Source organism: Megalops cyprinoides, chromosome 7 (assembly GCF_013368585.1).
Source record: "Megalops cyprinoides isolate fMegCyp1 chromosome 7, fMegCyp1.pri, whole genome shotgun sequence".
NCBI classification, from domain to species: domain Eukaryota; kingdom Metazoa; phylum Chordata; class Actinopteri; order Elopiformes; family Megalopidae; genus Megalops; species Megalops cyprinoides.
The window spans coordinates 33100568-33172656 of record NC_050589.1 but is presented as its reverse complement, the minus strand read 5'-3'; the positions used below and the strand labels follow the sequence as shown (position 1 = coordinate 33172656).

Genomic DNA, 72089 nt, shown 5'->3' with positions numbered 1-72089 from the left:
TAAAAATGGCAAAACCGCGTATGCTAAACCAAGTCCACTTCCGAATCCGGCAATTTTAGTAACAAAATAAAACCAAAATGTTGTTTTCGGCCATCAAAAGAAGAGAGGGTACGGATCCGCTGGATGAATACTAACACAGTGTTTTAAAGTGAAACAGTCTGCGGTTTGCCGTGGGAGGGCACCGCGCAGTCAGAATTCGGTCATCTTCTTGTGGGTGTCTGCTTTCCTCTGTTCTCGCTGGATGCTCTGCTCCTGGGCCTTGAGCTGGCTCAGCAGCCTCCTGGCAGCAGAAAGCTTCTCCTCCAGGTGCGTCACCATCGCTTTGTCCCTGTGAGAACGAGAGATGGAGAGAGGGCCCCGTCTAAGCACACCCGCATAACCATTCAGTGTGGAAACACAGACAGGGACAATTGTGAGAACACCACCACAACAATTCATCATGAATGCTTGAGGGTCAATATGAACAGAGTAGCATGGTGAAGAAAATGGTCAGAAGGTGAACCAAGAAGGTCAGAAGGTCACAGACTCAAATCCCTGGTGAAGCACTGCTTCTTAGCCAAGGATTTCTCAGAATCTCTTTAGTAAACATGCAGCTGAATAAATTGAAATATGAATAAATGCTATCCGCAAAGCAAATAATTAATATATTGCCACAGGACTGTGACGCTATCAGTTCATTATCGGCTTAAACAGACTGGGAACACCAGTGCCTGTTTCCTGGTGGGGGGTATTGAGGCTAGGCTAAATGGTACATACTGAGAGATGTTAGATTGCTACATACGGCCTCAAAGAGAACGGTGGAAATGGCACTTCAGTTCACCAGTTCTCCAGTCAAACTATGTTGCGAGTGACATAGCTCAAAATGTGCCTGGCCATCAGCTGCTGGGTGCACAACCCAAGGCTGTGCCCCCTCGCTCAGTTCACAACCTATTTAACCTGCTCACAACCTGCTCGTCACAGACTCAACGGAACATATGGGTTAGAGCAGGAATTCTGTCAAGTTGTGTATTTCAAGCAGTGCCTCTCATCATCATTTTTAGAACTGCACATTGTCCTTCAAACTCAATAAATCCTCATCCCTCACATGAACAGAAACAATACAGGATTTGTCTTGCTGAGTTTGTGGAGAGGACAAAATGCTCTTGTATCACAATAAATACCAGTGATCACTCAGCCAAATCACCATGGATCTAAATTCTTATGGGCATTAAGGAAGTGGTTTCAATTTCCATATTTGTTCCTGCAAAGACCAACAACAAGGCATCTAAAAATAACCAAGCATAGGCTTATTTGAAGAAAAACAGGATGTGCGACAGAGGGACACAGCTTGTCTGTTTATTTTTAAAAGTTTCTGAATGTGCTCCTCATCGCCTTCGCCATTTGAAATTGGCCTTTCAATCTCACAAATTCTGAACTAGAATGTAATCAGCTCTTGGCTCCCTCCCTGTGGCCACAAAGACAAACTACACTAAGCTTCTGAATCCAGAATCCATCTGCAATTGCTCTGCCACACACAGCAAATCAGCCAGTAATATGCACCTGAAATAAATGTATATGGAAAATGTATGGAAATTCACGGAAAATAAGCCCATTTTTTCAGATATACTAAGAATTAATGATTCAGCCCTGTAAGGACCACTAGCTTAATGCAATTTTGGTATGCCTGACTAAACACTTTCATTTTCAAATCCTTACTACTGTTTTCCAAAAAAAAAAACAGATGGTAAATGATAACAGCACAGCAGACAGCAAATAATACTTTCAAACAGAAACTTCAAGAGCTTATAATAATGTGAAGTTATATCAATTGGTCAATTTTCATACATTTATAATGAGGCTTACAATATAATGTTACCTTTATGTAAAATTTTGCTCATTCACAAGAGGGGCAGCTTATGGGGGGAAAACAAGGGTATCCAGGCTGAAGAGGTGCTCTACAAACCCCTCTGGCACTCGTCAGTTTTCACCCACCTTCCTGCCTGTCTGTTCAGGGATTCTGTGAGCCTTTCGATCTCTCTCTCCGTCTGAGCCACTCTCTCTGTGGCCTGGAAGAGCCGGACGTTGAGCGAGCGCTTGGTGCTCTGGCCTCCCCTGTAGGCGTCCTTGCTGTTCCTGGGCGCGGAGGGGGCGGCGTCGGCGGCGTCTGCGGCCCCGCGCTCCCCGTCGCCCAGCTTGCTGTTCAGGAAGTCGAAGACATTGGTCCGCCTCTGGGGGGCGCCGGTGCCCTTCTTGGCCTTCCTCCGGCCCTTGGCTGAGCCGTCCTTCCCGAGCTGCTTCTTGGCTTTCTGCTGGATGATCTCGGCGCACTGGTCCAGGGACTTCCCTTTGGGCAGGACCACGGCCAGCACCGGCTCCACCCGGCCCTCCGCGTTCCGCCCCAGGCCTGGCCGAGGCCCAGGGAGAGAGCCGTTAGCAACACATCACCACTCATAAAAACAACAGCTATGAGACAGCTCACAAAATCTATAAAAATCAATGGCAGCATTTCCAGACTTTCGGCGTTTTGTGTGAAAACTCTTAAATCCACACCCCATAACACCTGCTACTTCTTGCATTTCATGTTAATTTCATGTGTAGTACTATGATGTATTATGAATTTGTGTTCAAGGGACTGTTATATCGTAGTATTCTTGGCTTTTGTCACAAGTGCACAAGTTAACTTGTGGTAAGGCTTGAATAAAGTTATGCTCACACTGACTGCTCTGGGAGTGTTGTGAGCCCGGTCTGACACTGTTGCTCATTTAAAATGAATGGATACATTTATTTTCTATTGTGATGGAAGTTACTCTGCACAAGAGTGTCTGCTAAATGCATGCAATGTAATGCAATGAACACACTACTGTGCTCCTGTGGTCTTTGGCATCATATAACACTTCATTAAAACACTACATCACATTTGTTTAGCAGATACATTTGCTTAGCCGATGCTATTATCCAGCGTAACTTACATAGTTTACAATTTTTACATGCAATCCAGTTGGCCAGCTAGATGTTTACAGAGGCAATTTAAGTACCTTGCTCGAGGGTACAACAGCAGAAGCCCACCGGGAAATTGAAGCGGCAACCTTAGGTTTACAAGCCCTGCTCCCCATTATGTCACATTGACAGTGAGAGTGCAATAACATGACAGCATTTACCTTTCCCGAATTCATAGCCCATTTTAACCATGAGCTTGGAGCCAATGCCTCGCGTGTGCGCCTCCCAGCCACCAAAACTGGAACTGCAGGACGGTGTCCATTCAGCAGTTTCCGTAGAATCTATGACTGCCGCGTCAGAGAGAAGACAGTGTGAACACACAATAGATTTCATAGAGCACTCTGGCAATAAGAAACTCATTGTAGCTCTTGTGGTAGCCCCCATTTTTCACCTATCAAACTGTTCACCAATCTAGTGACAGAAATGTGCCGGACAACAGGGGCGGAGGGATACCTTTAGCGTAGGCTGAATACTCCCCGGCGTCGTCGTCCGAGTCTGAGGAGGAGGAGGGGTCATCCTGCCTCAACGGTGGAATGATTCCATCGGCTTCCACTACTGCGCTCTTCTGAAGGAGCGAGTCGAATTTCACAGTGTAGTAACCACTGTCAATATCTATCAATTGATAAAGGAAAAAGAAAAGAAAGTTCAACAAATCAGAAACTTTTCTCTGTCACATGATGAAAAATAACATTTTACAGTTACATTTAGTCATGCACGCTTATCCAGAGGAGCTCACAAAGCAAAGGTAAACAAGTGCATAGAAGACCACAAGTATAAAAGCGCACACAGAACAGTGCATAAGGCCCACATAAGGATGTGTCAAAGAGCTCTGATACTGAACACAGACTTGATGCTGCAATAATACAAACTTCAACAGTTACTGTCAAAGTACAATAACAATATCAAAAGGTACTAAAGAAAAAAGTACCACTTCAAACAAAAAAGCCTAATTTTTAACAGAAGTTGTTGCAAAGGTTTCAATGCTATATTTGTTATATATATATATATTTGTTATTACCAACTGAGTGTCAATTTGGACAAAGTGGCAGAAAATGTTAAACACAAACCTGTGTGGTTTGGCCTTGTGGAATTAAATGGAGTCATTTCTAACCTCGACCAGTGGAATGTAAATGTTGGCTGTGCTCAGGTAACATCTGGTGCCATTTTTGTTGAAGGCTAGCAGAGAAATTAAAGACCTGTTATTTTGGCGGGGTACCAGATGCTGTCTTCGTGCCGAGCCAAGCAGGCGGAACCTTCCTGGAGATTGCTCAGATCTGAATCCTGGAACTCTCTCAGCTCCGATACGGCCACCACTTCACCGTGCGAGAACCTAACAGGAGAGGAATTATGAAGCTCTTACACCTTCCAATAAAAGCTACAAAAAAAACTACTGGTCCACAGGGTGTGCAACTAGTAAAAATACATGGTTAGACATACCACCTACCACTGTAAGGGCAACAATCAAAAATGTAATACACCTAGAATGGTTGCAAACCTTCCAGGAAAAGGATGAAAGTGAACGTTGTCCCCGGTGGATGCGAGGAAGATGGTGAGGGGGCAATAAAGAACCCAAGGACCAAGGTTCAAGAATTTCATTGGTTGCATCTTGGGGACACCACGTCTCAAAAACGACCGTAAGATGCCACCTCCATACCAACAAGCTCTTTGGAAGGGTTGCATGAAGAACGCTCTTACTGAGCCCAAAAAACAAAACCAAGCATCTGGAGTTTACCAGACATCATTGGGATTATGACTGGAAAAGAGTGCTATGGTCAAATGAGCCCAAAATTGAACCAAAAATGAACCAAAATCCCACAAAAATGTATTCTGTAACCTTATAAAAAATTATGTGAAAAATGTAAGACTTTGGTTGATTACATGAGTCACTAATAAAGAACACTGTTTTATGTTGCAAAATAGTTGTTGTCAATAATGGTATTATTTTTTACAGTATTTTTGTGCATGCTTATCAAGGGTGCCAATAATTCTGGACCTGACTTGACTGTAGATAAATGGCAACAAAATGACACAACAACTTCAATAAATCATCTCAAAATCACGCAAAGACGAATGGCATAGGCCTCTTCTTCTTCAGTAATGTCGTCAGTAGTCAAAAGGTATGGGCCAGCTTTCAATGAGCTATAAACGTATTCACTGTAATAATGAGCTACTAAGGCATGGTGGTACACACTGTAACTGCGCTCACACACCGTCAGCGACAACGAGCGAGAAAGCGGCCGGAACTCGTTCATTTCCAATGGTCGCTGGGCTATACCGAGCGACTGTCGCTCAGTGTGGCCCAGCGACCATTGGAAATGGATGACTTCCGGCCGCTTTGTCGCTCATGGTCGCTGCCAGTGTGAGTGCAGGGTAAGAGAGAGAACATGGGCTAGTATTTCCACCTGCAGTTCTCCATGAAGCGGCACTTATCCTCCAGGAAGAAGGGGCAGGGCTTCATGGATTTGTGGGTGGGGTGGAGGTACAGCACTCGCACGTGGGGCTCCTCCCCATCGGCGTCCTCTGCCCCCACGATCATCGCGTTATGGTACTCCAGCGTTCCCCAAGAGGTGCGGTATGGCGCTCTGACCTTCGTCCCGCTCAAATCCTCGTACTCATCCTCCTCCTCCTCCTCCTCATCTTCCTCCTCTCCGGTCTGGGGTGGGCTGGGAGTGGAAGCCTGACCGGAGTCCGGGGGTGCGTTTATACCGCCGGATGAACCCTCCGCCGGGGCATCGCCCAACTCGGAGTAAAAAGCCGCAAATTCGTTATCTAGGCTACCTCCCGCCTCCCCGTCCCCGGGGGGCCCCGAACGAGCAGCAGTGCCCTCCTCTAGGCTGGCCAGAAGCTGGCTCTTCTTCACCGACACCAGGCTGGATTCGGTGAGCTCAATCAGCTGACACAAGTCCTCTTTCAGCTTGAGAAGGTCTGACTGCTGGGAAGGGTCCAGGCCTGCCCCCAGGGCAGTCTCCACCTGCTGAAGTTGGGCATTGTAGGCTTCTATGGCCGCCTCCAGGCTCCCTTCATCCATGGTGGATGGCAATAAGTAGGCATCTAGGAATCTGCCAAAATCACAGAGATCAGAATGGGCACGTTATTTGACAAAGCAATATCTGCATGTGTTCCTTGAAACATGAACTTCATTTAAAGGAACATGCTCCTTTCCATAAAAAAAAAAAACAGCGCAACGGTGGACAACCTACAAATTTCATGCAACCTTTCAGATCTTCACTTTCAGCCCCTGAAGTGCAAGTGACATGGATTAATGCAGTGATTGTCAGTGTTACTGTTGGGTCCTGGGCAATGTTGGGTCCAGAATGCAATCACAGCATAGACAAGAATAGGAAGTGTTCAGGTTATCCTTGATAAATCACCAGAAGCACAAAACCTGTGTGACTGCACTGTATGTTTGGCAAGATGACCATTTCATCGCCTACCCCTAATGGCCAGTGTAAAACAAACCGTTTCACAACCAAAGCAATACGTGTATTATGGCTTCTACTCTAGGGTCAGGCTGGACACTCTAGGTCTATCTACTACTGGCACATCTCCATATGCTGCAACTTAATGTTAACATCGGTTTCACAACTAAGACTGTGAATGACAACCTACTCTTGCTCGTGGAAAAAGAAGTGAGATGTCCACATGAAAACGATCTGTCCAGGTACGAACATGAAGCGGTCAAAAGGGGAAAAAATGTTACCTGAAAGTGTGGTGTTGAACAGGCTAGCAACTTAACGACGTTAGCTGGAAAATTGATCCGATTACTACTAGTCTGTAAACGTCTCATCGATTCATTTGTTAAAATTATTTTATTAAAAGTTTAATTTACCTAACCTAGCTAGCCGAACAATATTATTGTTAAGTCGGAATGTATCTAGGTGGTCAAATGAGCTAGTTAGCTAGCTAGCTGCTCATGTTACTGTAGACTTGTTGGCTAAATTAAGAAATCGGGTAGTTAACCAGATAAACTTAGCATTACTTAGCTAGCACTGTGGTTACACCGTCAACAAAGCCCCGAAACAGTGGCTGAAATATATAAATAGTAAATGAAATAGCAAATAATCTTACTTCAAATATCTTGAAAACAGGAGTTCAGTAGCTAGTCAGCTGCCATCCAAGATCTGATGTAAATGTCTTTGTAGCTAGATAGCTACCTGGCTAGCCATCTGCTTCCAGTCATTGGCCACAGTGCAAACTGGCCTTTGATTAGTCTAAAGCCATAGCCTTTCACCTTTAGCGTCTGTTTGAAAGAGCTTGTCGGGAAATGTAGTTTAATTCACATTCCCTCCATGTCTGGCCAATAGTGAGAGAGGACATCAACTCCCAGTAGACCGTGGTCCGAAATTGATCTTTGACGAGCGTCGACCTCGATTTAGTAAATACTTATCCCACCACAATTACCCCAATATGTTCGATATGCCAATGTGTTTGCATTGTCACTTCTACTGTGTTTTTAAAGCTTCCTCTAAAGTGGTTTAATAGTGCGAAACAAACTGACGCATTCAAACCAATCAAAATTCTATACTCTACGCAACACGAATATCGTCCAATCATGTCTCTTTGAATTCTGAGAAAACACAAAACATATAGCGGAAGTGTTTTCAAATATGTAGACACGACGAAGTGATGCTTGCACATTTCGAATAAAATAACGGAAGATAGCATTAACGAATGTGGAAAAGAGATACTTTTTGATCAATAGACGTAAATGTCAATGTCAAGGAAACCCATTTTTACAATTTTAGTGTAATTATCATACTCATCGTGGAGGCCTACGATGTACAGGCCAACGTGGAATTGTGTTGGAGATTCAAAGTAATTAAGGTAAGTCGTCGTAATATATGTATGTGTATATCTCAGTGTTTCCGTATGTTTAAGTAGATTTGTGTGGAATTACGTTACTGCGGTAATAAGTAAAAACAGTGAAACTCTTAATGACCTGGGATTGGAGGATTGGAGGATTGTCTAAGGAGGATGTGCAACACTTAATGAATACGAAGTAAAACTTCATGGAATTGACAAGAGAACTGGAGTAAAACTCACGTGTCAGTGTCCATCTATTGTAGCATCATCTTTGAAATCAGGCCAAAAATCATGTGTTGCAGTAAGACATCTTCTGTTAAAGACTTTTTAACACTACTGTGCATATAGTTTCTAAAACCCTCATTAGTTGGTTTGTTTGATTATAGATCATTAATTGGTTTATTAATTTGTACCAGTTGTTAAATAGTATATTATTGATGTTTTACATGGTGTTAATGTAGCATCATTCAGGCTGTATCTCTCTGATTGTCAATTACATTCTGACTGAGGAGTAGAAGGAATGTATAAATAAAACTGTGACTGGTTCTCTCTCTCTCTCTCTCTCTCTCTCTCTCTCTCTCTCTCTCTCTCTCTCTCTCTCTCTCTCTCTCTCTCTCATACTGCTGGCACATAGACCTGTGAAACTTGTGTGTGAGAGAGCATTTAATTTGAGTGTGTAAGTGTGCTAGCATCATTCATATGCACCTGAAAGACATTTCACATGCATGAGTGACAGAGACGTTTTGCACGTGAAATTTCCTCTGGATAAACTGTCTTTTAGTGGTCTTACATCTTGTGACAGTAATCATAGATGGTACAATACTACAGGAAGCATCGAAAGGGGCACACTTAGGGTGACCATACGTCCTCTTCTTTCCGGACATGTCCTCTTTTTGGGACCTAAAAAGTGCGTCCCAAAAAGAGGACATGTCCGGGAAAAAGAGGACATATGGTCACCCTAAGCACACTCCTGCTTTAAAATATATGCAAGATTGTTTCAGGTGTTAACAAATGATATTCTGGACAAGATGATCAGGCCAAACTTTAGTCAGAGAATTCCATTCAATGAAAGTCTTTTTGTACCTTGGTAGCACAGGCTTCAATTGGGCAAATAAAGAGCATAGATGAAAGCACGAAGTTGAGAGAAAAAAGTATAAATAATGGGAAATTAACATGGTATGGCTGAAATAAGGCAAAATGACTCCATGGAAAAATCCAAGTCACAGTACCCAGAGGATATCTGTTCAGAGTGCAGTCACAGAGAAGCACAGTGTGCCTGCTTAATGAAAACAGCAAAGCAACAATAACAGATTAAACATCAGGAGCTATAGTCTGCCGAGGCCCCAATACCCCTTCTAGTTTACCATTAAAGCTACTTTTTGGCATCTTTTACACCCTATGTAATGAGAAACCTTGAGGTTGGCCTTAGGAACGTAAACCAAAACAATGAATTGTCTTGATGTTGATGTTCCCCATTTAGTATCTTGATGTTGCCTTTCTGACGCAAAGAGGTCAAATAGCATGCAGGACTAATTATGAAAACAGAGAACAGGCATGCTGCTCATATCACCACTCAGGTCATTTCAATCCTAAATTATGATTAGTAACTTTCAGCCCAGACATATTGTCTTGATCTTGTTCCCTTCTCTGATGTAAAGGGGTCATATAGCATGCAGGACTAATTATCAAAACAGGCAACAGGCTCACCTCTCAGGCCATCACACTCTCAAATTATGTCACGTAACTCCTTCAAATATATGTGTGGTCCTCAATAGTAAGTTCTCAATAGTATAGATATAGTGTTTTATATGAATGTGTGAGGGTTACATATGTGTGTGCAAAGTAAACCACACGACCCCATCTAAAAAGATGCATGTGAGCATGTGCTTGAGTAGACTGTGTAGCATGGACATTAGTGCTAGAAATGAAATGTCTGTCCTTGAAAATTATGACTAAACACCTGATTATATCAAAAGGTTTTTTTTATTTATTTATTTTTTAAGAATTTAAGAATGTGAAAATGTACAGTGCACTTGTATATATTAACATTTCTAGTTGGTGGTTTTAGTTGATGTTATGTTGCTCATTGGATAAAAATGTATTATTTTCTAATTGATAAAAGTAATTTATTAAATTATGTTCTTATGTTATTATAAAAAGTTGTCTAGCTAGATAATTTATATGTGGAAGAAAAACATTCATTTGACTTTTTTTCAAATGGATTTTAAGTCAAATTACTTTCAAAAATTAGTATTAGCTAAGCACATTAAATACAGACTTCATGTCTTAATTTTGTTATATTTTTTTGTGGCGCTCTACATTCGTAAAAAGCTACTTTATTTTACATTTACATTTATTTATTTAGCAGACGCTTTTATCCAAAGCGACTTACAAAAGTGCATACAGCAAGTATAGCGACAGTACGGGGACAGGATGTGTACAGTTCCACAATGAGACAGTTCTCAGCTGAGAGCAGCATCTGTTTGAGGACACAGTACTATTAGATTTGTACAATTACAGCCTATAGGGCAACTAATATGATACACTTTCAAACGGCGGACTTCAACAACTTCAAACCGCGCAATGAGCGTCAGGCGGCAACAAGAAACAATTTAAAAAGCACAATTTAGAAAGCACAGCAATTTACGACAGCACTAATGGGCGGGGGGGGGGGCAGCAATTGTGTGCTGGGTCAGTCCAGGTAGAGTCTGAAGAGGTGCGTCTTCAGGCCCCGTCTGAAGGACTGGGGTGAAGAAGCTGTCCGTAGCGAGACCTTATTTTGACCATAGGTATGCTGATCTGTCGACTAAAACAGAGTCAATAGGATTGGTGAACAGAAGTTACTGGATTTAGTATATTTGGATTGAATTCACTGTAACAGAAATATACACTATGTTCTTTGAATGAGCGATACATTCAGCTAATACTGCTTATATCTGAGCGTTAGCTTGGGCGGCCTCAAGCAGAATGGGCTTCCTCGGTGTGTTGTTCTAATTTGGCCACTAGATGGGGCAATTTAGCAATAAACCTGTAAAAGGCTTAATAAGACCGAAGATCACCAGACGTGCATCATGCTGGATAATTAATGAAAACTGGTGAATAAATTGGAAAGCTTAAAATAAACCAAAAAATTGGGGATTCATGTAACATATCTTAAAAGTAAATATCTCTGGAAGAAAAGTGCCTTTTCACACAGCATAGGTTATGTGTAACTTCAAAAAGATCTTTGTACTGGATGTGTAATAGCTCTTTATCTATATGGTCTTGTAATAAAAACACTCCGATGATTATATTCATAATGTTATTGAATTTAAATTGTTCTTACTAGTGTTGAACACTAGCTCAAGGACAAGCCAGCCCATATCTAAAGGGGCAGCAGTGGATCATAAAGCATTGGACATTGTGTTTCTCTGACATTACAGGGTATTGGAAGTAAGATTACAATTAAAAACTGGACATGACAAACAAATCACTCATATCAAGTGTACCATGCACTACCAGTAAGGGATTGAAGCGTTAGCATTGAAAGGAAATTATGAATCATCAGATTAGTCAACCAACATCACAAAATTATTGAGAACACTTTAATCTGGGAGAACACTACAGATGTGAAAACAGGTATTAAAGAATGGGCTGCTCTTATGTTACAGTACATGTGATCTGTTTATAGGCTATTAAAAAGTGGGCGGCAGTGTAGCATAGTGGTTAAGGAGCAGGACTCGTAACCGAAAGGTTGCCGGTTCAATCCCCGCTGGGACACTGCTGCTGTACCCTTGGGCAAGGTAACCTATGTAAGTCGCTTTGGATAAAAGCGTCTGCTAAATGAATAAATGTAAATGTAAACAGTAGTTGACACACATGCTGTGGATAGTTGCAAATACAATAAAGTTCCTCCAAACAATTCAACACAAATGCTTTAACAGAGTGGTACAATTCCTTACACATAAACCCCTTCTCGAGTCGTGACACAGCAAAGCTTTTTTGTTACTCTGTTTACTCCAGTGTAACAGGACAAATTGAAGACTTGAAAATGTCTGTTGGTGCAGGAAAGTGAGCTGTGTATTGGCAGGGCCCCCGTGGTGCCTAAACAAAAATGCATTGTGTGAACCCAAGACATTTGTTCTAGGAGGAACATTTTTTACACAGGGGCCAGAGTACATATTTGATGTTTCTTGTCACACAAACAAATGTTGCTTCAGTTTTGATCATTCAGGTGAAACTGGGTCAGTAAATAGTTGTTTGTATTGCTGTGCCATGCCTTTACCGTGTGTTTCAGTACATGTTACGCTAAGAAGTGACTTTCCTGGAAGTGCTTATCGGTACAGGATGATAAGTGTTTTAGTAGCTGTTTACTCAACATTGGGAAATGTTGGCTTTTTTATTGTTTTGCATGTGCGTGTGATTTTTTTATGTACATCTCTATATTTCGACCCACAAAAAGCACTTGCCTGGTTGGCGTCAGCCAAACAAATGAATAAATATTTCTTTAAGACTCAAAGGTACTTTCTTATCATTGTCCTCTCACATGTTTGGAAGCCTGTCACTGTTTCATATATGTCTTAGCATTTAATGCGCTCTATTATTGCCTATATTTCACAATCAGTGACTTTTACCACAGTTGTTAAAGCTGTGTGCTGATGTGACAAGCCATCACAGGCTGTTAACACAAGCCACATGGCTATTAATAATAGAACTGAGCCAAATGGTAATTATAACAATGCAGTTTCCTTTCAAGCCCACACAAAAAGAATGATTATCAAGTAAAACTATTCAGATCACGTGAGAATGATGCCAGATGGGTGTATGACGTTGCAGTTTCTTTTGTAATGTCAGCCTCTAACACATCAGTATGAGAGTGAATGTTTTTTTGTGACTTGTGCTTTTTTCTCTGTTTGAGTCCAACTTTTTTGAAGCAGCAACACGATGCCACTACTAACAAATATAATGCCAGAAAACTAGCATCTGAACAGTAGTCTTCCTTACATCGGGATTTGTTGGTGTCAATAGCATCGTATAAGGTATTTCTGAATCAAATGACTTTTTGGCCATCAGTAAAACAAATAACGTAACACTCAAATTGAATTTTGAAAACAAAAAAAAAATTTAGAAGTAGAACAAAAGTGAGGGTTCGGAGGGTTCTCCTTCAGCTCCTTAATATCTCTTGAGAAATTTTGGGTTATACCAAGCTTTTCAACATATGCAAAATTTTATTTAAAGCTTTACGATGGATCCACAGGTAAATGAAGACATTTTTCTAAAAAGGTATGATGGATAAAGAACAATGTTTGACAGTGAAAATGCCGTTTTCCCTTTGAGTTTTATTCCATGTTGTTTTTCAAGTGAAAGTAAACTTTGCCAAAAAGGTGTCTGGAACTCAAATCATTTCAGCTCAACCTTTTCCCTCTCAGTGTCGGAACATCCTGTTCCTGGAAAGGGCTATTGATCTTTGTTTTGTTTTTTTATTATCATTTTTAAACTTTCCCTAAGAGGTCAAGAAAAACAAAGGGAAATAAAAGGAAATAAAGAAAAAATCACGTGCCTAGTTTCAGATCAGCTCATGTTTTCAAGCCTTTCCTCTTTTCAACTTCAACTTCAACTTTCAGAACATACAGCAAAAAACATGCTAATTAACGTTTTTGCACTTTGTTGAAAATGTGGGTAAGAATTTTATGGAAATTAAAGATGAGAATTTTTAATTCAACAAGTATTCAAACGTCAATAGTGCTCATAATTAAGTAATTTCAGTGTCTTCATTAGACATTGAGGTGCAATCTGATTCCCGTTTTTATTGTTTGCTTTCTATCTAAGTAATTCTTAGAAACATATTCTTAGAAAAAAAAAGTCAGTAGTAAATTTCTTGGAAAATGTCATTTTCTTGGAATGCAATTTCCTTGTGCTGTTAAGGATTGTCGAGTAAATACTAGGAAGGATTTCATTTGAATTTAGTGGTCACTATATAAACACATCTGAAAAAATAAATCGTCTAATAAAAATAAAGCATTACCACGTTTTCTTAAAAAACGTTCTTGGATTGTTGCTCCACTGTGGCATTCAAAAATGCATTGCTTATTGTTTCTGATATTTCAGCGAGAGTTGAAATGTTTTATTATCTCAACAACAACAACAACAACAAAAATGCTTATTTTGTAAAAATGGCAAGTTACTCACACATGTTACATACCTCTCTATAAGTCTAAGCTTGCAAAAGTAGGTCTGAAAAGCACCGTGGATATGGTTAACCTCAGAGTGGCAGGTTTGATGGCGTGAAAAAATATATATATATTAATATATAAATTAATGGGGCACTACGTTAGGAATTTCACTTAAACATTTAAGGGATTTATTCAAATTAGGAATTAGTCTGAAGAGAGAGGATGTTAAATTTGTAGAGTCAACTTGGTGAGTTTCATAAACAAATAAAAAACATTTTTAGCAAGCACAATATTTATCAAAATAATAATGTAAGCTGTAGTGTGGTAAATCAGTTGTAAGTACCTATTATAAGTGAGAAGAGGTTAAATATATTCTTTGACATTGAACTATTATAATCAGTCTTTGTCTGGCTCTCTCATTTGCTGAACACAGCAGGAAATTGCACATGGTTTTTCCCTCTGCGTGCTGAGCAGGGCTGGATTGCTGGCCTGGCATTTTGTGGTCATCCTTTGTTAGACTCAGAGGAGGTCTGGATTTGCTCAGAGATATTGTACTCAAGGTAGAGTTATTTAAAATCTCTCTAATTTAGTTTCTCACTGAAGCTGGAATGTCGAACAGGGTTAGGACATTTCATTCACTCGGTGCCAACCTCTTGTTCAAAACAAAGGAAATGCTCACAGCATGGTGAAGGCTGGGTCTTATGGTAGACCCCAGAAAAGGAGCAGTGGTCTTCACAGAAACCTGCAAATCTCTCCAAACCCCAGAAATTCTCCTTCTTGTTATATAGGTTGTATGACAAGGCAGACATAAATCTAATGTCAACCAATCACCAGGTTTCACACCTCAGAAAGTGAGCTATGTAAGGGAGGGTCTTACTTTGATGACCCTTTGTGTGAGCACACAGAATATGGCTGGAGAATTCCTTTATCTCTCATGTGGTGCAGTAGTATAGTAGAGAAGGAAATGGTGAGGCTCAGACAAAGATATTACAAACATCACCTTCACCACAGAGGCATAGATACACTATATAATTTGGGTGACATAACATCTGAGACTTATAAAGACCAGTATATTCCAATGGTAAGATGAAAGAACTCAGGACCAAGTTACACAAAAGAATGCGGTGAACACAGCATGGGGTATGGTCTGGAACAACGCTTGTCCAGTCTTGAGTGAAGTCATGCTTTGTGGAACTCAGTTCTGACTTCCAGGAACTTTGAGAATCCAGTTGGAGATTTCTGTGAGATGACTTAATGCACCCAATCTGAATGCCAAAGAAAGCATTATTACAACAACATTACAGCAACATTACAACATTGTTGTTTTCAGGTTTAGAGTCCCTGAAAAAACTCCCAGTCAAAACGACCACAACATTTAGAATAATGGACTTCTTTCCCTAAAGTGTGTACATAACATTCACATCTTTGCTTATTTAACATGTTCCTGAGGCAAAGAACTTTTGATTTTACAATTTTTTTCTTTTTTTCTTTAGCTTTACACTAATTTATATTTGCTAGTGCAGGTTAAAATGTTCCTGCTCTCATAATGTCAGTAGTTTCTCACCACTTCAAAATAAGAAATATTATTCTATACACACATTCCTGAGGAACATATTAATGTATTGCCACATTGTGTGTATTGAGATTTACTGGACATAAACATTGCTGCTCCTCTTGATGTCTATGCACTTAATTTGTGGTAATTAAATGATTGAGGTGATTTAGGTAACCAATGGAATAACTAATTAGCAAATGGCTTGAAAATTGGGCTATATTGACCTCTGGTTCTGGATGATGGAAATACAGGAAATAAGTCAAGAAAAAACTCCAGACCCTAGCAGTAGTGCCTTGAGTTTTATGTAATCAAAACAGTAATCTGTAAAACTTTGTAATCCGTAATGGACAACCTGGTCTCATGGGATATACGTACCTCTGACCACTTTTTTGCAGAGCCACAAATCTAAAATCTTAAGTTTGGAAGACATTTGGATGTTATAAGAAGGAAGGAAAACTGGACAAAGTGTGGCCATTTGTAAGGTCTGTAGAACAGCAATTAAGTAACCTACAGCGGTAAGCGGTCAGCAGTGTAGCCTACTGAAGGGTTAAGACTTATGTGTTGTTTTTTTTTTAATAATATTTTTTCATATTTCTCCCCCTAACTAACTGCCAAAGTGAGGCACCTGGGCATGGGTGTGTGAGACAGACTTCAGTTTATATTAATAATGTCAAAATGTTTGTTCATACATTAAGTCTTTTTTTGTCTGTGTCTATTGGAAAAGTAATAAACACAATGACATGTAATTCTGAAATGATACATTTGTCTTCCATTTTTCCCCGTGCCATAAAGTAACAAAAATACTTGGGATTCCGTGGTCTTTTATGAAATATATCTATGTGAAGGTAAGCAATGCCACTTTTATAGAATTGGCTTATTTTAATTTATAATGGAAAATGAATGTCTACATTAAACAAATGTTAACAACTGTATCAGATTGCATCGAATTGCATCGCACCGAATCGTATTAAAACATATCGTCCCTGAATCGTATCGTAGCCCATGTATCTAGATAGCCTACGTATCTGATCGTCTTATAAGGGAGAGATGCACACCTCTAATTTTTACTTTGGATTATTGTATTAACATGACAAATGTAATACTATCCGAGATAAAATAGGCCTATGTAGATACTTTGTTTAAAGTAGATTAAAGCACAGCCAAAACATAAAACTAACATACTGATCTCCTTCCACGGTACCATGAGCCAAATGGTATTATTTATTTTTTATTTTATTTTATGTATTTTTTATTTAGCAAGCCAGATGAAAATATTTAAATAAATGAGCAACAGCTACCTGATGTCACCTTAGCGAAGGTGGCACATCAGCTGCTTTACCCTGTCATCATGAGCAGTTTGGCATGTTGAGCGCTTCCATGAGATTCCGTTACATCTATCGTAAAATAAAAAAAAATGTCTATTTCACAGAGCTTCTCTTTAACACCCCCAGTGGACATTTGTTTCTCAAAACTGCGGCAAAATGTACCCGATAGTACGTATTTGTGGCGCTGCAAAAAAGTGGTCAGTGGTAGAATAGAATAGAATAGAATAGAATAGAAAGCCTTTATTGTCATTATACAAAGTACAATGAGATTTAAAGCTTCTCTATACAGTGCACACATAACTTAAACATAGGGAAATATACAATAAGACTAAGTAGAATATAAAACTATAGTAGAATATAAAACTATAAAAGTATAAAATATAAAACTACAAACAACTGTACATAAACTCTACGTGTATCCCATGAGACCAGGTTGGTAATGGAGTAATCTGGAATGATGAGGGTGGCAATGAATGAGAGAAGGTGAAATGGAGAGGGGTTCAGGACCAAGGCACATATTGTTGGACAGTCAGATATGGGGAGCTCTGTGGTGTCAGAGTCAGCAAGGGGAGAGAATGCAAAGAACAAGAGGAGATCAGGATGGGCATGAACAAGCTGGGATGCAGGTTGCTCAAAAGAGATGTGAAAGGTGGCAACTTTGTTTCTGAAGGCATGATGCAAAGTCATGTGATAAGAGTGATGTGGCATTGGGAATGGGATGAGCAGAGAAGACGGTGACCCCTGAATTTTATTCCGGTAAAGAGATATTTTGCCAGATTAGATATTCGAGAGCAGAGAAAGACGCGGCGAGAGGAAAATCTGGTGGGCAGACAGGGGATTTCCTCCACATTCTTTTCCCCACCTGTAATTTCACCCTGTGGGAACAGAGACTGAGGGAAGACCAGGAAGAGGAAATCAGAAGAGAAGAGGGTGCAGGGAGTTTGAGTGGACTGACAGGATTACAGAAGAGAGTCTGCCGGCAGAATCTTCTGAGTGAGTTCCTGCATGAGGAAGGCAGCATGTTGCCTGCCTTGTAAATAGAGGTGGAGGTCAAAGAAGTGGAACAGAGGGAGGAAGGCAGTACTGTAGAAATTCTGAAGCTGAAGTTGAATTTTTATTTATATATATATATATATATATATATATATATAGTGTGTGTGTGTATGTGTGTGACCTTTTTTGGGGGGAAATAAATAAATAAAAAAAATAAATAAATAAATTCATGTAGAAATTCATGTAGAAAAATATACTGAATATATTCTGTATTGTTTAACAATACAATAATTATAAAAATGTTATAATAATGCAATTATCTAATAAATGTTATCCTATTGCAGAAAAACACACATAGTTCAGCCATGAACATATTTGTATTATATTTTTATTTAATATCTGTGTATTTATTTCTTTCAAAATAACTCTCCCTACAAAGTGTCATTTTTGTGTCAGATTAAGTTGAAACACCACATAAGCCAAGTATGATGCATGTGCTTTCTCTGAAGTATATGATTATTTAGCATCTTAAGTATTTTACCATTTAATGGTAAGATTTGTTTGTTCAAAATAAAACAGTAATGCAAAACCTTTGGTTCTTCTGAATGTGTATGTCTGTGAATGAGACCACAGTATGATTAGAAGGCAAAATAGTGCTCTGGAAAATATTTATTGTCAATCAATGATCTCACAGATTTTTTGATCTCTGTTCTGCTGCTCCTCTGAATTACATCAGCAATTTTAATGTTAAAATTTCTTTTACAAAAATATATATGTGCTTTTCAGAAAATAAAATATAAATAAAACTCACATAATAAAATGTTAATAACTTAACAACTCCACATCGCTAACTTCCTGCTATGGTCACACATATGCAATAAGTTTAATGATCAAATCATCAATTCAAGAATAGTAGGACAACATATGCAAGTAGTTTTTCACATTTCACATCTCAGGTTGAAAAGCATTGTAAAGACTTTACTTATGAAGGCACAAAGAGTCATTGTGGAGAACATGAAATACTTTTAAACCAATGCCATATTTTCTGATATGTCACTTGTAACAAGGGATATGTGAACTGGTTTAATAATGTATGCTACATAAGTAATACGTGTATCCCATCTGTGAAGTTAATACAGAAAATTTATACCAGATGGCAGCAGATTAACTACTATGCCATAATTCTGACCATTACTGTATAATTGAACAATGTTTCTAACAGCTTGTGATTACTAAAACTAACCTATTTAATTAACCTATTTAAATTAATATTCATCCAGGAACCACCTCCTTACTTTACTTTCTAAATGAGGCAACCTGGCTTTTTGCAAGATTTCAACCATTACATTGACAAATGGTTTGCTAGAATGACTCTTCTGAATGGACACAAACAGATCTAACAGGGCCTCATTTTCTGTGCTCAGGGTCGCCATCCTTCTGGCTGCGTTGACAAGTCGTTTGTGTTTCCTGGGTTGCAGGTGATGCTGGGAAACGAAGTCAATCACTGCCCGTTCACACACAGCACGATCTGTATAGAGAAAATATTTAACAAATATAGTTAATGATACCACTTAATCTGAATTCAGCATCTGGTCTCTGTAGCTCTGGTAAGTATAAAGAGACGGCATTTAACGTGAAAATAAGGGGAAGCTTCACCTTCGGGAGAGCTTGAAGATTCTGAATGAAAATTGCAGGTCGTGCAGAATGTGTCCTGTTTCTCCGTGCCAGGAATAGCTCTTTCACCAGCCTTGCACTCAGAATGTTTCTGACAAGCTTTCGTGCTGGAATACTCAGATGAAAAATAACCTTCTTCACATGGAGCACACTTGACATCGGCATGCTCCGTGCCTTCAAGAAAGAGAATCAAACGTTAGGGCCACTCACCCTGCAGCAGCAGTTTAAAATGTATTACCTAATTCAATGCATAAAATGTTTACCATTTTGTGCTACTTCCCCTCATGACCCATTCATATAACTTATTTGTACTTGCTTCTTGTCTTGGCTTGTTTGAATGCATTTAGTATTAGACCTACTATAAGCATAACCACAATGCATTTACATATTGCGATGACGGAAAAAGATCAGAATTGGCCAAACATTTTAGCCGAGACATGAAAAGAAACAGTCTGTTCAGATATTTCGGCCATTTGTCTAAAACTTAAAAAAATTTCCTTCCCCTGTTTCACAGAAAAAAATGGAAATGCAAGTAATATGTGATCAGCAAAGTAATATTCAACTTACCATTAATGCTTACGCCCTCTCCAGGTGGACAAGCGCTGTGCTTTGAACAGAACCCGTAATTTAAATAATATCCAGATTTACAGGCGCACTCTCTATTACGCGTAATGCTGCACGGTGTTTTCTCGTACTGTTCTTCCGTACAGAAAACATTGCAGTATCTGCAGCGCTCTACGTAATTCCAGAACTCTGTGTAGTGTAAGTCCGGGCAAGTCCCGCACTCGGTTCTCCTGTTTTTAGAGCAGTGCTTCACCACGTAGGTGCCTGGAGGACACTTCTCACACGTCACGGATTCCCCCGTCACGTCATCTGTCCACCTGTACGTCGGTGCTCCTTGCGAATTGCTGCTACATGGCGTGAAAGCCAGAGCTGTGAAAAATATCACCGGCTAAGGGGGAAAGTGGCAATATGGACAAATCAGAATTTGTACGAACATAAAAATTTAGGTAGATGTTACCACTGGTGACCACTGTGCCTCCATACTAAGAACCCAAAACACTGAAATCTTTGAGAAACTGACATAAACTTACGCTATGTATATAAACTCAATTGAATTTAAGTGTTAAATGCAAAAGACATAATATGGTAATTTATTAGCCCATACATACACTCGTACTCTAAACATGAGTGCGGCCGGTTACTTACTAATGTTGCTAGATGCATTTTCTTCTTGATGGAAGCTATAGTCTGCTCCTATTCCAAGTGCAGTGTTATATAGGCAGCTGAAGGCACTACGGGATATTCCGGATTCGACGCGCATGATGACTCACCCTGCCTCGTCACCCTGCCTTCTCCAAACCTGTCCCACATTTATCGATTGTTTACATTTGTAAACTTTTATAAAATGGAAACGGATATTGTTTATATAAAACTCGATGTAGATGAACTCAAGAGAAGGCAAAGGAAATGTGGTATCTCCATATCCGCCGTACAGGAATGGTTTTTCTTTAAAATCAGAAACAATAGACAATGTGAACAGAATAACTCACCAAGATATTACGTACGGCGTCTAGACAAGTGCTGAAGATCAACGAGTATTGTTTCGGTTTCAAAGTGAACAGTGTAATAGCCTACTTGCCATTTTACTGTCAATAGCAGAACGCTCAAATGAAGCTAGGTGAGCTAGCTGATTTACTTTGCACAGATCGGAATTGGCTTTTCTGAATTTTACTCATTCAGGTAACGCACACAGAATCTGGTAACGGACAGATACTCATTACGATATCACATTCTTACTCTAAGTGTCACAAGTACCACACCCTGCTTCCAATATGAAGTACGAGAGAGGACTGAATCAATTAATAATTAGGAAATACTGAGTTTATAATCCACTCAGGAACACTAGATCACATCTGAGAGAGAAGGCTACCACGGACCTAAAGTCTACTCAATGTTTAGAATTCATATATTCTTATTATATTTCAGGCAGCTAGCTGTTTAAGGTGTTATTTATTTCAGTTTATTGAATCGGCTACATTGAAGGAGCAGTTATTTTATATGCAAGAAAAGATAAACACTAGGATATGCTTTAAGATATCGATATGTTTAAGTTCATGTTTTATACGTTCAACAGCACAAAGCACAACGTGAGCGCTGCCACACCGACTCTGCTCAAAAGCACTTTAAGAAAGTAGATTGAGTAGTCTACATAGCAAGTAAGAATGGCCCTATCCTTACTAAATCTCGGAGTCCTGATCATAATGGAATTATACATGTTCGCCTTTTTTCCATCACCATTCCTGGTGGCACAAAACTCAGTAGCGCAGCCTTACTGCAACCCCACGACCCCCCTCTCCACAGCTGACACGGAACAACTTTCGCTGGTATAAGCCGACGTCTCCTTGGCTGACTTTGTCTAATATTACTAAAAATTTTACTACGCAGAAAAATAAGGAAATTTATGATTTTTATGATTTTGGTGATTTGTACAGTATGGATCAGAACAAGCCTGCCATCTTAAGTCAATTACAAATTAACAGGACATTTGCCTCCCCCTTCTTCATCCGTTGCTCCAGTCTTGTGAAGGAGACTTGAATCTCTCGAAGATCATTAAGCCTGCACAAAAAGCTTGTGTGCTGCATGTGACGGACACGTGTTGCCATTAGAGTAGAATTTTTCTGCTTAAAGCGAAATTTCCTTGTGAGTGTCACTCAAACATTGTTGAAATGTCAGAACATTCAGAGGATGAGTAACAGAAGATCCGCCTTTGAGGTGGAGACTTTGCAACTGTGGGACACTCCCATTTTTGTAAAAGTGTCACAACCTATTTCCTGTGACTATGTAGCAGGCAGGCAATAAAAGCATAACCACAATGCTTTCAATTATTGCAATGGTGGACAACCACGAAAAAAAAAATCAGAATGGGCCAAAATAAAAAAAATGAAAAATTTGTTTCTCCCAATTCACTGTGCAGATTCAAAAGCCAACAACAGACTTTAGCTGGGGAGTGAAACGAAACAAAGCCTGTTCAAATATTTTGGCCATTTATCTAAAACTGCTGACCTTGAGTTATAATTGTTTAAATTGGCACCACCATCCCTTGCTTCATAGAAGAAAGGTGAATACTAGTAATATTTAATTAGTGAAGTAATAATATTCAACTTACCATTAATGCTTACGCCCTCTCCAAGTGGACAAGTGCTGTGCTTTGAACAAAATCCGTAATTTAAATATCCAGATTTACAGGCACACCCTGTGTTACGCGTAATGCTGCACGGTGTTTTCTCGTACTGTTCTTCCGTACAGAAAACATAGCACAATCTGCATCGCTCTACGTAACTCCAGAACTCCGTGTAGTTCGGGCAAGCAGAGCAGTGCTTCACCACGTAGGTGACTGGAGGACACTTTTCACACGTCACGGATTCCCCCGTCACATCATCTGTCCACCTGTACATTGGTATTCCGTGCGAATTTATACCACATAGCGGGAAAGCCAAAGCTGTGAAAAAAATATCACCAGCTATGGGGGAAAAGAGGCAATATAGACAAATCAGAATTTGTACTACCACACAAATGTACATAGATGTAACATCAAGTACTTTAGGGTGACCTAGGACTATAGAAGAACATTTGGTGAATCATATCCCTTTGCCAGCTACATACTAAAAAGTCAAAAGACTGAAATCTTTGAGAAAATGACTTGATTATGCTATGCATTTGGATTTGATTGACTTATAATATGTAAACTCTATTGAATTTAAGTGATAAATGCAAGAGACAGAATATGATGATTAATTAGGCTGCCACACATAAATCTGTACTCTAAACAACATGAGCACAGCTGGAGATTTTATATATAAAGGCACAAATTCTTAATCTATTTAGAGTTATTTATCAAAAACCAAAGGACTTATCACTGAACATACTGAACCAGTTGGCGCCAAAAGGGCGTAAGTGCACTGAGAAATGTATTGTGGGTAAAGCCTGTGGATAGCATATGAGTCAAAATGGCTGACACCACATGTAAGCCAGGTAGGTAAACCTACAAGGTAGGTAAACCAACAAGAAAAGTTTTTTGCTGAAGAATTGTTACTAAGCATATTTCAGAATGAGGAAGAGCTGGATGATGATGGGACAAATGAAAACATCCAGAATTCAATGTCCGTGATGAGTAACAAAGGTACACTATATAGACAAAAGTATTCGGACGCCTGAACATTACATTGTAATGACATTGTATTCAAATACATATACTTTAATATGGAGTTGGTCCCCTTTTGGCAGCTATAACAGCGTCCACTCTTCTTGGAAGGCTTTCCACAAGATTTTGGAGTGTTTCTGTGGGAATTTGTGCCCATTCATTCTGTAGAGCATTTATGAGGTCAGGCACTGATGTTGGATGAGAAGGCCTGGCTCGCAATCTCCGTTCCAGTTCATCCCAAAGGTTCTGTGTGGGCCAGTCAAGTTCTTCCACACCGAACTCATCAAACCATGTCTTTATAGTCCTTGCTTTGTGCACTGGAGCACAGTCATGTTGGAATAGAAAAGGGCCTTCCCCAAACTGTTGCCACAAAGTTGGAAGCATAGCATTGTCCAAAATGTCTTGGTATGCTGAAGCATTAAGATTGCCCTTCACTGGAGATAAGGGGCCTAGCCCAAACCCTGAAAAACAGGTGTGGCCAAATACTTTTGTCTATATAGTGTACATAAACAAAAAAACAAACACACTCGCACAAAGAAAGCATGCCATTGAGAAAATCATTACTTATTGTTTAGCAAAGACTGCCTTGAAAAACCTCTGAAATGTATCATTTTTCTTGTTATTTCTAATCAGTTTAAGTGAATTGAGAAGTGAGTCTATTTCCAATATGAAAAGGGGAAAGGAAGGTTGCAGCTTCTGAAATTTCTGCTCATGGATGAAAAATTTTGCATATAAAACAAAAAAGTTCACTATGTATCCTAGTGGCTTATTTGCAGGATTTTCATAATAAAAAATTATATCTTTAAGGTTGAAAGAGTGAGTAACATTAAGGTGATCAAAGAGATGACAGTTCAGGTCATTTATAATTTAGTATTTGTCTTCCCACATTCAAAAAATAAATGTACTAGCTCTGCTTAACCACAAAAAGAGAATTTGTTATCTTTGTATATTTGGATAAGATAGCATTCAAAGGATATATCTTGTGGAGAATCTTAAAATGAACCTCCTTGGCTTTATTTGAAATGCAGTATTTACTGGGCAAAAGCCAGGTTTTCTGCCAGTCAACATCTTGGATATAAGATCTCCAACAGAATTTCCCCCTAGGTGTAATTCTTCCCCTAACTTGAAGTATCCGGCTGTGACGGAGTGCCGTCACTACGGTTGAGTATGCGCTCTGACTGCCATACCAACGAGCCTGGCTCTTTGGTGTCACGGTCAAAGTCGCATGGTTAGTACCCTGTAGACCCGGGTTCAAGGCCGGGTGGGGTGACTGCTCTTGCCCTTTGGTACAAATGGTGTCAGAAGTGGGATGGCTGGCTGCAAGGCCATCGGAGGCGTGCCCGGTGTGTGAGCTGTATGAGGGACCCCCAGGTTAGGTTGACCCTGGTGTGAAGGACCCCAGAGATGGGTGAAGCACAGTGTGAGGGACCCCAGAGATGAGTGAAGCACTGGTGAGTGGGGCACCCTGGGATGGGAGAAGTACAGCAAGAGAATGCGTGAGGGATGCCATGTTGCGTGAAGCGCATGGGCGTGCTTCCCGAAGGGGAGGGCAGAGTGACGGAGTGCTGTCACTACGGTTGAGTATGCGCTCTGACTGCCATACCAACGAGCCTGGCTCTTTGGCGTCACGGTCAAAGTCGCATGGTTGGTACCCTGTAGACCCGGGTTCAAGGCCGGATGGGGTGACTGCTCTTGCCCTTCGCTACACCGGCGAATGTTTATTATCACATTTGTCTACTATGTCAATACCATCCAGAAGTAATTTATATTGTACTATATTGTCCGACCTATAAGAAAGGTGATTTTCAATAAATTGGACTAATCCTAGAGGAATAGCTTTCATTAATAAGTTAAATTCTTTACAAGGGACCGGGAGGCCATAAATTGTCAGAAACTGCTCATATGTCAGCATATTGCCGGATTTATCAAATAAAGAAAGAATGTTATAGATGTCATTGTCGAACCATCTAGGGAAAAAGAGATTTATTCTTGACTGTAATTTCCGCATTGTTCCATAGAAGCATTTTCTGAGGAGAGAAATTGTGGACAAAAAATAGTTTCCAAGCAAGAAGACATTGTTGATGGAATTTAGATAAAGTAACAGGTAATTTAACAGGAGAATAATTACATTTTTTTTTTTAAAAAAGAGAGACTCCCTATCTTGTTAAATATATGATTTGGGATGAAGAACCATAAGGAGTTAGACTGTGTAAGACATCTTCTAATCCAGCCAACTTGAAATGAATTAACTGTATCAGTGAAGTCCAAAAAGTCCAGATCCCCATGGGCTTTACAACTGGAGAGCATTTCCTTTTTAAGCTTATGCGGTACTTTATTAATCTCCTTTACTGTTTTGTCATTAATACATAATGAGAGGGAGGGGTATACAAGCCCATCTGCTTTGGATAGAGGACTCTAGCAAGCATGCTTAAGTCTCTCTGAAGCCAAGAATTAAGAATAGTTTTGGATTTAGTAATCTTTCCTGCAAAATCCAATTGCTGTCTAGCCACTAAATCTTTGGTTATGTGAATACCCAGATACTTAACCGTGTTTTTGACTGGGATATTGTCAAAAGAACTATCATCACCTTTATGGAGTGACAATATCTCACATTTGGAGAGACCGGAACTTCAGACCGGAAGCATTGGAAAATTGCTCCATTAAATTCAAAGCATGAGACAACTGGTTTTTGTTTTGCAAAAATAGTGTAGTATCATCTGCTAATTGGACAATTTCTCTCTCAAAAATAGATATGCCCCTTAATTCAATATCTTGCACAACACTTAAGGATAGCAGTTCTGTGACCAATAAAAACAAAAAAGGGGAAATTGGACAGCCCTGCCTAACACCACACTTTATCTCAAATCTTTGCGATGTATTACGGTTGATTATAACAGAACTATTTATGCCTTTGTAGAACATTTCAATTATACCAATGAAGGAGTCACCAAAACCAAATAGCTTAAGGACTTGCAAGAGAAATGCATGTTCAATGGTGTCAAAGGCCTTACAGAAATTGAGGAAGAGGATAAGAGCCTGGGATTGCACCGAATCAGCATAATCTAAAAGGTCAAGCACCAACCTTATGTTATTTGTTATATGTCGATTTTTAATAAAACCAGACTGTATCTCCAAGATGATACTATCAAGGCCAGTTTTCAGTCTGTTCACATAAGCCAAAGCCAAAATCTTACAGTCAATGGTAAAAAGTGTGATAGGGCGCCAGTTGTCAATTAAGAGTGTGTCTTTTCCAGGTTTAGGGATAACGGAAATAATTCCCTGTTTCATCGTTGTAGTCATCTCTTTCTGACTTACACATTCTTTACACATACAGAGCAATGGAAACTCAATATATTCCCAAAAATGAACACAAAATTCTACTGAAAGCCCGTCAATACCAGGAGCTTTGCCTTTTTTCCACAGAGTGGAGAGCTTTCTTAATTTCATCAGCTGTTATGCTAGAGTCACATATTACTATGTAATCATCAGTAATAACAGAGGTCAGTTTTTCAATGTTATCAATGAAGGTTCTACTATTGGTGTTAAACTTAGAGAAGTAAAGATCTCCGTAAAACCTTGTGACAGGTTTGGACATTAAACCAGGGTTGCTACTATTAACACCATCAATATAAGAGTAGTCAAAGCCTTTCTTTGACCGTTTCTTTTCTCTAATGCAAAAAAATAACTTGAATTCCTTTCACCTTTCTCTAACCATTTTGCCCTCGACCTTATAAAGGCTCCTTTTGCCATCTCCAAATAGTACTCATTGAGTTGTAAACTAATGTCTTTAACCTCTAGCTTTTCTTTTTCTGTGATATTCTCTTTTGTTGTTAACTCATTGTAAAGGAGTGTGCCCGAGCGGAGATGTGGTCAAGACTGAATGAGGGACAATTGCAGACAAAAGTTTCCAATTTGAAAACTTTTTATTTTACTTTAGGCTACCGGCAGGGTTATAAGCATACAAACACTAAAGACAAAACAAACAGAACACTGTGGCAAAAAGGGAAAAGAACACTGAGACAATGCCCATATACTAACTAGGCCCTATTAGAAAGGTCCAATGGCATGGCCTCTCACTTCAGAGGCATCTCCCCATCTGAGCTACACAGCAACCATATGAAACCCCGGTCTCAACCATTGCACAGACATAAATCAATTAACCACTACACACAATATTTCACTGATCAAAGCACCTAGGCAAAACACCTTCCTTACAGACAATCAGATGTTTATTTTATCAATGCCCTTAGACACTTCTTTAACGATTAAAATAAATACGCACGGAGCACCCCTGCACCAATGAGCGCAGAAAAAGCTTCCCCGTCTTGCACCCCACTTTGCTCGCTCACACCCAGAAGACAACAGGAGTACAGGAGCCACCCGTAAGTAGGCACATACACTTAGAAACAGCATAAATAACAGCCAACTAGCAAGTGTTCTGATGTTAAATGTGCGCACTTAAAGAACTTACATAGCCGCTTTAAATAAATTACGATTCTAAAGTACAATGTACCGTGTTTTGCGTCTTTCATTGATTCCGTGTTACTTACAACTTTTGAGTGTTATCACAGACTCTAACTAAACCCCAGACCTTGACCAGACATCCTACAGCATACCAACAAAACACATTAACATCATACAAACAGACGGTACAGCATTATTTGCGGTTTAATTCATGTCATTGTTCACGCGGAGGCGGAAAAGCCGCCGATCCCAGTGACGGACGCGCTGCGCTCCGTCACACTCATCTATTCTCCTTATTAGTTTTGTCTGTAATTGATTCCTAACTGCCTTAATCACCTTACATCTCTTAGTGGCAATATGTCTGGTCTTACATTTAAAGAACTCCCACTTTTGCTTACACCCCTCATTTAGATCAGTAAATATTTCACTAATACATTTTTAATACTATCATTAAAGACATTGTCCCTCAATAAAGCATTGTTCATCTTCCAATAGCCTCGTAGTGTTGAAACATCTCCTTGGCCACCCAGCTTAATCATTATCTGCTAATGATCAGATAGAGGGGCAACTGAGTGTGAAATATCTTTGACAAACGGAAGAGCAGAATGAGAGATTAGGAAAAAATCAATTCTCAATTTGAGAATCAAGTTTGTTTGACCAAGCGAGGTCTATTAGATCAGGGTGAAAAAAACCGCCAGGTGTCTACCAAGGAAAGATCAGAGCATGAAGATAAAATCAAATTATTTGCAACTGTACTCTGAGTAGTTCGAGGAGGGAATCTATCTAAACTAACATCAATGCATTCATTGAAGTCACCACCTAAAATAATATAAGAATCATTATATTTGTCATACAACATTTTGACATTGTTGATATCTGAGCAAAGTCTTGTTGCAAGGATGAGAATTGTGTCATACAACATTTTGACATTGTCTTGTTTTATGACAATAATCATCCACCTTCCCTCACATGACCCAACCACCTCTAGTACTTCCCCTTTAAATTTGTGTAAAAGAATGGCCACCCCAGCTGAGTAATTACTCCCATGACTATAATGTATTGAATTCCCCCACTGAGTTTTATAAAATTTAGAATCTGACTCACCCAAGTGCATCTCTTGGAGCAGTACTATATCTGCCTGGCTTCTCCTAAAAAACAAGAATATGACTTTCCTCTACACAACATCACGCATTCCTCTTACATGCAAAGACAAGACAGACAATGACTTGAAAACATACTCCATAACAATAACAGACTGGAATTAACTTCCAATACAGATAAGAACTTTGGAGAACTTAAGAACTCACCTACCAAAGGAGAGCTGGACAACAACCATTAGACATTGACACAGTGTGAAACAGACTAAATCAAAAGAGTAATTAAATGCTAAAACTTTGATGAGAAAAGAAGTTGTAACATGTAATACCCAGCAATTTACACCTGAAATGTTAAAAAAAATGTAAAAAATGGATGTAATGTAAAAAATGAAAAAAAAAGAAAAAAAAAGTGACATAAAGCGAAAATATGGCCTGCTGTCCATTTTGAACAAAATAGTTACAAAGTAACAAAGGTGCATGAAGTTAGGTCTAAATCAAAATATTGGACTGAGTGCAATTCAAAGTGTATTGAGGAAAAAGACGCATATACAATGACTATTATTAGTGAAGAGATATGTGATATTCAACCCAAGCTAACCATAGCTGGATTAGACGAGGAAGAAAAATTACAAAGGCTGGGCAAGGTGTTATTAACTGAGAAGTGTGGCTAAAGACCCTTTGTTGACAGTATAACATTATTTGACGTCTGAGAAGTGGTATTTCTTCCCATCAATTAGGGCAAACGAACTCCTGAAAGAAGCCTTCTTACCATCCTCTCTTGCCTTCTTGATCAAAGGCCAAAGTTTGCTCCTGATAGCCCTGTCCTCTGGAGACAAGGGCTCTGTAATGTGCAGATTATTCTCTAGCAAAAATTTCCTTCTTGTGTTCGCCTACGTCAATCACAAGTTGCTGCACTGTGGAATATAGATTCTCAATTTGTTTTTTTGATTGCTGAAATCTTTTGGAAAGTCGTGCTTGGCAGAAAGTTCGCGAATGGCAGACAGAATGTCCAAATTCCTATCAATGTCATTGTCTCTACTGCTCCCAGCTCCCTCACGCTTTGTTTTTTTGCACCAAGGTTTCTCAGGAGCGTCAGGAAGAGCGGGAGCGAGAGTCCATCGGGGGAGGGGGGGTGGATAGCACTAGAGCTGTCAATTGCAGATAGCATACTTTTTGTATCATGGGGCATCTCAACTTTCAGTTTTGTCTTCCTTGTTCTCTTCGATTTACCCATACACTCAACACTAAATAGCGTTACTTAGTTAATAAGCATATCACCCATGTGTATTGTCACAGTAGTAATGTTACTATTGGTTGTATTACCACGTCACTTGAAACTTCTTGACGAGTTCACAAACACACAACCAGCTACACTGACGTCATCTTGGCCCCCACGGACTTTCTAAAGGGAAGACACGCTGAACGCACTAGCTGACGCTGTAGTGTATAATAAGAAAAAAGACAAAGTTTTTAAAAAGTTGTTTATTTAGTCCCTCGCTGACAACAGGAGACAGCACTGACACTCACGTGCGATATTTTTGTTGAAATTGACGAACTGAATTCTGTTCTTGCGTGTTGGAGCGAGGCAATTTCCATGAAAGGGAATGAGGTCAGGTTTTTCTTTTGGATATTAATCTTCTTTCGAAAGAAAGAAGCCAGCCAGATGTTGGGCATCTGTATACTGTGTGTAATATATACAACCTTGTATTACTGTAAGTGAACTCACAAATAATGCCTTCTCTTACGTTTGGTGTATCTTATTTTTGGGTGCACCCAACCAATCAACAAGTGTCAATTGTCAATACATTCCCAGTTTATCATACATCCTAGTCTCAGTCCTCTTATTTACACCTCATGCCGAACCTATACTTCTGTGACTACTAGCCCAAATCCTATTAAAACAATTTCCAGTGGCATAAAAGGTGCTACGGGTTACACTTAGTTCTAAAATAATGTTTAAAAATCTAATATAAAATAATTTTCAGCCATTTGCCTGGAACGACTGGGACTTTAAGATATTTCTGAGGAGTGTGAATGGTGGTAACTCTAGTTGCAAGCAGGACATGAAAGCTGGCTGTCTTTCAGGGTTGATCAGAGGAGACAAATTGCTTTTTATTTATTTTTCCCACAATTTGGTAGTTCCAATATCTCAACATTTTCACAAGTTCTAAAAGGGTGGATACAAAAACAGTAAAGTACAAAAGTCAGTAATTTTAATGAATTTTCACACAATATCATCATTACATTAAAATTCTCATTTTGTTATCTGTTGGAATGGGCCTTGTGGAAACTATTATCTGAGGTTTGTGCCAAAGCTACAAAGCTTATTCTGACTCATCTGAAAATTAGCGACCTCATTTGGCACCAGGAACTCTGACACATTTATGATTTTGGTGATTTGTACATTAGTCAGAACAACCCCAACAGTTTAAGTCAATTACAAATTAACAGGACATTTGCCTCTCCCTTCTCCATCGGTTGCTCCAGTCTTGTAAAGGAGACTTGGGTCTCTCATAGATCATTAAGCCTGCACAAAAAGCTTGTGTGCTGCATGTGACGGACACGTGTTGCCATTAAAGTAGATTTTTTCCACTTAAAGCATGAGTGTCACTCAAACAGATCGTTGAAATGTCAGAACATTCAGAGGATTGAGTAACAAAAGATCCACCTTTGAGGTGGAGACTCTGCAACTGTGGGACACTCCCAAGTGTCATGCCCTACTTCCTTTGACTTGATGAGAAGAAAGATGAGATCTTGCTTTGTGATGTAACTGGCGTGGCCCTGGAAACTGAAAAGAATGGAAATGGGATGTTATATTATGTACTTCAAAAAGCCAGAAAGTCTTAAGTCACATTCCTATTACAAAAGTCAGAAAGGAGTGTGTGAACCAGTGTTAAGCTTGGATTTATGGATTGTTTGCATAGCTAGGATTATCAGTAGCTGTTACCTGGTACCTCGAGGCTTGAATGCAATAGCAGATCCTTTGCTGTCTGAGTGACAGGAGTGTTGGAGTCCCCAGCCAAGTCATGTAACAACCACAGAAACTGCTGCTTGTGGTGAGGACGGACAAACATGGCAAAGGCTGCAGAAAAGATCACATACATTCATATCTTATGAATGAAAATGAGACCTTTTGAAAGCAGGAGCAATGAGTTCATTTTATGTGCCCTAGTTTTCCATCTCTCCCTTGATGTAATTCTAGAAAGCTCCACACCACCAATTACTCATAATATAAACAGTAATAAGCACTGTGTTATCACAGATTGAGTCTTTCATTGTAAATCTTTCGAAACCATATAGACCAAACACACAAAAAATGGGGGTAGGCAATAGTTTAGTACTTACTTCGAAGTAGATGAAAGTCTTCTGATTTCTCTGTCAATAAACTCACAACTGTGGAGACCATGTTGTCATAATTGTCAGTTTTTTTGTAGTCCTGGATCCCCTTAAACAACTGATTGGATTTCTCAATTCCAATAGCTTTTTTTACATCGGTGACAAAAGTGGAATAGACTGTAGTCTTCTGGGCTGACTGATCGGGGGGCTTAGAGTCTGTCTTTTGCGAGGGCTGGGCATTCACTGAAATAGAAGTAAAACCTCTATCAATACAGTGGGAGAAACCTTCCATCCATTATCATTTGCCTACATTTTGCACATAATTAATTTATACAGCTGGGTATGTGCAAAGAGTCAGGTAAGGTACTGTGTTAAATGGTGGAAAAGCAGTGCCACACCAGGCATTCAAACCACAATCCATCTACTACCTCAGAAACAATGCCATTGTCAAATATGCTCCACCTTCACTGCAAATTGGCATCCTCAGAGCAGACACCTGTTGCCTAGATTAAAGCTATACTGCCCTCACTTTCTCAAAGAGGATGTGCCTATGTACGCTGTGGTGCGCGTCCCAGAGAAACAGCTTACCTTTGCTCAGGCCGTGGGTGCTTAGATGGGAGCCTCCTTTGTTCAGCTGTTCAACAGTGGCTGATTCAGAGTCAGTGGAGAGAGTGGCAGCGGGAGCAAGCTTCTCAGCATTGGCTATAGAACACATTTGTAGAGCAAATACAAGGCAACAGGCTTTTAGTGTGGAATTTAATTGTAATCTTTTTTTTATCCCCAGCTTTTGCAGAGTTGTTTTGGTCACCTCTTCCTCCACACTGCTAAATGCGATAGCATGATTTACAAGACACTATTTAGCAGACACATCCAGCAAGATAAGCTGACGTAGCTTGCACAGCACCAATTTATACAGCTGGATACTTCACTTGTAGCAATTTGGCAAAAGGTCCTTGTTACTGGGTGCAACAGCAATGCCCTAGTTGGGAATCAAACCAATAACCATGGCATTGCTGCTAAACCACACTATTGCCCAATGTCCGTATTAGTCTCATTCTTTCCTCCAATCTTTTTGTGGGCAACCGTGGATGTGACTTCACTCATTTCCAAGGAGATTCTTCCCAGACAGACTAGTAATAAAGTCTAGTAATTACTTCCAGTGTCGTTGCAACTACACCTCTGGAAGCCTGTTTTGTTCCACTTGTCCAACAAAGGCGAATCATAAGAATACACCTCTCCACACCCCTGCATAGCAGGTAGTGACTACAGGCTTTTCCTTTCAAGGTAGGTCATAGGTGAGGCAGACTCATGGATTTGTCATGGGATAACTCATATCTACTATTCAACAATGAATGAGAACTTCCATTGTTAACGAGTACATGAAATGTAGCACTTTCCTATGAGATCACCGGCTGCGGGACAAAAGATTTGCTGTTTCCATGGCAACAGCTGGAATACTGCCACAACTAAATCAAAGAAACAAGGATGCGTTGTTTTGTCAGGGCTTTGTAGGGTCAGGACGGTGGTGTAGCATAAAGGGAAGCAGCAGGGCTCGTAACCTAAAGTTTGCTGGGTTGATTCCCTCCTGGGGCCGCTGCTGTACCCTTGGGCAAGTTACTTAACCCACAACTGCCTCAGTAAATACCCAGCTATATAAACCGGTAAAAACTGTAACCTGTGAAAGCTGCTCTGGATACGAGTATCTGCTAAATGACAATGATATAATTTAATGTAATCCTAACTTCAATCCCTTTCTGTAAAACCCAATTTAAGTGATGACAGACTTCTCAGCATCAAAGTCTGATGTGGGTTGAGGACTGAAAGCAGGTACTGTGAGCCAAAAATGCACGTTCAAAATAAGAGAGAAACTACCTTTCTGCTGCATTAGCTTCTCCTTCTCTTCCTTGGACAGAGAGTGTTCCGGTTTATACCCACACCCAATTCCTGTCAACTCCCGGCAGGTTTCATCAAACTGTTTCTTGTGATGAGGACGAATGAACTGATAGAATTCTGGAAAAGAAAAAAACACGAGGTGAACTGCCATTATTTAAAGTCAAAGAGCATGGCTTTCTATGACTGTGACTATTACTTTTTGCACAATTGTGGTAAAATGGCAATGGAGCTCCATACCAATGGAGCAGTGGCGGCTGGTGAGCTGGAAACAGGGGAGACTGAAACATTACCTTTAGATCTATCATTACTTTCAACCTGTTCCCCTTTATCCTCCTTGATTAACAATAAAACAAATAATTCACATAATAATTGACACCAATGTGAAAACAGAGTAAATGATTATGCTCGCGAAACAGTGGAGATTGTCTGTAGTTTGTGCGCTATTGTGAAAGCTACAGCATGAGTTCGTTTAACAAGGATGGCAACTTGAACAATTAAATGGCAAGTAATCCCAAACCTTTCTCTTAAATGTTTCACATTATAGCTTTCTTGTGTTACAAAATTCAAATTACAAAATGGAGCAAAATTTAGTTAGATCGGTTTAAATTACTGAGAATGAAATTTCAGGTCAGGCTGAGTGCAATGAACAATAACGTTTAGAACACAGACCTCACAAAAGCTCTGATGTGTCATGAGCATTTAATGTAATTTAAATCAATAAATGCCATCCTTGTTACTCCAGTTAAGACCAAATATGACAAATATGGCCCTGCTATATTTTATTTAATGATGTAACAGAATCTTACATCATCCAAATTTCTCTGAATGTATGTGTGGGAGGTGGTCTTAAAAAATCCTTTCCTGTCATGTCCCTTTGGGTCATTTTATTTTCACTTCCCAATTGTTAGTAACTTCCTCAATAAACTTGTCTGTCTTAAATATAATAAGGGATCTGAATCATCCTGGTTACCTCTGAGTAAGATGTGTGTGTTGGTGTCTTCTGTGAACAGCTCCACGACCACCAGCAGCAGATCGTCAAGGTCATCCACCCTCTTGTACTTCTGCAGAGCATTCATGATTCGATGGAAATTCACCTGACTCAGTGATCGTTTCACCGCTGCTAGGAAAGCCTTGGCTTTCTCTGCCTTGGATTCCTCTGACACACTTGGATGAAGGGCTTTTGTCTGAGAAAATCAGATCAGATCCAATATGATTGTGGTGAACATGAACATAATAGCATTTACATCATATGTAAATGATGTAGCATAGTGGTTAAGGAGCAGGACTCGTAACTGAAAGGTTGCCGGTTCAATCCCCGCTGGGACACTGCTGCTGTACCCTTGGGCAAGGTACTTAACCCACAACTGCCTCAGTAAAAATATCCAGCTGTATAAATGGATAACATTGTAAAACAACTGTAACCTATGTAAGTCGCTTTGGATAAAAGCGTCTGCCAAATGAATAAATGTAAATATGTAAAAGGGTTGTTTGACAGATAAAAGAACGTTATTTATCACTTTCAATTATTGCTTGGATGTTTTTTTAACATTAATATTTGCACACCATGCATACTGATATTTAGAAATTATAACAAGGTAACTATTTTAGGCAGTTAGCCTGGGCACTTTATTGAAATACAAGGCATCAAAACATACATGCATACCTATTAAACATGAATAATTTTTTCCAAGCTAAAGACACACAATGATACTGACAAATTAAAATCACTGTTTATTTACAGCTAAACAACAAAAATGTAATTAAACCTCGCTATATAAAAAGGACAGCAAAAAATATTACACCAGAGATATTTGTTTCTCTCAGGCAATTTGTCTTAGACTGACGTGAGGGGTTATACTGAAAAGTTATATTGTTGACAAATGGATGAATTTCATTCCAGAAAATGAAGGGCACATTTATTCATAACCCTCTGGTTGGCACTTTGCAAATCCTCCTCTTGATTTTGACCATTTCTCCAGGCAGAACTGCATTAGATTCTTCAGATCTTTTGGTTTTTCTTTGCAAGTTGCTTTTTTTTTTTTTAGCAAATAATATATTGACATATTTTCAATTGGACTGAGGTCTGGAGGCTGAGATGAATCCCTGATTTTCCATATGTGGATTATCCTCATCACTGGTGCAACGTGTGTGCAAGTGCCATTTAAGGTAAAATCAAACAAAACAAATAAAAATAGTTCATTTCCTTTCCAGTTGTTGTTTTAAGTAATATCACTATTTAAACATGTTGTTAGTTCTTCAGATGGTGGTCTTTCCCTTTTGATGTTTCTGATGTTAGTTGTAATTTCTAAATTTAGAATATAAATGAACATCTGAAAGCAAATTCTGTGGATTATTCATGGCTTAACTCCCCTTTCTCCACTAGTCTGAGAAATTGGGAGTTTAAGCATACAAATTTAATGGTCCTTGCAAGGGTGTTTGATAAAGGCTTGCCACATTCAGCTAGGTTGCACACATTCACCCAGGTTTAGGGATGTGTTGGAACAGGTTGAAGAGTGTTACATAATTGCTGTAATATATTTCATAAACACAGATGACTCAGACTGTCTCTACGATGACAGTAAGTACAGTGTTCACGAGATTCATTTAATTTCATTCAGTTCATTTTCACTACTCTAAATTCAAATAATGCGAAAAAAAGCAGAACCAAAGAACTGGGATATCCTTTTTCTTCTCTTTAAATAACATAAAAAGGTTCATTCCAGGCCAAATATAGCAATGACGGGGGAGGCTTCAGGCGTTACCATATTATTCACCAGGGGGTTTTTGGACCCTTACATGACAAAAAAAAAAAAAAGAACGCAACCGTGGTCACACTATGACTGGAAATGAAATGCTGAATGTGACTGTTCAGCGTCATGTTTTGTGGGAAAGTAGCCCACATGTGACTTTTCCGAGCAAGGTCATGGACATCGCGCAGACCTGTGTTTATGAGTGTCGGGGTGCCTGAAAACACATGGGTGACATTTTCTGGGAAAATCAGAGGTGACTTGGCAACAGACGCAACCTTTTATGGGTTATTATTATAGGCTGGGAAGGAGCACTGTTGCATAGCAGGCGACACACACCTGCTGCTGGACCACTCTGATTTTGCGCTTCCCTCCACGAGATTCATCATCCATTCTTTTGTCATGCTGCAGAGAGAGCGTGGACAAGCGGCTTGCCTGCAGGGGACAGAGCAAAAAAAAAAAAAAAAAAAAACAATTATCCGGTTGTTAAACAAATAACTCAGCTGATTATTAATTCCCTCAAATCCTTGACACAATGCAGGTGTATTCATTTAATCCCGTTCTTCGAGATGCCAATGTGTGGCTAGCAGGCATGAGATGAAATACTGAAATATCGTATTTTGTAAAATCAAGTTTTGTAGTCTTGAGTATACCACCAAATCAAATTGCCATGTGACCTAGATTAAAATTTACTAGAATATTAGACTTGCTAGAACCTTTCAAGATAATATGCCAGTGAGAATTTTTACTCACTTTATGCATTCTGTCCATTACTCCTCAGCAGCGCTATGACAAAAAGTACTTTATAAAACAGTTCCAATCCAGTAGTGTCAATATTTGCCAACACAGCATGGGTATATGGAATTTTCAAACATTTTTTAATATTATTGTGCACTCACAAACAAATATTGTTCCATTCCACATCATTAACAGCAAAATAAATCCCAAAATATGGAAATGTTTACCATCCCTTTTGAGATGTAGTTCATGTAGTAAGCCAGCTGTTAAACTCCACTGTTTAATGCTAGTATGAAATAACAAAGGATGTCTAAAAAGCCTGCTTGTTAGCTAAGTGATTCACTGGCTGCCTAGTGAATCCACCAGCACCATTTAGACACCGTTACAAATTTTCCTATATCGATAGTATTGTAACAATATTGGTACAAATTTCATTGGTGCAATCAATAAAACTCTCAGTCTTACGTTATATAGCTAAGGAACCAAGATTAAATTCATCCAATTATGGATCTGTTTTATTAAAAGCGTTATGGCACTCAAACTGTGGTATATCATGAATATTGGCATGAATACAGGCTTGATATATGAACACAGGAAAGGAAAGAAAACTTGATCAATCAACATATTTTTGTTTTCTGATCAGCATTATTTCTCAGGGGAATACGGTTTTGTGATCATTTCATTTTGTGAACTCCACTTTTGTGTGTAGAGGGAGCAAAAAAAGATCCTAAACACTTACACAGTAAATGCATTTGTAGAAACTACTGACGTTTTCCCAAATCTGAGTCTTTGCACTACTATCTGTCCAATTTTTTTAGTCTAGTTATCCCCTGATTTCTAAAGCCATTTCAGTACATCCCGAATTCCAGTGTGTGGCACTAATGAGTCCAACATATCATGGAATTGTCAAGGAATCAAATTACACATTTGCATAGATTAGCTTCAAGGAAAGACCTTAGATATTGCAATGGTACCAGAATGCCTCTTGCTAAAGCAGGATGCTGCTATACTTGATAACAGATATTACTACGATATTACTACATGGCTGCCTTCTCTGCAGTGTAGAACAAAAAAAAAGTCATCCTGATTGTCTAGATCAGAAATTTAAATATGTCCATATAGGCCGCAGGGTGTGATCATTCAAGGCAAATATCATTCCTGAAAGCTTCCATTACGGAAATCTTTTCCTCTTGGTCTGTGTTCCTAGGCTTTGAGCCACAATTTTTAAATATCCCCTCCAATTCTTTTATTTGATTTCACAGTTTGAGATGATCACAGATGCAGATATGAATGCAGCTCTTAATTACTCCCTAGACTGATTCGTGACTGTGTGACCAGCTAATTTCGATTCTATTGTTAATTTGTCGATCTGTCACACCTGTGCTTAGATATAGCCAGCTGTGAGTTGTTATTGCTTTGAGCAAGGTAATTAGCAGTCGCAGGCGTCAGTACGGCAGCCTCGTCGTCAATCCCTTACGCCAGCTGCATTTTTTGTGCCGCTTTCCTTCTCTTCACTGAACTCACCTCTCATTAACCCATGTGTTTTCTCCCTATCCCTGTTCACTTCTCTTCTGTTTCCAGGTGATACAACCACCGCAGATGCAACCCGGCCAACCTGGTCCATCCCACTCTTTCCTCTTCAGAGGTACTCTCAGGGGTGGGTGGACTCTGGAACTGCCAGTCATTGGTCCAGAAAGCAGATTTCATCACTGCCTACGCTGAGACAAACTCCCTTCAGTTCCTGGCTCTCAGTAAGACCTGGATTTCTCCTACCAATACTGCTACCCCTGCTGCTCTGTCTTCATCCTACTCCTTCACACACACACACACACACCACAGTCTTCAGGCAGAGGAGGGGACACAGGCCTGCTTGTATCTCCATCTTGGAGATATTGTCTTGTACCCCCCCAGAGCCTCTCTAAAACCTCTTTCGAATTGCCTGCAATAACTGTCGCTCACCCCCTTAAACTCAACATTGTTGTTCTACATCATCCCCCAGGTCCACTCGGTCTCTTCATTGACGAACTCGACGCGCTCCCGAGCTTCCTCCCTGACACCCCGCTGATTCTACCGGGCGACTTCAACATCCAACCTGTGAGCTCCTCAATGGCTAGCGTGCTCTCATTCCTGCACTCCTTCTCCCTCACCATCTCCCCATCTCCTGCAACCCACAAAGCCGGCAACCAGCTCGACATTGTGCTCACAAAGAACTGCGCTACGTCCCACTTCACGGTGACTCCCCTCCATGTATCCGATCACTACTTTGTATTCTTCTCTCTCTTTCTCCCTGCCACCCTCGACTCCTCTGATATCCCCACTACCACCTTCAGGAGGAACCTCCACTCCCTTTCACGCTCCACTTTCACCTCCACTGTTCTCTCCACCCTCCCTCCCCTCACCTCCTTCTCAAACATGCCTGCTAATGCTGCTACAACTGTTTTTAACACATGTCTGTCTCAATCTCTAGATTCTCTCTGTCCCCTTATCTCCAGGACATCACAGCTGTCACCCTCCTCCTCATGGTTGATCGACTCCCTCGCTCTGACAGAGCTGCGCTGCGGGCCGCTGAGAGGAAGTGGAGGAAACCTACATCCTTTGACGATCTAGCGTCCTACCACTCCCTCCTGACAGCATTTACAGCTGCAACAACAGCAGCTAAGTTTTCATTTTTCCAAAACAAAATCAACACTAACATCACTAACCCCCACAATCTCTTCTCTACCTTTTCCACTCTTCTCTCCCCTCCTGCTCCCCCCTCCCCTTCTCTTCTTGCTGCTGAGGACTTTAAGGTTCACTTTGAGAAGAAGGTGTCCAGCATCCGGGACTCCTTCACTCCTCCAGCTACACCCTCAACCACTGGAAAAGCATCCAGTCACCACCTGTCCTCCTTCTCTACACTCAATGATTCAGAAGTTCTTCAACTCATCACAACCCACCAAGCTACAACCTGCCATCTCGACCCCCTTCCTTCCACCCTTCTCCAGTCTGTATCCAGTGAGATTGCCCCATATCTCTCCTCCATCATCAACTCATCTCTAACTACTGGCTTTGTTCCCACAGATCTTAAAAATGTTTTGGTTACCCCCCTGCTAAAAAAACCTACCTCTGACCCATATGACATAAGATCACAGTTAATATATAGTGTTAGCACACAGTCTTGCCTTATTCTGTTTGTGTTTATAACTGTTTGTCAATGGCACTGAATTCCTAAGCGTAGAAGGCTATAAAAAGGGGTATCCTGAAATCAGTCATTTATCATACAATTTACAAAAACCAGCTATTAGCCAAGTTTACAGCAGCAACTGGCAACACCATCCTGTTCTGTTAATCCGTGCCATACTGAGTCATGTGAGCAGGTGTTTGTGTGTCTTTGGTTATCTGTTTTGATGAATGGTGTTATTTGTTTATTATTAAAATCTTTCACTTGTACTGTAATAAAGATGACGCAAATATATTTTGTGACCACGGTCACCAATTCAGTCACAGGTTTCCAGGCAAGTCAGCTGGCCTGGGACAAGCGGTTTCACTTTTTTTCTGCTGGGAATCAGTGGTCAAAGATGTTTCCTCAGCAGGTCTTGCTGGAAATGTCCTCAAAGAAAACATAAATAATTCACACAGAACCACAGGCTTCTGTTCCCAGGGTTTTTCAGCAGTCACAGGAGAAACGTCTCAACAGCCATTTCCAGTCAATGATTTGCATGTTATATCAATCTGGGCCTGCCACATTTTTGGCAGCACACGTGTGAAGACAGTGCTCCCACATGCGTAGAATTTCTCTTTCTGGTGAAACCTGACTTCTGGGTTCAGGCGGGTTTGTCAGTAAAAAAAAAACACCACTTAATTGCACCTGAATCAAAGCTGACAGTAAAGGTGAAGGATTACAGGAAGGGCAAGACCTTTGAAAAAAAATCAGCAGGTGAAACCAGATTTGCTGCCAGATTCCTTTTAACAGATATTCTGTTCGGTATACACCTGTTGCTCTGAGGCTGTGGTTTCAGCTGCATTTCTTTCCTCACACGCATTCTTTCCTCACTCTGCTGCATGAGTGCTGCAAAAGGTGCCCTGCAGTCACCCTGGACTGGGATTTCGGAATTCACACGTTTGTTTTCGGAAAAAACAAGTCACCTTCCCTAAAGGAATCTGCACTAGCTCTCAACACGCTGTGATAAGGGCATGTACTTAACTACTTCCCTCTTGTTACAAGGCCTGGCTACGGGTGGGGCTTCCTCAAATATACAAATTTTCATAACTGGCACCTAACGGTGCATGAGAAACCGCTGCACATACCCAACACCTGACGCCACAACACCTCCCCCAGGGGCTACTCAACGACAGGATGTGGCTTATCTGCAGCTTACCTGCACTGAGCATGTGGCAGCCCTTGTGTGGTGTCCGGGTACGGCGAACATCATGTTATGAACCATAAACGGCCCCAATTGTATCCCCCTTCCCCGAGCCTCATACCTTTTCCTCTCCCACCAACTGCTCCTCGTCGTCCTCCCCAGCCCTCTGGTCACTGTGCTCTAGGGCGTCCAGCAGCCCTGCCGGCTGCCTCCTGCCGTCCTCCATGAGTGTCTCGTACTGGATGCACAGCCGGGCCATCCCCTCCCCCACGGTGTGGTCATCTGAACCCAGCGGCACAGAGCAGCGCGGAGTGAGCTAGTGGTGAACGAGTGGTCCGAGACAGCCTGTGGCCTACTCGCCATTTACAGGAGGTGAGAGCATGTCAGGGCTGCCAACGATACTCTTGAAGCCTGAGATGCGAGCACAAATTCTACATGTCACCTTTCATTTAAATTTTGTGTCATACATCTGGTAGTATTTCACTTTTCCTGAGTGGATAAGCATTTTATAAGGTTTAAATGTATTTTATATGTGTCATATACTATCACGTAAACTAATGAAGTGGACACTGAAAAACATGCTTGATATAATCACAAACCGATTCTGTACTGGTTTATCCAAATCCTTGTAACACCCTTCCCCCATCTTCGCCAAATCCTCTCCCCTTCTCCTTAACCTGAACACAATCCTAACCAGAGCTATCTGTTGAGCTGCCTTCCAGTTACTTCACGGTGCATTGTGGCTTCCTCCAATACCTTTAGACTGCATTCCGTGACAACAGTCCATAAAAGTAGATTACACGTCTACCAGCTGGTACAAAGCACAAGGACTGGGGAAGTCCAATAAAGCCCTCACAGAAGGCAAGGCCCATCAATAAAGTACATTATGATGTGCCTGAATGACTGATGTTTGCTCTGCCACGTATGTGCGTGAGGATTTACCAAGAGCATGTTTGATTGAGTGGGTGAGCTTGCATTGTGGGAGGAGTATTTAAAAATAGAACACTGCAAACAGGCATTCCCGTCCTTATGGTGTAGACACACCTAACATGTGGCTCTTTCTCAAACACACCAAACTCTAGCTTACGTTTAGCCGGCCCAGTTAAATAACCCCAGGTGCACTCCTCACACACTTCTGCGAGGCACTGCCTACAGCTGAAAGGGCGGCACGGAAGCGGTGGTCGAGTAGCTTGACTCAGTAGTAGAGTCTGAGCTGGAGTTTGACGCTTACTCAGTTTTCGCTTTTTGAGGCTGGGAACATGTGAGTCCAGGGACTTGGCCTTCGGCATGAAGGAGCTCAGAGGGACCTGGGAGGCATGGCTGCTGGCACAGGCCCCCTCCAAGGAGTTACTGGCTCCACAGCTTGCTGTTGGGCGCTTCTTTTCCGGGGGAAGCCTCTGCACAACACCAACAGTCACCGGGTTTAGGGAAAGGTAACACAGGCGTTGACAGTAGCCGGGTCTTTAACACATTCACAACAGTCTGAAAATTAAGGTTTGATGGACAACGGATGATTCTCCTTTGGTTTGCAAAGATGTTGATCGTTTTTTCTGATTCAACACTTAGGACTGAACCAAGGTTTGCATTCTGCATCCTGGCCAGTTGGCAACAGTAATGAGTGTCACTGAAGTTTAGTCAAAGAGAGATCGTAAGGACCATTCAGCAGTCACTGGTGCTTTAAGGCTTTAGTTTTAGAGGCTGGTTTTATCTGTGCCTGAAATATACCCTCAGACTTGGATGTATGTTGCAAAGGGGATGTTTCTAAAACGAGAGTTTTAATAAGAGTAATTCTTTATCTACCATTGTGGTGCAACTATGGTTTCATTTTTATTTGTTTGTTTTTTACAAGTATGTTTGTAAAATGAGATGACTTTTCAAATGCACACTTCCTTTTCGCCAAAAAAAAAAAAAACAAAAATGAAACTGTCCCAATTTTTTTTTTTTTTTTTATAAAGAACTTCCATTTTTTGTTTTTTATCTGCATCACTTACTGGAATGTTTTCAGAAAAAATCTACTGGTTGCACTGTAGCAATCTTCAGTTCCAAAACAAAAGTGTGCAACAGGTGAACTTATGTGAACTCATGAACTTGGCACTCCAACTTTGCAATGACACTCGACAAAGCAGGTCTGCTGAGTTTGGGAACATGTTTGACCATGTTCGCCACGTACTGCAGATCGATGCTTGCTGGCAGGGGCAACAAACAAATAAGTCTTCCTAATGTAGTATACTGTGACACTGAATGTGCCATAATAGCTAAGATCGTGGTCGTCAGTATTTGCATATGTTCACAAAGGCAAATGCAGGGGTTTTCACATTCTGGGAATGCATTTTTGATATAAACACTGATATAAATCATATAGTTTTGTACCAGACATTCCTCTAATGTGATGCTTTATAAGTTAAAAAAAGTGAAGCCCACATTTAGGGTTTTTTTTTGGTCATAATCAGATAAAATCTAAAAAAATTTTAAGCCCTATTTCAACATAATCAAAATGTTCTCTGGGACACACAATTACAATTAAATGTTAGTTGCTGGTATTAAAAAAATAAGGAGAATTAAAACAAAATTCAAATTAAAATAGAAATGATTTATAGGATTAATGCAAGTTTCATTACCTTAGTTTGATTAAGGGCAATCCTGTTTTTCATACGAGAAAGCAACCTTCAGTTTTGAAATGAAAACATTTTAACAGACCAATAAACCTCTGCTGAGTGCCTGTGATTGTTTGAGTGGGGGAAAGCAGTCACAAAAAGCTTATTCACTGACCACTGTAGCCAATTATTATTATAAAGGCGTGAAAAACAATTCCACCTCTGCATTTTTTACATCTGTTTTTCCCACAGAGTACTTACGAACTTCTGAGCAACTCTGAAGAACTGTGCAACATCACGGACTATGTTCCCAAAGCTGTCATGTGTACGGATATATGGCCTCACCCACGAAGGCAGTTGAGAACGAGCGTCACTGCTGTTAAACCTGAAAGATACATTTCAGAGTGGGGACATGACGGACAGTGACCCTTTACTGTTTATCTTATGGACATCAGTATCTCGGAATTTGATAAACATTACCACCCCTAGACCTTATTTGTAAATCCGTTCTGTGCTGGAACCGTGCTTAAACTTGCATAACACTGTTTTTTTCCACATAATGACTAACTTCACTAAGTGACTAAGTTGACTAAACTTGACTAAGTGCTCAAATAATAACATGCTAAATGCTGATCTGTACCCCCTCACTGTCAAGAAACAAAAGACAACATTCCCAAGCAGTATCACCACGTATTTTTCCATAGTAGTGGGAGGACAGAGTTTCAGTGTTATAATATTACAGCAAAACATTTAAAGTGAAGAACAGGCCCGGGAGCAGAAGCGGGTTTTGGTCCTGACCTGTGATCACACAGGAATATGGCTCCATAGTCTTCTCTATGCCGGATCACTCTGCCTATGGCCTGGTTCACTGCCCGGGACGCCTGCTGCCTATACCACTCCTGTCCTGACAAATACTTGATACACACACACACACTGACCTTAATATGTTGTAATTCTGGGAACAAAGAGATTCTGCTTACAGTAAAGGCAAACAAAATTGCTTAAGATGACAGAGCAGAATGATAATGAGGCCTACACCATCCTGTTCCAAAAGGTCACTCAAACTAATTTTGCAGAAAACTGTATTTCTTTTCCCCACCACATACCATTTCCTGGTATAAAAAAACAAGGAAGAAATGAAGAAAAAAGGAAGAAAAAATAACCAATATAACCACAAAAAGGCATAGTGAGAAAAGAACATTACTCATCGTAAAAGGTGTCAGCAATATGGTAGAACTAATGATTGTAATTCAACACCAAGATTTCAAATCCACAATGCCACCAAAATCTGTTTAGAAATTTCTTACCGGTTGTATAACATAATCTTACATTAATTGCCCCTGATTGCCCCAAGTTCCCGTAATGCACAGCTAGCTCCACCCAGAGACAGAGAAAGATGGCAGAACATATTCTGAGAGAAGACTAGCTATGAAGTTCTCTATGGAACAACAAAAGAATTTTGAATGTACTTGCTTTACTTCCTAGTGAAAAAGAAAAAAAATAACGGTTCTTCTCTTCTGACTGCTACTTAAGTAAAAATGAGCAACACCACCTGTGTTTATAAAGACAAGCTTGCATTATCCTTAATATGCATCCTTCTCAACGCCCTGGATACTTCCCCATCTTCCAATCAACTTTTTTCATTATGGCTGCTGCAGGTAGGCTTATCCAATTTTATATCACCATGCTACATAAATGCCGTAACTTTTGAATGTCTTCTCTATCCACCAATATTGCTTTGGCCCACAAGACCATCTTTCACCACTTATCCTTAGAAATTCCAATTAGTCTAAACATATAGGAAGAGCTTTATTTCTAAATGACATATTTGGGGGAAAAAAAACAACCTGCCTTACACTTGGGACAATGCATTGTATTTTCCCTTCAAGATTTCACAACATAAATCAAACTGCTAGTGAGTAAATAACTGAGCAACAAAAAACACAATATTCACTAACTTTGTCACTGTGGGATTAAATGGAAAATTAATTTTCTAGGTATGGCCATGAGGGTTGCAAGGACAAGCAGCAACACCTTAGTAATGACTTGATTAAGTAAAGCCTCGGAGCCACAGAGATACCTAGTAGCCCATTATTGGAACACATGAAAAATTGTTTGGGAAATGCTCATGGCACTATGGGAAAACACCATCTCTTTCTTTACCTTGGCCCCGATAGAGGGCTTTTTGCGCATTTCGTCAAGGTACTGCATCTTCAGAATAACCCTGGGGTCCATCCGAGGCGGGAAAGGAAGACCAGTGATAACAACCCCTCGGCCATAAGTGTCTGCAAAGTCGAGCCCTTCACTTGCCTAAAGGCACAAGGCATCAAGTGTGCTTTCAGACACATTCAATAATTACCAGACCAAACTACACCACACACACAAGTATGGGACAAGACCCTGCAATCTAAACAGCAACAACAGTTTTTCATTGGCATTTTTACAGTACAAATCCTGCAGCAATGGACAAGGGGCTCAACTAAGCCAGAATCTGTAGAAAAACAATGGAACTAGCCATGTTCATCTCAACAGTGAATGCATAATGCTGACGACCAGCCAAGAGGAAGTATTCACACAGGTTATCTCCACAGTGGCAAGAACAAAGTCTGTACTGAAGACAATGGCGTGAAAGAGGTGTACCTTTCCCCTGCAAACAGCGAAGAAGCTTCCTCCTTTCGACTTTGGATCATTGACTTTGTTGTAATAACCATCCATAACCTACGGCCAAGGAAACATTTAAGTTAAATTTACACAGCAGTTTCCTTAATGTGTGATTAAAAGACCTATTCAAAAATGCTGATATATTTTATATATTTTAGAGAATATATATTTTAGAGAATATTTTTTTTTTTTACCTCAATCAATTTATTGAAAATATGTAAATTATAGTCGTTTTGGTACACTGCAATGTTTCTTAAATGCATATTTTTGCTCGCATTAATCTATTTGAAATATATTCTTGGGCTGTACAACTTGTTTTTTATATTGTTTTACTATTTTACAACATATTTAATTTTAGTGTAGTCACAGAGGCAATTAATATACCAACACATTAGCCAAGTGAAATAAGTACAGAAATATGAAATTTTCACTGTCAATATAAAGGCTGGTGATTTAACAGGTGTTTTATGGACACTGCCAAAGGATGTGTGACGAACTGCCGTCATGTGCTGACCTCTGTGAAAGTTCCTTTGCCTTTGGGCTCCACGAACATGGGCTTCAGGTTTTCTATTCGGTCGGCATGCCCCTTAGCCTGTGGAGATCACAGCTAAATGCACACATCCACACAATGCCGCGATATCTCAACAATCCGCAACATTATCGCTCCAAGGCACAAGGTTTGTGATTACCTTCCAGAATTCCAGAGTCTTATCCATCACTGGATAGGAAGGAAAGAACACCAGCAAGCCATGGGGAACGACACGTCCCAGATTTACTGAAAAACAATGACGAGAGCAATTTCAAAAAGGCTATTATTTGAATAGTTTCCACAGTTCCCCAACTTCCACCGACTTCATTTTTTTTAAACGGTGACATGCATGCGAAAGTTTACATCAGAGAAAGCAAAGCCTGGGTCGAGGACAAACAAGTTTAAAAGGTCATAACTGAAAAATGTCCGCATTTCAGCAACTGTCAGTTGGAGAACTACATAGCACCAGCAGGACAGTGAACCTATTGTGACCACTAATTATTAGGTGTTGTCAACTGATGAAGATGGTATCAGATCATACTTGAGAAACTGAAACAAGATGTATCCACTGAGTGTGAAAAAAAAAAATGGATCTCTTACCAATTGTGTTTCCTAATGATGCCATGTTTTCAGGAACAAACCTTCAAGATACCAAAGGCAAGTCCAGTCATTTCACAGCAATAGCACAATAAAAAAAAAACAAGCCATAGATGTAAGATGTGTGACGTAATATGTTGCATTTACAGTACCAGTCAAAAGTCTGGACACACCTGATTAAGATAGTGGGAAACATACATACATTCAAAGACTTTTTGATTTGAAAATTAAAACAAAAACAAACAAACAAAAACCCTTCTATGAGTAACTTTTGACTCATACTGTAGATGAGTAAAAGGTACTGGCTTAGGTTGCTCGATGTATTGCTTAATTTGTGTTGCATCCGTAAACACTGAATCTATCATGTACAGGGTCTCCGGACATGGGTGTTGCCAAAATACTACAAACAGGCTTCACCTGACAACAACATCCACAGCAGGGATTTACAAAAGCCTGTAATTATTGAGTACGAAATTGGTGCTTCCTATGTGTTTTATAATGCTTCAGTTCCCACTGGCATTATAAAATTCTCTTTATAATTTTATAGTTCGAGACTAAAATTAATATCCCACAGAAAAAACTGGTGACATAATGAAAAATGGACAGTGCATTTGTATGTTGCCTTTGTGAAATAACTGGAATTAAACAAAAATTTAAAAGAAAGAATGAAAGCAAGAAAAGGCTAAAAACAAATGATTGTTGGGGGAAAGTACCAGAGATGCTGGCATGAAAATAGGCATAATGAAGTCATATCAATGGTTTTTTTTTTGTAACATGCCTTCACGACCCGCATCCATGCCATTGCTTTGTCACCGATGGAAAGTCCTGTACAGTCGGCCATCAGTGGGGTACTGAAACCAAAAGACGTCAGACACTTGCCTGCGATCAAAGGCGGAGCTCAGCTGCACACCATCTGGACCTTTGTCAATAACACTGACAAAGATCTGGTCACGTTGAATGACGTGCGGGTTTTCCAGACACACCGGGAAAGGGCTGCAAATCAGAGACAACAATAACAAAGTCTTTGAGTCACGGAATTACCCACAATTATGAGATCAGACAGCTAACCATTGTTATGTAACACCCACTTTTATGGGGTGGAAGAGGACGCAGGAACTATGCCACATCATACTAGAAAGCTAGAAATGTAAACATTGGCTAATTATATACACTCATAGATACCAGATTAGAATATTTGTCTCACAGCTTCAGTTTCAAGATGAGATACACGCTAATTCTGCCATCAGGAATACAGCTGAGAGGACTGAATTATAAAAAAGAAAAAGAAAAAATATCTCCAATGTAAATAAAATGATGCCAACAAATCATTCTATGGGAGCGTTCATTGGGGACAAAGTTAACCGAAGAATGTTACTGTGGGTGTAAATGTCAGCAAGGTTTCCACATCTATCAGCATTTTTCCTCTCAGCCCTTCTGAAAGCAGAACCTGCCCTGTTTTTTTCCATGGAGATCCTGCAAGCCTTTCCACTTCCATTATTCCTGTTTTTTTCGCCATCGAGTCCTCAGAGCGGGCCTTCCCATTCCCCAGAACCCTGTTGTCACGGCACCTGTGACTGTGACGACAGATTTCTGGTGCCCTTTGTTTTTACAATATCAAGATGGCCAATTATGATGATCATGTTTTATGAATGAATCCCTGACCCCAAAACCCTGGCAACTGGTACTGAAATGGGTACTTAGCCTGATGCCAGACACGTGCTTTACATGAAATGCCCCAATAAATACCCAGATATATGAAAGGTGAACATGTAAAAACTGTAAATCACTGCATGGGAGCATCTGCTAAGCAAATGTAAGGCAATGTAATTGCCAAAAGCATATAAGAGGTGGCAGTGTAGCATAGTTGGACACTGCTGCTGTACCCATAGGCAAGGTACTTAACCCACCATTGCCTCAGTAAATATCCAGCTGTATAAATGGATAACATTGTAAAGAACTGTAACCTATGTAAGTCGCTTTGGATAAAAGCGTCTGCTAAATGAATAAATGTAAATGTAAATAAGAGGGCAGGCAGGTAGAGGGGACAGTGGGAGGGCTAACAGATTGCTGACGGACAAAGTGTAGTGAGCGCTGCTGTACGTCCGGCAGAAGGAGGATACTGAGAGGAGAGGGAGCTGACAGGATGACAGGACAGAAGGAGGAAGGGGAGCAGGCTGATGGCTTAACAACAGGCAGAGAGGACCAAAGACGGAGGGAGGGCCGACAGGCTGAGAACAGACTGACATCTGCATCTCGGCGGTGAAGGACGTGAGGGGCGAGAGGGTGCCGCTGGTCAGTATGATGGTTCGGACGCCCTGCCGCACCAGCTCCTGCATGCTGAACCCCGGGCAGAAGCACCAGTAGCTGAGGACGTTCCCTGTAGGAGAAGAGACATCATACCTGGTAAGCCCACTCCGTCCCTGAAGCAGGGGGTTGAGATCCGAATGGACTGCAAGACTTATGCAGTTTTATGCAAACCGTGTTAAAGCAATGTAATCTGATGCATGCAATGTAATCTGATGCATGTCTGTATAATGAGCTGGCTCTCAGTACCTTGTTTTTTTGATGATGACGAAGACCATAAATCTGTGTTTTGTTTTTTTCTGTGATGGCTGGTGTCCCTGTGGATATGAACCTATTTGTGAAAGAATTTGGGGTAAAATATAAAAAAATATATATAGATATTTCATCCTCTGATCAGAAATATGACACATAGTTCTGAACATGACACGCAGCGTGGTAAGTTTGTGCAGTAATACCAACACAAACCTTGAACTGTTTCGTGTTGCTCTCAAAGTGTTGCGCTGCACCGCCCTCTGGTGGATCTACACAGAACACCAGCTGTTACGAAAAACATTACAGAGATGATTTTTAGCGTTTGAAACTTTTCCCACAAAGTTAACTTCAACACCATACCATTACAGTTTCATGGCCCATTGAGGATACTTGGCTGATTCATGCATACTAACACACACTGTCTACAGCATCTACAGTACAAAAGTGGCACTGCACCTGAATGATGTCTGCCAACTTCTGTAACCCAGACGTGTTCAGGAAAATGCCAGGTCCTGCAACAGGAAAACAAAACAAAACACAAAATCCAATGTCTCCAATAACAACACCACAGGCGCTTCGATCCTGTTGCCATGTCATTGGCAGGCTGTCTATACCTGCCTGCTCTTCTCCCTCAGCTCTCCGTCCACCAAGACATCAGCATCTGAAATCAATGCTCTGTACCATTTCAGTAACGATAACACTATTCTTCCATGACCTCATGTGCCATACAAATCTGGTCATTACTCAAACTAAGAGCATGGGACTGCATTAATTTATGAGCGCCTTGCACAGAGATGGTTGTCCACTACATAACACCAGCCAAATCTAAATGGCGCACACAGATTGAGCCTTCCTCCATCTACCTTTGCATTGGCATAGCAACCTCACAGTGCGCGAATCAGAACTGTGAGGCATAAAACCGGAGCCATGCCTGTGCCCTGAACTCCGAGAGGGGGGGGGGGGGGAGTGGAGCAACATGAAGGGCCACTTACGTCCGGCCAAATAGCCAACGGTCTGCTCCAGAGCCTCCAAGATGGCCGCCTTGGTGTCGAACGTCAGCTGTGCCCTCTGGAACAACTCGTATATGAAACTATGGTGGATCAAAGGCAGCATGAAAGATGAACACAGGACCAAACTACTGGTGAGAATGAACAAAAGACACGATTTCCCTCATTGCAGCTGTTGGTCCAAGACTAGCGTCACCAAAGGGAAATGAGGGAATTAATAAAAAACTGGCACCGTGTTGTGTGAGCAGTACGAACCAAATAGTATTATGACCACATCTCCTCATTTTACTGGAATAGGCATGGCTGTGTTGCTCATAACAATGGCTGCTTATACCACATGTATGGGTTATGAGACAAGGCACTGATGGAGCAGAACTACATTCTGCTCTGGACATGCTGGCTTGGACGTGTCATTTGACTGCAGGCAGAAGGCCAAAGCACTGTCAGCCTCCACAATTTATATGCATGGCCACGTAAGACTGCCTTAGAAAATCAATGTGGTATTTCAGATATTCTGCATCATTATCGGCTTGGTGCAGAGTAAGGAGCAGCCTCTCAGAGTTGGCAGCTTTGACTCATTTCACTGAACACCGCCTGGTTCGCCTGCCTGGTTTTAAGGGGTTGCATATGGTTAACGGTGGCTACAAATATCAGTCCTTCCCTGCTTTTTCCAGAAAAGACAACTGTGAGCCATTTGTGGTACTGTAGTGATGTTATGCAGACTAAATAAACTTGAAGCTTGCTGTCAGAGAAAAAAGATAAATCAGGATAATCCTAGCTGACACAAACTTCTAGTTCTCCCTCAGCACACTGCAACCAGAAGGGCTTGTAGAAGAGCCTGCTCATTGTTGAAAAGGAATGGCAGGGGAAAAGAGTTAACTGAGACTTTTAGGAGTGTAAAACAAACCTTAAAGTATTTGTGGATGTATCAGACTGCAGCTACACGGACAAAAAAAAAAAATGAAGTCTGCCTACTGCCTACCATTGCAGGTCCTTTGAGAGCTCCTCAGTTCAGCATTGGGTGAAATTACAGTCCTTTGGAAGCAGCCACTTACCTCCCAGGTTTGGTGATCCCCTGGTCATTTGAAGGCATCTCAAAGGAATCTATTGCCGCCTCGAGGTCCAGAAGTATTTCTGAAAAACCATTGAAGACAAATCTGGGATAACATGGTGCTGCATAATTCTGGTGGATTTTCTTTAGTGCCTCCTAATCTGAACCATTATTTTGTTGGGCAGATTTTCTCAAAGCGAATTTTTCAACCTCCACTTCAAAATCATTTCAAGTTAAGATATTGCAACATACTCAATTAGAAAAAAGAAGGCATATTTGTTAGCCTAACAAAGCTTGTCTGCAATAAAACACAAAATATTTTTTTCAATTCTGTATAAGGTACTTAAAAGCACACAGTCTCCTCAGAAATGTTACAGTAGTTTACCTTGTCTTCTTCAAACAGCATGTATTAACAAATATATTTAGCTGAAACTTGGGGGCTTTCTGGGAAAAGTATTTGACAATGACCCCTAGGGAGAATGCTTTCTTAGACAGAGTGCACATGCAACACACTGGCCCTTGTGGTGCTGGTTTCTAAAAACTTTGTGTGTAAATAAACACCTTTGCTGGGTGTATCTTCCTATAGAAACACTGCTGAATGACAATAGCACAGTGACTGATGGAAAAGACTGACTTAGCTGTGGGACAGAAAATAACTGTAGAGATGTACTGGTGATAAAGACAGTTATTTTATTACTGTTATTTATTTACTTTGCAGAGGTATGACATGCGTAACTGACATATCTGATATAACATACCAGATACAAAAACTATCCAAGCCAAGTACGGTGTTAGTACAGCAGTGTCCCATCTAAGATTTAATAATGATACTTAGTAACTAGTGACAAGTTGGACAAATCTCTGCTCAACTCTGGTACTCATCTATAAACTTATTCTAGACTCTTCGGGTAGACGAAAACATGGCCAGTATTTGTTTTTGAGATGAGACTTACGTTTTATTTTAGCGATAGTCGTAATGTCCAGTTTCAGACCTAGAAAAAGGAGTTGTGGTGTTAAAAGGCAAGCAATTCCAACAGTAATTTACCACGACAGTTTAATACGCAAGTCAAATATACTCACTACTTAGTGAACCTGACTGAAAGGTCAAGAAAGCTGTCACAGTTATTTGGGGCAATTACATCTGTGTTTTCTTGGCAACCTAACTAAATTTGAGTCTTTATCTTAGTAAGTTTTTACACTGGCTCTCAGGAAGTCAGGAATGAAGAAAGACTGCTTCCCTGAGGCATCAAGCCAAGATTTCTTTTAACAGGTGGAAAAAAAAAACATCACAGCACTGCAGTCTACCGTTTAATTCACAATGGGCTGACATTTCATATAATTCAGCCATTTGAATCCACCAACCAGTACACTGAAACAGGGCCCAATGGATTAAATTTATGATTCTCTCAAATCACAAATCCCAGTAATAAAGCCAATTCCAGCCATTCTGTGAGAAAATAAAGAAAGTAACTGTGAAGGACTGATTTAACAGTCTAATCTAATTGCAGGTTAAATTTCCCTGGGCCTCATTTATCCAATGCACCAAGCTGCTTCTTGAAAGCTGCCGCTTGGCTTAGAGGGAAGCGGACTGACCTGAGTTCAGTGATTCCACATTGAAATCTTCAGTCAAATCTGCCTTCCCTGCATCCCTGGCCTGCTCCACGAGGAGCTTGTCCACAGTGTCGATGGCAGAGGCCAAGTCGTAGGGGGTCAGATCGAAGGAGGTGGACTCCTCGCACATCTTTTCCTGCAAGAGAGCAGGTGTTGTTGACCTATTCCTCGTCTTCTACAAGAGAGCACTTAATTTAGCTGCAGCAGAGATGCCGGAATCCAAGGCTGCTTACAATTTGTGCTTACAATTTTTACATGACACATTTTTACATGCTTGCCATGCCCAAACACTTCCCCTGGGATCTTCTTTCTCAAAGAGAAATTTCGTTCCCTGCTGAGCAATGGCCTTTGGTGGGTGACACACAATTTGTGCTGACCAACAGTGCTTATGCTTCAGCAACACACAGCTACTAATTTACATACATTCATCTGCCTAGCATATGGCCTTACAATAAGTATGGTCTTATATCACAAATTCAGCCACCCATTAACAAAGCACGATTCACTTTACTGTGGAATTTCAGGCAAAGCACCGTTCCCCACTGCACAATAGCAGCAGAGCCACCCAGGGATCTGAACCCAGGACTCTCAGGTCTAGATCCCAGTGTCCTAACAGCCACAGTATTTGTGTGGGACGCCCCATGCAGGTGGCGCAAGGCGAGCTCCCATCTGACGCCCCCTTCTTTCGGGGTGCGATGATGTATGGTATGGTGTATGCAGCTGGTGCTCCAAGCAGCCAGTCCCGGCTGAATTTCAGCCTGCACTCCCTGAGCACCAATTACAGTGAAATGAGAGCTAGGGAAGAGGAAGGGTTGCGGCTGCCGCTATACTGCCTTCATCCACAAGCCCAGACACAATCAACAGACTTTATTTTACCGGTGATTCATAGATTGCAGAAAATAAAACCCCTCCCATGCAAAAAGTGAAATGAATACAACAGGCAATATGAGAATCCACCCCATCCCAACCAAGGATGACACAGTGATGACATCACTGATGACACAATGGATCAGAACACTGCAATTTGTGCGTACGTTTATTTTTCACAACGGCAAATGTACCATATTAAATCAACCTTGAAGTCAAAATCAATAAACCTGAATTGATCCAAATGAAAATCCGATGCCCATTAAAGTGCGTCTGTGTCCTGAAGGCATGAAACACACCTCGGATATCAACGATGATTTCTGCTTAACATTTGGGCCTCAATGCTTTTTCTTTACGTTAGCAATGCAGCTAATCTGAGGGTGAATATGAAATCGGTAGCATATACTAAGACCGCAAAGCATTTTTACAAGCGTACCAGACAGCAAGGATAAAACCACCTTTATCCCATATGCATAAATTTGTGTCTTTGTAGCAAATGGAATTCCATTAAGAAGGCGATCATGGCTTCACGTTTATGCCTGTACAAAGGGATGAATTTCCCTTTCATGCAGTTCCCAGGAGAAAGAGCCATAGACAGACAGGAAGCTAATGGAAACCACCAGAGGCACTGTTACCTTAAACCGCTCCCCCTAGAGAAATGACTGCGTGTGTGTGTGCATGTGTGTACGCATGTGTCTGTGTGTGTGTGTGTCTACCGCATCTAATGTATCTGAACGGCCCTGCTTCAGGGAGGTGTGGGCGGCTGTCTGTGTTCAATGGTGCTGGGACCCCCTGCCGGTTTAATCCCCCTTCTATACCCAAGCACGTCTGCGGCGCGTCCTGGCTAACACGCATTAAGGAGAAAAGGGTGGATAAATGTGTTTTTGTGGAGACTGCATGTCAGAGATGCGGCCTACCTTTCAGCTTGTCCCACTGCCTGGCTTCTTACCAAGACAGACCCAGCTACCACACTGACACCCCTACAGAAAACCCACAGCTAAATGTGAAACGATTGCACCTGTTCCAAAGCCCCACGTGAGCCTGAACCCTTCCACAAAATGATTTCAAATTAGAGTCACTTGCCTGGACTGCAAAATACCTTAAAAGGCCCTTTGGGTGGTGCTGTGAGGGAAATAAAAACTCCAGGAAAATGACTGGTTGGACGGACCCTAACATTCACATAATACTGCTAACAGGCCCAATGATATGTGTCTGCATTATACATCCAGGTGCCTGCATGACACATCCAGGTAGGGCTGGAAAACATCCTTTAATGCTGGCTGGGTACCATTTTTCAGAGAACCACCTTTGCCACCTTTCCCATAAACCAGTAACAGGTTGGCATTTCCATGTTACTCAGCCTGAGTGGCTTGGTTATTCTCCTGTGTTCGCCTTGCTATTCTCTCTCTCCTAAAGCAGAGGGAAAAAACTGCAATGAACTGGAACTGATGCACAGAGATTACACAATACCCAGAGGATGAGAGGGGCTGTTTGAAGCTCTTGACGCAGCTACACCACTGTTTCACAGAGCTGAACTACTAGAGCTGCTTGACTTTTTAACATGCCGGGGGGCCGGGAGGGGACAATGCATAGAGCAGTGAAATTACTCTGCCACAACGTGTATCCGTGACCAGCCAACGAAGGAAGAACTGCAGCTACTTACCACATTGTGTGCCTCGTCAAATATGACCACAGCCCCCTTCAGCTCAATATTGTGAGCTCTGCGACTCTGCAGAGCAAGGGAACAAGATTATCAGGGCAATGTAATCAAAAATCGATACAAAAATACAGTGTCTGTTACTTAAGAAGGCTCTCTCACTCTGAAAGCAGAACCAGTATGGGTTATGCCCAGACAGTTGGGCTGCAAATGCATACTGCCGAAATCCTTGTGTTTACCTGCATTTGTTCAAGATCAATTAGCCTGTTTATACCATTTCACAAAACACTGTTTTATACACCCATCTGATCTCTGTTACCAAGCATAATTACTGAGTAGGTGCTGAGTTCCTTAACAGTATCTGCAATAATGACTAATTCTACAGGACCTCCACTAAGAGCCGCTCATGGTTGGACATGATTGCACTACACAGTGCAGCTGACACACCAATCAGAGAGGAAGGCGCCGCGGCTAATATGTAACAACTGGGATCGCCTGTTAAATCCGCTGACATCCTCCCTCAGCAATAAAATGTGTGACCAACCTGGCCTCTTCAGTGCCGTCCTTTGGAGCGACGTGAAACAGCGTGATGAGGCAGTTTCTCACGCAGAAATCCATATGGGTGAGAGGGCATATTAACGCTGCAATCTGGTGACTTCGGGACCTTAAAAGCTTGTGGCTGCACAGTGAGAGGGGGGGGGGTCCACTCACCTTTGGATCAAGGAGGTAGTTATAAGGCATGAATATTATGTCGGCCTGCTGTTTCAGGGAGCGGGACAGGTAATAAGGGCAGACCCTGGGGAAACAGGAAATGGAGAGGACATGTTAACAGCCAAGCTTCCTAAGATCTCCCCTGCTTTGAATCTGCAAAAAGAAACACATCAAACAGTCATCCTGTAACCAACCCATCTGTCAGTGCATTCTTATGATAAACAGAAAAAAAACCTGAAGATGCAGGAGCATATGGTGACAGCGAGCCCACTTGTGGTGCTGCACATTAATTATTAAAACAATGAGGATGCTGATCAATGTTGTCAGCTGACTGGAGTTTCAATGGGCAAAGCTGCAGCTGGTTGGTTCAATACAGAATACAGATTTATTTCTCACATAATCTTCCAGATGGAAGAGTTGACCAGATAAGAAAGCTGGGCAACTTTTAGCTCACCGACCTACTACAAAACACTGGATGTATCCCCAGACATGACTAGTTTATAATTATTTATTTCAGATTTTTTTTCTATAAAGCAATCAAGCAGTTTATGGGAGGTGGTTCTTATAACTGATCTAAATGTGCAAACTTGCCAGCATGTCCCTTTAGCAATAACCACAGCCAACAAATAAGACCACTAACGACTGAACTAAACACACACTACCATAATGGAGGAGCCATTACAACATGGAAATCGTCAATCAGAGCCTGATGTGGGAAAATCAATACAGTATCTGTGCGAGTCAGGGGTGTGTGACCATTCTGTGTTAGACATTCCAGCACAATAACAGTGCAGTGACTGGAATGAAATGAGACTGACGGCACCTGCCATGCGAGTATCTCCACTGCAGCAAAACGCCTCTCAAAAACCGAAAAAAGTGACCAAATTAGCATGGTTTGAGCTGAGAACAGTGTAATGCATAAGTTATCACTTCTATGAAAAATAAAAAGTCGTCACTGTCAACTTCTCGAGAACTTCTCAAATGACTGCACATGCAGGTTGTGTTTCAAACATGCCGAACGGTTACGACATCTGACGCCTCTGGCAGCGATTTTAAGCCCTGCTTTTCCAGTTGCCGTTCTGTATTTCCCACAGCTGCTGTTCCTGGGAAATACATTTTCTCAATGTTTGTTCCGCAGAAGATCCTGCTGACTAAATCGCCAGCTGTAAGTGCCATTCCTGGAAGCTTCACTCCACCTTACATTACATCATCAGGAAAAAACAAAACATAATAAATAATAATAAAAAAAAACCTTTGCTTGTTTCCAGCCTTCACAAGGTCCTCAACATCCAAAATTGTGTTGGTTAGCTCCTTATCTGTGCTCTTTTCTGAAACGGAGACAAATATTAAAACTTTAACATTAAAATAAAAATCGTGTCAGCGTGAGAGTAAATACAACATTTCAAAATGACAAAGGGGAAAGAAAAAGAAATATGGGAAACAACCAAAAAAAAAAAAAAAAAAGGTTTTGGAGAGTGTGTGTTGGAGAGTTTGGACTGTGTCACAACTGCAATGGAAAAATGGACGGGTGGGCTGCGCTAAAGACCCATCTCCCCAGCTATGGGAATCAGCTCTACTCTAGCTCAGTAACTGGGGAGCAATGCTATCCACCGTGCTGGACGTATGTGGGTCCAAAAGAATGTAAGCTTGCATGATAGTGAATATTAGTCTTTGGACTCTGACTCCTGAAGACTCCTGACTGTCAGAAGCAGGTTGTTTTCTGAGAGCCTGTGATTTGGTTTTACAGTCTGATTTACCCCCTCAACCACCTGGGGCAGTACAAGCTGCTGCGCGGGCAGCGTGGTCTCCCAGCAGCCACCATCCAATCATGACATGTGACATGGAGACCAACTGTACAATTGTAAAACATGGGGCCAAACGAATGACACGAAACGACACAACAAACTAGCACAAACTATCTCTTTACCTTCAGTTCAGACAAACAATTTATAAAGCAAAGAAAGATCCACTACTGTAAAATGTGTAACAATAACAAAACCTTCCTGTCTATATTATCCCAATTACTAATAGGGATGTCAGCAGAGATTGGTTTTATGATACGCCACAAAATCAGCCTACATGTAATGGTTATCAAAGATCAAAATCAAAATTGCCATAATTGTCAAAATCACAACAATTAGCTATTTGTCAACCAGGATTCTTCTTTTTTTAAATACAAGTAGTCATACAAATTCAGCTGAATATACAGTGAATTTTGCAGTACATAAGAGCACTCTTTCATAGCAACTGAAAAAAAAAACAGCTTTTCTTCAATATAACACTTATATAATAAAAAATGCATTTATGAGCATTTGTAAAATGGCTTCACAGTGCCACATGACTTGGGTGTTGTGTGGAACCCTTATTCTGTCAAAAGCTTTGACTGTGACATTCATAATTACTACAAGAAATAAGGTTTATCTTCATATGTTCACACAAGGGCATTTCTAAATAATGACAAGATGGTCTGTCCACAATCTGTTGTGTAGCTGCACACCCAAAGCCATTTATGTAATATTTATAAGGCGCAGTGCCTGGCTATTAAACCAAAGTAATCTTAGCATGCAAATTGTTTCTGGATCTCCAGGGAGCCCCTTTCAGAAGGCCCTGGAGGTCGCAACCAAAAATCTTCAGAAAATGGATGAAAAGAGCACAAGACAAATGGCTTTGCGTGTCAAGGGAATCCGCTCAGAACTAACCGCCAACCTGCCAGCAAAGCAGACTGAGAATCACAATGAATAGAGACATGCTCCAGCATGCTGCAAAATATTTAGTAACAAAAAAAAAAAAATCAAACAGAAAAGAAATCCATATCCAAAGAAAATCAATGCACTGTGAAATCCTAAAAATTAACCTGAGCTATGCAGCAACACTGAATAAATCAAAATGGCTTGGGTGAATGGAGTGAGGTGTGACCAACCGTATGTATAAAGCAAAATATTTCAGGATGTTATTGTAAAGGGCCAGATGGATAAAGATTAAAAAAAAGAGGAAAAAAGTGTTTTGAAAGGTGTTGACCCCTGGCATAGCTGCTGCGGAAGACAGGAGGCGAGGCCTCACAAATGAATGTAGCCGTGCTTTCGTCTCAGACAAGGGCATCAAATCTGTCCTTACACTGTAGGACTGGGGTATGACTCTGCATCTCGATGTTTGACTAAGCACTTATCTGGAAGCTGGAGAGCAGCTGGCTCAGGGTGCATTGTTCAGCTTTAGAGTACTACAGAAAGTAGCCAAACTGTGATTTATAATGCCATTATGAGTGCTTGCCATTGCTAATATACATTTAAAATTTATATAGGAACTGGATTTTGAACTTGTATTTGAACTGTAAATGTATGTGTAGTAACATCTTATCAGTGGCTTATCAGTCATTTTAAGGTCATAGTAAATCATTTCAAATTTCCCATTTGAATCCACTTTGAATGCACCCTCTTCTCAGAATAGCAATCATTTAAAAGACCCACACTGGATAAGTGTATTGTTTTGAAGGTCAGACTAGGATCATATGTTGCTCCATCAAATATGGCTATAATAAGGAAAATAAATGTGTCAACAGCTCTGGTATGAATATTTTTTCTTGAATATTTCTTTGTCGACCAAAGTTATTTTCCTTCATTGTATGGTCAATCATAACCCTAACACAATGGATGAAAATTTGGCAAAGACAGGTCAAATGATTCATCTCCATATGAACCACTTCATCCATCAACAATTTCACGGTGGCCGTTTGGCCCAGCAGAGGCTTTTCTTTGTTTATGTACCTTCAACATTATTGTAGTAGACACAGGATCGGGAGGATATCTTTGCTCTACACATGTGCACCTAGAAAGAAACGATGAAAATCAAAGTCATGGCATGGCAATCGGCACAGGGCACACATAAAGTCCATATTAGTTTGCACAAATAAACCTTAGCATTCTTCTGTTCAATGTGGTATCTGACATGCTAAAATCTCAATTCCTTTGCTACCCACGATTAACATAAAATAATGGTTATCATTGCTAGAGGGGGCAGCAAACACTTTGCACTGTATTGTCCATTGGACCCTTTGGTTCAACGGTACAGGGAAACACCGTGTAACATGGAGTCGGCAGTATTGTATCCTCACAGCATCTTTGATCACGTCTTGACCAAAGTGAGAGCATGGTAGAGATTTAAGAGTGTGTGTGTGCTTCCTCCTCCACTCTGTTACCTTCACGTGGTTGCTCTCCTGCCTCATCACCTCGGGGTTAATACACAGCTGCTCCCTGGACCCCAACACACACACTTTGGGCCTGAGAGAGAAGAGTGGTGCATCGGTTCTGTATCTTGCACAGCGTGGTTCTTCATTAATGTATCCCATTTTCTCTATGTCTTCTCTATTTATAGTAGGCTGTTAAAATGGATGGATCTGACTGATGGTTTTTGGGGGGCATCACTTAGATAGAGTTTTAGATAGTGAAACAAGCATAATGAAACCATAACTAAATATGAAAGATTCCATATTTTCCAAATTCTTCCCCAGAAAATGCCAGGCCTGGTGTAATAAATAATTTTATGCATACCCTTGACAGTCAAACTAACGATGATAATGGCACATACCTGTATGATGTGTTTTTCAGCTCACTGATGACCTGGGTTAGCTGGGAATGAGTCCTGGAGGCATAGATAATCTTTGGGATGTCTGTGTAATATGCTGGGAAAAAGAAAAACAGGTTGCAATCTTATCCCAAAGCACAGAGCAAAAGAGGGCAGCTGCATCCTATCTGTGTTGGGAGCACACCCAAGACAAGAGGCATACCACCCACCTACACTGCCTGTACATTTATGTATGGGAAAGTCTTACTGTCAAAACCTTAAAGTCTTTTCTTTTTTTCTGCCTCACTGCTTTCTTTAAACCCTTTTGAATGCATCTGATGGCTTACTGCATTCAAAGAGTCTGTCAGCTCTCCTGAAAACCTCTTATGTCTGTCTCCACCTACTCAACTGCCAAACACAAGACTGAAATCTAGCTTCTGAGATATGTCACGGGCCCCATTTTAAGATTGAATCATAACTGATAAAAACACAGAAGCGCACGGTTTCTACATGGAGAATTGGGGTGTAGGCCCAGGTCTAGACTATTATATAACTCTAGTATCTTTTCTACTAGGAGACATCTGATCACTGGAGTCATCAAGACCGCAGTGAGATTACAGCTGCAGTTCTGACTGGTTGAAAGAGATCAACACCCACATCAAAACTGCCTCGTACAGCACCCAGAGAGATCAGAAGGTAGGAAGGTAGGAGCCTTTACATGGAGCCTTTACATGATCAGAACAGCAATAATGGATTTATTTCAATATCCTACTCCATTAACTTCATTTTAACCTGGTTAAAAATGCGGCTTGTTCTGCTTGAAATTAACCACTGGAGAAAAAGCCCACAGGTACTACTCTCCCTCCGAAACAGCACGCGGGCAATGCACGCGCGTGTCATACCAGGTGTGTCACCATCCGTGGCAGCCGTCCCCCACGACGACAAAGGCCTGTCTGGAAAGAGCTCGGCCCCGCCCATTTTCTCTGCGATCTTCCGGGCCGAAATTGTGTCCTTGAAGTACTCCCTCCAGGCAAGAGTGGCACACAGCAGGCACAGGGTTTTGCCAGTGCCCGTTGGACTCTCAAGCACTCCATTTATCTTCTAGAAGTGGAAAAAAGACAAAATGGAAGAAACAACTTTCAGTGGGTTTTCCCTGATAGTGATCAATGTATTTCTGTGGGAGAATTATACATATGCTATGCATATCATACAAAAAGGGTATACACTAGGGAGTAAGTCACAATAAAATACTCTTCAAGCTACATTCAGAATGTACTGGTTTTACAGCACTAAACCGTTTTAATATGGCTTGTACACATTTAACATGCCTAATATGATTTCCCTCTACTCAAATCAAATCGTAAATAAAATAAAATAGTAGGTCTACAAAAAGTAGAATACTTTTCAATTTTCCCAAGGAAACTTACATTTGTATTATAGTGGAAGTAAAATTGTATTGAAACGATGAGGATCTGTAGAATGAAAATGTGTTAGGGTATCCTACCAGTAGAAAGCTGTAACTTCTGTATACTGATGAGCTCTGTTGTTGTTGCTAATGGAAATTTACTTCACATCCTGTTGTATAAATAATGCTGAAATAAGCAAGAGGCCTCCCCAAAGGGGGTATGACATGCTTGTGCCTGTATTGTTTGGGTCACCATGTTTTACCACAAGGACACTGGAGAGCCAGACACATTAGATAGTCAAAACAAGAAGACAGCGGAGGACCTGGTGGTGCCACTAGTCACGCACGCATCGAAAGGAGTCCCTAGATAAGTAACTGTTTCTTGTCTTATAGCAGAGTTAACTGCATCTCCTGTCCTGTGTGAATGTGTTTACTCTCCCCCGGGGTATGAGAATAAAGCTTTGCTCCTCTAAACCAGAACAAATGTTCCGCTTCAGTTAATTCTTCAACAATTATTTACTGACTTCTCTCCCATCACATACCAGGGTCCATATCAAACAAGTCACTATTTCATCCCTAGACAAGCACATCTTTATGCTGGTTGAAATCATTCTTCAGAATAATGACCTACTGTGGTTACTTATTTGACCGAAAAAAAAGAAAATTGACAAAAAAGAAAATGCATAAACAAAACACAAAAGCCTGTCATACAGATGTATAATATAATACATATAATAATGCGGCAGAAAAAAAGATGTGAAATACACCACGAAATCTGAGAGACAATGCCACTTGACCGAGCAAAGAGGCTTCGTGACACTTATTTGTGCTAAGTAATACCCTTTTGTTTCTGATCAATTCACGGTAAGGCGGTAAGATAAATAAACATCAGGGAATTCCTGAGTCAATTTCAAAGCATATTACTACTCAAGAAGACTGGTTACTGGTTAGGAAGGTTGTACCAGGTCAGTCCACTGCAGTATGGGGATGGGGGTAAGTTAAGAACACTACACTAGTAAAAGTGATCACAACAGCGGACTTTACATGCTTCACTTCTACCTAACATGCTATTTGTAATGACCAGGGAACGTGGATCGGCGTCACTCACTAGTTTGATATAAATCTGTTCCCCATCAGACACTTTAAGTAGCCGTTCTAAAGCCAATCTGAAATTTGTCAATCTGTGCAGTGCCGCCAATGAAAATGCACTACACTGTAAATCAACGCTGAGATTGGACAAATTACATGGAAGAAGTACAGCTTCATAGTTCTTCCTGGGAGGAGAAAGTAGGCAGCTAACATTAGCTAGATAACAACAAAAGTAACCAAGAGGTTGTTTGCAGAAAACCAGCTAGAAAAGTAGGTCAATTTCAGTAGTAAGATAGCTAGATACAGAATAGTCTAGCTATAGCTACCAGCCTAGTGTCTGTAACACATTTAATTAGCATTTTAGTTAGCTAGCGAGCAAGCTAAGTTGCGCACAGTAGCTAGCCGGGAAACACAACTTACGTTTTGCAGACACTCAATGACCTTTTTCATATATTCTTTCTGACATTCATATGGCGTGAAAGGAAAATCCACAGTTATTCCCCTAAGAGTAAGCGGTGGCATGGCCCTTTATAACGTAGCCAGCTAACCTAGCTAGTCTAGCCGTTCAAACTGCCAAAGTCAGTCGGCTATAATGTAGCCAGCTTGCTAACAATCTGAACGAAAATGTACATAGGACCAGCTAGCTAGCCAACTTCTAATTGGCATCCGACCAACGTGCACACTATCCAGCTTCACTATGAGGCTTTAAACTTGTTCATCTAACGTTAACTAACCATATTTATAGCTGATACATATTATATCTAAACTAAGCACAGTATGCGCACATAGCCATGCGCCATGCTACTCCTCTTTTGTAACCATTTACACTTGGCGCGTTCTCGCGTTTCCGTAGCATAGGGCATGCGCACAGGGGATTTGTCGACGAAAAACGGTGCAGTTGTCATTCATAAATTCAGTGTTGTCAAGTAGTGTAGGTACGTGCTGGTATCAATGTTCCTACTACTAGTAGGTGATTTGTTAATTTTTAAGAGGGGGATGGCAGATGCACATGCAGCACTTTCTCTGCTACTAACTAGGGGATGGAGAGAGGGGATGGCAGGTTAACAAGGGGATGCATTTTGGTCATTTTGCTAACAAGGAGGATAGCATCCCCCCTCAAATCGCCTACTGACTACTACTACTACTACTACTACTACTACTAATAATAATAATAATAATAATGGTTTTGTTGTTGCTGCTGCTGCTATTCATATTATTAGCATTTGTAAAGGAAAAACAGACACCGACTGGCCTTCCTATTCTTTTGGACGAGTCTTAATTTGGAAGTGACCATTAAGAAACCCTCCAGCACTGTTGCTCATGAAGCAAATATTTAGTCTCCTTGCATCTCCAGATAAATGGGCTCCAGCTCCTTCAGTACACAGTGAAATTGGAACTAAACCCAGACAGCACTGACCTTTTCATTCTTTTTTTCTGTCTGCTGATGTATTCAGTCTGTGACGTCTGCTGGATTCACAACAGTCAGAATACAGTCCAAGGATTTCAGTGAAAAAAGACAAATATAGGTTTTTGCCATTTTATACAGATATGTTATGAATTCAGCATAACCTTTGTTTGTAATCTGCAGGCTTACAAACTCCATCTTTCCCATTCATAGACATCACCCAGATACTGTATGTATAAAACTACCATTACAATCATTTTTTACCAGCACTCGTAAGTCTTTCAGTATCTGGGAAAGGTGAACATCTGGAGCTTTTCATCTGTATTTCGTTGAGGAATTCCCTAATCCTTGCAAATGGCGACGCAATGTTTTTAATGCCATTTCCAGAGCGGCGCCGCCCAGAACTCAACCTCCCCTCAGCCTGGCAGACGTGTAATTACCTGACCCGTCTTTGACCCTGTGATCTCTCCTAAGGTCACGTCTGCTTCAGGGGGACCGGCTTCAATCAGGCGCGGAATGATCCACCCTGCGTTCATGCTTCACTGGAATCAGGCTGCTTTGTTTGTCTTCTGGAAAAGCGATGGGGCTCAATTAATTCTCTTATTCATTAATGCATTTATTTGGTTGGCAGAGCTTTTTTTATCAGGAACATTCCTCCATTATTCTGCCCACACAAGGGAAGATGACTCGGCTGTATTTAATCAGCAAGAGACAATTAACAGGGAACAAGCCTCACAGATCTGAAGTCAGCCTGTCATCCTTGGGAAAAGTTTGGATAAAACAGAAGAATCAAAAGTCCCAAAGGTCAGAAATGAAAGGACAGAATATCTTAGACTATAGCTGTAATCATAAAGCAGAAACTTGGTCAAATTAAGCAAAAGTTATAACCAAGGACACAATTAATCTATATCCAAATCTGACACCCTTATATCATGATAATGAACTTTCTGATTTAATTAAATTAGGCATTTTGGAACTCATTGTAAAACACTACTGTTTTGTTATCTTATATAGACTAGTTCTATTGATAGTTCTAGATCCAGTATATCTTGTAGGTAGATCATCATTGTCAGGTAATCATTGTTTACATGGTGGCATCCTTATCCAGGGTGAGTTACATACCTCATATTTTATACATTGTCCATTTATAGAGGTGGATACTTTCATGAAGTAATGCAGGTTAAGTATCTTGCCCAGGGATGCAATGGCTGTGGATCTAATGCATGAGTAAATTATGGGGAAAACAGGTTCAGAGGACAGGTCCATCCCCTACGGGCAGACCCTTACCTAAAATCCTGGAGAGATGGTTGATGACGACCGGTCCCTCAGAATCCTAAACTGAATAATTTCTTTGAAACCCAATACTTAGATAGCTCCGTAAGCCATGACGTCATATGTCAGGGTGAGAGAAATTAGCTTTCTTTGTAATTTTCTGAAGTGCAAGATAACCAGATCTTTGAGAACAAAAGAGTCACAATGGCATACAGGGAATAAAGATCTTTTTTTAGGTTCACTGGGCTTTAACCCCCTGTGATGATAAGTCTTTGAAATCGGTTTGCCCAGGTCTTGTGAATTGCAAAACCATTTTCCACCACCAGACTGATCAGACTGAAAGGTACTATTGTCACCCCTCAGCTCTGAGGTCCACTCATCTTGATTGAATGTGCAAAAAAATTTACTGGGTCATCCACAGCTCCTGACACATCCCTGGTCTTCAAAGGAAGAATTACTGTTAGAGTGGTACATTAATACAGTGTCACCCAGGTTTAATCCACTTAATAGTAACATTAACAGAAGGAGAAGTGATTAGTCTTGATGCCGTTAGCATTCATATTATTCACAGGAACATGCATATTTCACTTAAAGGTTGTAGGGTATGTGTAGGCTGACCAAAAGAAAAAAGAGTTCTCTTCAGTTCCACTCCATCAAATGAACATTTTCAAGGCTGTGATCCGGCTGGGCAGAAATATTGTCCTTAAATGGAAAATTAGAGAGCACACTGCCTGAGGCAATTTCATCTGTTATGAGGCTCAGCCCAGCTTTCCGTCACTAGATATGCTCAGTAACCTTCTTACGATGATTTCCCAATGGTGCTCAGGATATAACTCTTTTTCACTTTTATTAAGCCAGTAAAGCCCATCTCAATCAAATTTCCATAAATGGTTTTGGTGTACCATCAACTGGCAATAATCTGTTGGAGCTATATTGTGCATGCCTAAACTAAGGAGATGTTATCAGTGGAGTGCATGGAGAATACTCTTATTAACTCAATTATTATGCTTCAAAAGCAGGGGAAGGTGGATTGTTTCTATATAACAGTCCATATGTCTTCTGTGATAGGCTGGCTCATCCTTGGTGAAATTGCATATTCATTTACTACATTTATTTACATTTATTTCAATTCATGAGTGACAATCAGTGTGACAGTGCAATTAATGGTGAACTCTGAACCTTGGCTCTCAATAAAATGTTCAGTTTCTTTGTATACATTTGGACTTGAAGACTTTGAGACCCAGCTTGTGCATGTGCGAGATGTGTGACCCTTGTGTTTTCTTGGAATGTTCAGATAGATTGACTGGTTTAATGGGTCTCCTTTGGCAAAATCTCTTCATATCATCCTATTGTGTATTAAGGTTTATGTTCTTGAACTACTTTGAGTTTAATTGCATCCACATATTTTCATTTAGAGAATAGGGAAGTCAAAAGGATGTAGATTAATAATGAATGATGTGTTGCTAGTGCACGGAGGATTATTACTTCTATGATTCTTTGAGTGCTGCATCATTCAGTTTTATGCTTGATGAAATTGCTGTGGGTATACAGGTTGAATTCTGGTGCAATACCAACTTACGTGTTTTCAGTAATCAGTGTAACCAGAAATTTAATGTCAAGGATCCACAAAACCGAAATGAATATAAAGCAAAACTGGATGGCTCTGAAGTATTACTGTATCTGCAGTTGTAGACAAAGGAGAGGTAGCATTCAGAGCCAACTTGAAGAAAACGGTGTCTTCATGGACACATTCTATGACTGTACAGCTGTCTCTCTTTCCATAAACCAGGCCAATTAAAAATATTTTTTTATAATATCCCTTCTAAACTGTGACCACTTCATTACATTGGATGACTGAAGGTTTTCTTAGTTGAATTGCCAAAATTTTGAAATTTTAATGAAAATAATGAAAAATTGAAATAAACAATATATTCTCTTTGTGGATGGTGAAAGAAAAATGTCACTTTACAGATTCCCACCCACTCAAGATGAGATTTTCGCATAGGTCATAAATCACGCAGACGAGGTTAGTAACCAGAAGGGAGTCTGCAGAGATCCCATGTCAAATTCTAAAGATGTGAGTATTTATGAGTTACTGTGTATGTACAGAATGTATCCACAGAACTTTAGGGACTGTACAAACCTGCAACAACCCTGAAATAACTAAAAACTACCAACATTAAATGAAATAAACATGTTAAAATTTGAATATACCCAGCTGTCAGCCTAATTTGCCAACAGGCAACCCTTCCTGTCTGTCATTCAACACAGCATTGCAATGTCTCATTTCAGTGGGAGAGAGGCATTCACAATTTTCACAATGTGCAGCCCTGCTGTACCCTAAGCTGTTCATTTTTTTTTTCAAAAAGGCTTTTTAATATTGTGCGAGCACAATTCTGTGTTCGCTGAATACAACTCCTGAAGAGAATTTTCAAGGTCCCAATACACCCCTTCCTCCACAACCCCTCCATCCAAAACACACACACACACACACACACACACACAAACTCACTGCATGGCAACACACCCACATTCACACACTCACACATCCTAAATCTCTTCTCTTTTGGGTGTGATGAAATTACTCACTCGCTCTAAGCTGTCTGCTGAATACAATGCTGTATCCACCAAACACACACATAACCATGATTCCTCATCTGCTAAGTAAAAATAACACCTCTGAGATTTGAATAAATCCTGCCAGAGAGCTGATCTGTAGATGCCAAGGAGCGATTTTTATTCATGAGCAGTGCCAAGGGAGACATCTCAGCGCCCGTCTGGTCTTCGTTTGATCAGCAGGTTTACACTTGGCAGGTTTATGCCTCCAAATAGTTGCAGCCATCACCTTATTACACCTTCTTTATTGTACATCACTGTGCAAAACAGCACAGGCTAAAAGTTGTGGTATGACAGCACCATCACTCTTGTGATTGATCATTTCCTGTGTTGAAAGATCCTTTTCATCTCTGGTTCATGCCTGACCGCTTAACCAAAGAGGACTACACACTTGTGATGGGAAACTGAGGCTTCACAAACTCCAAAATGGGTGGAGCCACCGAGTGCCGGCAATCACTGACCTGTTTAAACATAAAGAAAGATTCTGACACCCACATGACAACTCTGCTTTTGATTCACGTTAGATTTCACTCTTTTTTTCAAATAATTATACAGTTTAATATTGAAAGCGAGATAATTATGGGTTCATTATGCATGAGGATTGAAAGGCCTCATGCCAGCTTTGACCCTTGGTATTGAGCACTGCAGTTTGTAAGCGCTCATGCACTGCAATTGTGGGGGGCAGCACTTTTATTCCAACAGATGCTCTCTACATGAGGAGAATACAATATCTTACTTACACCTAAGAGCTATGAACTTGTACTATACAGTAGATCAGTGTTGAAGCAAGTGTTAAGACTTCCTCTCTTCTGCCTGAGTAATCCAATTTGATCTGACATGATTTATGCCCCTTGCTAATGGAAAAAGAGTGCCTCTTTTTTCTCCTCTACTATTCTCCTGAATCGCTCTTTTCAGTTTTTTGGCCATGTAGTCATAATATGCACATTATTGGTTTCTGTGGCATGCATTCAGTGTAATGGCCAATGTGATCAATCATATTTCAGTGGTGAGAAACGAGTTTTAGATTAAAATCTGGTCCATGAATGTGCCACTGCAGGTTTACCATTCTCAGCGTTGATTGTAAAACATTAGCCTTTTAGTACACATTTTCTTTCAGTTTTGTTGTCTTGGTAATAGTGCAGGTCAGGCTGAAGTAATTAAGTGACAAAATTGAACACATGAATGTATAATTTCAAATAAAAGTCAGAACATGTCTGAAGGACAAGGACAGACATCTTGTATTCTATCACACCGTTGGGCATGACATTACCTTTGTCTTGGAGTGTCTGACAGCTGCTGTCTTTTGATTGATTCAGTGGAAAATGTCTTTCTTGTCAATAGAGGCAGGGGCAAGTGGCACATTCTATTGTACTCTGATTTACATTTATCAAGAGTGGTAGGGACCAGTGTGTTGGAGGTAGCAGTTGGCTTTGACAGAGCACGTGAACGCTGCATGCATGTCCTCCATCTCTGATCTGGGACATTTTTCACGTGTCACGCCTTGAGGCTTTGGAACACTTTGAGGGCATGACTCCCAAGCCCACAGCTTGAATATCACCAGCTCTGACTGATCTACAGAGAAAGGATCAACCTTTCCTCTTTCC

General features: G+C 40.6%; 3 protein-coding genes across 4 annotated transcripts in view; all 3 read right to left on the bottom strand.

Annotated features, from left to right (window-relative positions):
• The window catches only part of zgpat (zinc finger, CCCH-type with G patch domain), an 8032-nt gene extending 887 nt beyond the window's left edge, over positions 1-7145 (bottom strand). The window contains exons 1-7 of the mRNA XM_036533724.1: positions 7045-7145; positions 5379-6035; positions 4173-4306; positions 3430-3588; positions 3138-3263; positions 1972-2383; positions 1-328 (exon numbers count right to left, since the gene is read on the bottom strand). The exon at positions 1-328 is cut by the window's left edge and continues 887 nt beyond it. Of these exons, the coding sequence (XP_036389617.1) occupies positions 190-328; positions 1972-2383; positions 3138-3263; positions 3430-3588; positions 4173-4306; positions 5379-6004 (1596 nt within the window). The 5' untranslated portion in view covers positions 6005-6035; positions 7045-7145 and the 3' untranslated portion in view covers positions 1-189. The remainder of the gene's footprint in view (positions 329-1971; positions 2384-3137; positions 3264-3429; positions 3589-4172; positions 4307-5378; positions 6036-7044) is intronic.
• An 11831-nt stretch (positions 7146-18976) lies between these two features.
• On the bottom strand, positions 18977-20973 carry LOC118780184 (tumor necrosis factor receptor superfamily member 6B-like). The gene is made up of 4 exons (XM_036532549.1): positions 20688-20973; positions 20046-20430; positions 19461-19652; positions 18977-19332 (listed from the first exon to the last, which is right to left on the bottom strand). Exons 1-4 carry the CDS (start codon positions 20703-20705, stop codon positions 19070-19072), a joined length of 858 nt encoding a protein of 285 aa, XP_036388442.1. The 5' UTR covers positions 20706-20973; the 3' UTR covers positions 18977-19069.
• Positions 20974-30781: 9808 nt separating this feature from the next.
• Positions 30782-65871, bottom strand: rtel1 (regulator of telomere elongation helicase 1). 2 transcript variants are annotated; one of them, XM_036532548.1, is made up of 33 exons: positions 65613-65871; positions 63601-63799; positions 62723-62816; positions 62334-62415; positions 61903-61963; positions 59394-59469; positions 58142-58226; positions 57437-57502; positions 54889-55042; positions 54249-54287; positions 53300-53378; positions 52230-52327; positions 51694-51749; positions 51451-51522; positions 51235-51316; positions 50926-51058; positions 49561-49674; positions 48685-48725; positions 48245-48330; positions 48070-48147; positions 47535-47612; positions 47058-47204; positions 45693-45808; positions 45156-45279; positions 43532-43697; positions 42422-42582; positions 37559-37654; positions 35443-35656; positions 34452-34589; positions 33168-33281; positions 32589-32822; positions 32198-32325; positions 30782-32031 (listed from the first exon to the last, which is right to left on the bottom strand). In XM_036532548.1, exons 1-33 carry the CDS (start codon positions 65712-65714, stop codon positions 31954-31956), a joined length of 3591 nt encoding a protein of 1196 aa, XP_036388441.1. In that variant the 5' UTR covers positions 65715-65871; the 3' UTR covers positions 30782-31953. The 2 variants fall into 2 exon arrangements, with proteins under 2 accessions (XP_036388441.1, XP_036388440.1); XM_036532547.1 differs by having other exon boundaries at positions 30783-32031; positions 32191-32325; positions 65613-65868.
• Positions 65872-72089: the final 6218 nt, after the last annotated feature.

Coding starts and splice junctions, on each gene's coding strand:
- rtel1 (XM_036532548.1), bottom strand. CDS start 65,714: ATGCCACCGCTTACTCTTAGGGGAATAACTGTGGATTTTCCTTTCACG. Junction 63,800..65,612: donor TCATTGAGTGTCTGCAAAAC/GTAAGTTGTGTT, acceptor TTCCACTTCTAG/AAGATAAATGGAGTGCTTGA. Junction 42,583..43,531: donor CCTCAAAAAGCGAAAACTGA/GTAAGCGTCAAA, acceptor CGCTGGGTTCAG/ATGACCACACCGTGGGGGAG.
- LOC118780184 (XM_036532549.1), bottom strand. Junction 19,653..20,045: donor AGAGGGCGTAAGCATTAATG/GTAAGTTGAATA, acceptor TCTTTCTTGAAG/GCACGGAGCATGCCGATGTC. Junction 19,333..19,460: donor ATCTTCAAGCTCTCCCGAAG/GTGAAGCTTCCC, acceptor TTCTCTATACAG/ATCGTGCTGTGTGTGAACGG.